The sequence below is a fragment of the Dromiciops gliroides genome, chromosome 2 (genome assembly GCF_019393635.1).
Source record: "Dromiciops gliroides isolate mDroGli1 chromosome 2, mDroGli1.pri, whole genome shotgun sequence".
Lineage (NCBI taxonomy): Eukaryota > Metazoa > Chordata > Mammalia > Microbiotheria > Microbiotheriidae > Dromiciops > Dromiciops gliroides.
The window spans coordinates 662433103-662494050 of NC_057862.1; the positions used below are offsets into that span (position 1 = coordinate 662433103).

Below are 60948 nucleotides of genomic sequence, written 5' to 3' on the forward strand. Positions count from 1 at the left end.
TGATTTGATTATTGACAAGGCTTTTTAAAGTTGTGTTAAGCTCAATTTTGTAGGAAACTTTCCCAGCTGATTACCAGTGTCTGAAACACCTGAGGGACTTTACAACCACATCTGAAACTCTATAGCTGAGACTAGTTAGTTGATCTTCAGCATCCACACCTGAAAGACTTCTTTTCCCCAACAATACCCAGAGGACATCCCAAGAATCATCTGAGGAAAGACTTCAATGGATATTTTCCTGCTTTCCTTTTCCCCATTGTATACACTGTGTACAATGTCCACTATTTAAGGGGAATGCCCCCTTTTAGCCTTTGTTTGCTCAATTTCTTTTCTCTCTTTTCATTCCCTTTTCTTTGTTAGTCATAAGTATTTAATGTTATTGCTCCATTAAGGAAACAATTGTTTCTTAATGAAGAATAGGGGGGAATGCAAGAAAATATGGGATTTGGCAGCCTCCCAGGGGCCCTACCTGAAGACTGATTTAGAATTGATTGAATTGGGTGAGACTGAGAAAATGACTGAGAAAATGACAAGAACCTACTTAAGAATGGTTAAATTGAGACCATGCCTGACGAACCCTGAATTGGGTGTTGATCTCAGAGGCTGTGGACTGCTGACATCAGCAGGAGATGACCCTCAACCAATCAGCTTGAAGGACCTCCCTTTTTGGGGAGGGAGACAGGAAGTGGGAAGGTGAGGCTGGCTTGCTGGATCTTCCTCTTTTTGTCTGGAACTGGCTTGGTAGTGGCAGACTGAGAACAGGAGAGTCCCCCTTTTCATCCAGAACTGGCTTGGTGGTGGCAATTGGAGAAAAGGAGGGTCCCCCTTTTTGTCCAGGACTTTGGTGTGGTGGGGGGCTTCACATGGACTGCTAGGAAAAGCAAGGGTTTCTCTCTGGCTGTACCAGATAGATCTAAACTAGGGTTTTCTATTCTCTCTCTTCACTAACTTCTAATACACTTTAATAAATCCTTAAAAGTCTAAGCTCTTGCTGAATTTATGAGTAAATCTTAGCTAGTTTCCCACCATGTATTGTTATTATTTCAAGAACTTGGTAATTCTATATTATTTACACATTTTAGAGTTGGATGGAAGCAGAAAGAGGAAGGATTCCAATGCACAAGAAGATGAGAATGTTGCCTTCATCACCTACAAGTGGTCTTCCGACCTCAGGCCAAAACTGGGGCAGTGGGGGGGGGTGCAGGTTAGGACCCACAGTTAGATTTAAAACATCACAACTCCAAGGCTGACAGTCTTTTCCCAAAATGCCTTGGCAGGCTCAGGCCCATCTTCCCACAAGTAAACTAAGGGATCCTTAGCCCTCCTCTTCTCTACCAATACTCATTTCTTTTCCAGTATAGGTAGGCAATCTCTACTGGATCCTTCTCGCCTAGATGCCGTGTGTATATGGTCTCATAGGAGCCAAATCCAATGGCTTTTTCTCATTCTTCATTCTCCTCCACCTCTCTGCAGACTCTGACACTGTTGAGCAACCTCTCCTCCAGATATTCTTTCTCTGTAGGTTTTCAGGACATTCCTACCTATGAGACCACTTTTCAGTCTCCTTTGCTGGACCCTCATGCACATCAGGCCCTCTCGCCATACCTGTCCCAATTCCATAACTATTAATTAAGCACTTACTGTGTGGCAGGCACTGTGCTAAGCACTGGGGATACAAGAAGATACAAGAAAAAGAAAGACAGTCCCTGTCCTCAAGAAGCTTACAGTATAATGGGGGAAGGTGAAACCCAAAAGGAGGAGGTGGAGGGGAGGAGACACCAGGAGAGTAACTGGTACCACAGAGTGAAACCAGAGACGCAAAGTGGACTTGATCTAAAAAGTACATCCACTGAAACATGAGGATAAGCTGAGAATCCAGTTTCTGCCCTCTATAAGGGAAAACTTTGGGAAGAGTTTGGCATGTCAGCTCAGTCAGATGAAAAAAGACTGACAGAGGTGATGACCAGGCTGGAGTTAATAGCATGGTGTTGCTGAGAAGTGTTGAGCTTATCCTTTATGGGAATTGGGGAGGGGGGGTGTCTTATTTTCTGGTGTTGAAACCAGAGAAAACTGCAGATACAAAGTGAAGTGGCCCTACTGGGGTCACTGTGGACCTTTTCCTCTCTTCCCTCGATGTGATTTCACTTGATGATTGCATTGGCTCCCATGGATTTAATTATTATCCTGATTCTGAGGGTTCTCATATATACGCATATGATTCTCCTATCCCAACCTCTCTGCTGACCTCCAGTCTCCCAACTCCAACTGCCTTCAGACATGCTGAACTGGATATCCAGTAGACATCTAAAACTTATGTCCAAGGTAATGTCATTGTTTTCCCCCTAAACCTTTCCCCTTCCTACCTTCCCTATTACCATAAAGAGCAACACCATCCTCTCAGTCCCTCTGGTTCACAACCTAGAAGTCATCCTCAATTCCTCACACTCACTCTTTTTTTTTTTTTGCAGGGCAATGGGGGTTAAGTGACTTGTCCAGGGTCACACAGCTAGTAAGTATCAAGTATCTGAGGCTAGATTTGAACTCAGGTACTCCTGACTCCAGGGCTGGTGCTTTATCCACTGCACCACCTAGCCGCCCCCCCTCACACTCTCTCTTGCAAAGAAAGATGATCTCCAATTCATCCTCATAGATCTTGTTTGTCCAGAGATGCTCATATGCAGCTTACCCATTAGACCGGGAGCTTCAGGAAAGCAGTGACTGCTCTTTACCTTTCTTTGCCCCCTTCCCCCAGCACATAGCACAATGTCTGGTGTCATGCTTAAAAAATGCTGGTTGGGGGCAGCTAGGTGGCGCAGTGGATAAAGCACCAGCCTTGGATTCAGGAGGACCTGAGTTCAAATCTGATCTCAGACACTTGACACTTAACTAGCTGTGTGACCCTGGGCAAGTCACTTAACCCTCAATGCCCAGCAAAAAAGACAGAGAGAGAGAGAGAGAGAGAGAGAGAGAGAGAGAGAGAGAGAGAGAGAGAGACTGAATGAATGAAGCTGTCTTCAAAGGAAATGTTCAGAACTGATTGATTGTAGGATCACTGACCCTGAGCATAAATTGGGACAAGGCCTACATAGACAGTCTGCTGGAAAAAAAAATAGTGAGAGCTTTATCATTACTTTTATATATGTCAGTGAGGAGCCAGGACATAGACAGTAGACTTATTAGACAACCCCGGTTTTCTATCTGCCTCCTCAATGGAATGTTTATCTTTAGACATTCATTCTTGATGTCATTCCATCCCTCCAGTGCTGCCTTCTCACATAGAATTCCAGTCAATAGGGTCCTACCCAGTCATTCTCTAAATCCATTGAAATGTGGATGTTTGAAGATAGCGTCTGAGGGCACTGGGCTGGAGGCAAAGCTATTTCCAATTTCTTTGGGTTCAGAGTCTTCAGCTGTCTGGACTAGGGCCTGAGGTCACATGATGGTCAAGGGGGTAGTGGTGGTAGGACGTGCCCTGCACAGGCTGCCTCCAGTCTCCCCCTCAGGGTGCCCAGCTGCCCCACCTTGCTGGGCTGTCCTGCCCTGCCCTGGGTGTCTGAGGGTTTGTTGGCAGTTCGTGGGAACTGCTGGCACCTTCTCCAGCGGAGTTGCTTTCCTCAATGATGACCATGAGTTCTGAGTTGAAAGAAGGAATGTAGGGGTGAGAGAGTTGGGGAAGAAGGTGCCACTCCCAGGGCTCCTGAGTCTATCTTCCTGTTGGTATTTACCTCCAGCAAGTCACTGTTGGCAACATGTTCTATAGCATGCTTCCATCTGTGGTGCATCTTTTCATTGCCTTTGGTCACCTGACAGTGTAGTCAACCAAACCTCAGATCCAGAAGCCTGGTTAAAATCCATCTAGCAAATTGTGTCTCACTAATTAACCACACGATTCAACTTCCTCTCTTTGGCCTGAGGTTGGAAGACCACTTGTAGGTGAGGTTGAAGGAGGGGTTCTCATGCTCTTGTGCATTGGAATCCTTCCTCTTTCTGCTTCCATCCAACTCTAAAATTCTGTAAATACGATAGACTTACCAAGTTCTTGAAATAATAACAATACATGAAAATATGTAGGCTGCCCAAATACAGCCCTGACTTGCAATAAATGTGGGGTTTTTTTAATTCCAGGAGTGTTTCCTATTCAGTGGGTAAATTCTCCACCTAGAATCACGGCAAGGAATGGACAAATGTTGCCCACAATGAGAATACATAGAAGGGCTGTGTGCAGCACTGGTAGAAGTAACAACATCAGTGAGATCACTAGGGTTAAATGGAGAACAGGGGAGCTTTGTCTTCTTTTCTTCAAGCAGGGTCTGGTCCCTCCACAGTCTTGAGTAGAAAAGGGTTTTTCATGTCCAGAAAGGAATTCTAGAAGCCTCAGAAGCCATAACCCTAAGGACACAGAACAGAGACACTCCTGCCTGGTTGCCCTCAACTTCAATTAAAACAAACAAACAAATAAAACAACAATAACAACAAAACCATTCCCTAGTGACTGGGGCTTGCCTCTTCTTTGGAAGCCCCACTTTAGCTCAAAATGAGAACACTTTATAGCACCGTGTTTAATCTCTGGTAGCTAAACAATTTGTCATCACAGTCTCCTCTTATGTGCCTTCTTAACTATATCCTTTCCTGGGGGCTGAGGATCTAGGTCTGTCCATGGCCTCAATTCCAAAAATTTCATAGGAAATGTCTGCAGTTCTATGGTTAATGTGCCTAGAAAAGAAAAGGTTTGGGCACTTCTATTTATAAATAAATGTTAAGACTAAACTCTCAAGCAGCTAGGTGGCACAGAAGATAGAACAAAGACCATGGAGTCAGGAATACCTGAGTTCAAATCCGGCCTTAGACACTTGACACTTACTAGCTGTGTGATCCTGGGCAAGTCACTTAACCCCCATTGATACACACACACACACACACACACACACACACACACACACACACACAAAGACTAAACTCTCAGTGTGTCTCTCTGTCTCTGTATGTCTCTCTGTCTCTGTCTCTCTATCTCTGTCTTTCTCTGTCTCTGTGATTCTGTCTCTCTGTCTTTCTCTGTCTCTGTCTCTGTTTCTCTATGTCTCTATGTCTCTGTCTGTCTGTTTCTGTCTCTCTGTCTGTCTCTCCCTGTCTCTCAGTTTCTGTCTCTCTGTCTCTGTCTCTGTCTCTCTGTTTTACTCTGAATAAGTACCTCATTGATTCATAGTGAGGTTTCCGTTCCACTAACTTTCCTCTACCCCACATTCATTGTCATAATTATTGTTCATCCTCTGTTTGACCTTGAAAGTCCTTCAGAACCCAGACCCTTCTTGCCTTTTCAGTCGTGTCCTTTACTGTTTTCTAAGTGCTCCATGATACCAAGACACTGGCCTGGCTGTTCCTCAAACAGGACCCTTTATCTCTCAGTTCTGGGCCTTTATCCTGGCTGTCCCTCATGTGTGAGGCTCCCTCCCTCCCCTCCAGCTCTGTTCCCTGGAGAATTTTAAGGCTGAAATAAAAATCTTCTTTCTGTGACATAATTTTTCTGCACTTCCTGCCTTCCTAATTGCCTTCACATACACTGTCTCTACCTTGGAGGTCCCTGTTTGTGTACAAAATGTCTTTCCCATTAGAATGTTTGCTCCTTGAGGGCAGGGACTGTAGTTTTGTCTTTCTTCATATTCCCTGTGCATGGTATTTTGCCTGGCACATGATAATAGCTTAATAAATGCTTCAAGATGACTCACTGACTAACTACATATCCCTTCCCCTAGACTTCTGCAGCTCATTCTTTTTTTTTCCTCTTCAGTTAGGGAAATGCCTACGAAAACACATTTTATGACATTTGGCCCATTATCCCAGTCTTTAGATTCCACCCCTATCCTTCTGCATGTAAGACATTTCCCCAAGTAATTTCCCTGTGCTCTGTGCCCTGTGCCCTGAGCTTGACAGGACAACAATCCTTCAATATCACCCTCTGGCAAAATCACACAATTCACCAGGTGTTCTCTGAGCTGGGACAAGTACTGGGCAAACTCAGCAAGTCCTGCAATGAATCCAAGTTGTCTCATGCTTGCTTCTCCATCATTGTCAGGTCTACAGCTCACTGGGCAGCCACTAGAATAAGTATTGAGATCTCCCTGTACTGACTGGAGCCTCCCCACTAGGGGTGGGGCCCCAGCACCTGTGTTCTGGCTTGCAAGCCATTTTCCTCACTTTTTTTTTTTTTTTTTTTTTTTCATTTTACACTATTGCTGTTATTTTGTATACAGTGCATTTCACTCTGCTTCAGTTCATGTAGGTCTTTCCAGGTTGTTCTAATAGTATCCTGTTCATCATACCCTAAATAATGTACCTTAAACTTGACAAAGAATTTTCTTCGTATTAGCCCAGCAAAGTCATCATAACTATTTCCCTCCATCCTATTCCCTTCCCATGATATTTACTCTATTTTCCATCTTCTTTTAAACTATTCCTCCTCAAAAGTATTTTACTTCTGACTGTCCCCTCCCCTGCTCTACACTCCCTTTTTTTCCACCCTTCCTTCCTTATCCTCTTCCCCTCATACTTTCCTGTAAGGTTAAATAGATTACTCCTCCCAACTGGGTGTGAATGTTATTCCCTCCATGAGCCAACTCTGATGAGTTTAAGGTCTTTGAGCTAATTCTATGTTCCAAATTTTCTTCCTCCCTCTCTCCTCAACCCTCTCTATGAAATCAAGCAATTCAATATTTCATACTTGTGCCGTTATGCAGAACGTCTTCACCTTCCTTGAAAGTATTTTGCTTTTTACTACTCTCTCCCAGAATCTGCCCTTTCCTCCTTCCCCTCCCCCCCCTTATCTCCCTCCCCTCCCTCGGGGCAAAAATATATTACTATACCCACTTGAGTATGTATGTTAGTCCTTCTTTGAGTCAATTCTGATGATATTAAGGTTCAATCACTCCCCAATTCCTTCCCCCTCTTCCCCTCCCCTCCATAAGCTTTTTTCTTGTTTCCTTCATATGAATAACCTCTCCCCAGACCATCTCTCCCCTTCCCCCTCCCCCAGTCTATTTCTCCTACACCTCAACCCTATTTTAAGGATGTCATTATGGGTTAGTTAGGTGGCACAGTGGACAATGCACCAGCCCTGGACCCAGGAGGCCCCAAGCCCAAATCCGGCCCCATACATAAGACATCCCACAAAGAACAAAACATAACTTCCCTTCGTATTCAGTTCAGACCTGTGTCCTCTGTATTATCTTCCCATATAGGAATGTTAACAGTTTGATCTTTTAATATCCCTCATGAAGTCTTTTTCCTGTTTATCTTTTTATGCTTCTCCAGGGTCTTGTATTTGAAAGTCAAATTTTCTATTCAGTTCAGGTCTTTTCATAACAAATGCCTGAAAGTCTTCTTTCTCCTTGAAGTTCCATGTTTGCCTCTGAAAGAGGATGCTTAGTTTTGCTGGGTACGTGATTTTTGGCTGTAGTCCCAGTTCCTTTGCCCTCTGGAATATCATATTCCATGCCCTCCGGTCCTTTAATGTAGAAGCTGCTAGATCTTGCTTTATCCTTATTGGAGCTCCACAGTATTTAAATTCCTTTTTTCTAGCTGCTTGCAATATTTTCTCCTTGACCTGGGAGTTCTGGAATTTGGCTATAATATTCCTGGAGGTTTTCCTTTTGGGATCTCTTTCAGGAGGTGATCGGTGGATTCTTTCAATTTCTATTTTAGCTTCTGCTTCTAGAATATCAGGGCAATTTTCCCTCACAATCTCTTGGAGGATGGTGTCTAAACTCTTGTTTTGGTCATGGTTTTCAGGTAGTCCAATGATTTTCAAATTATCTCTCCTAGATTTATTTTCTAGGTCAGCTGTTTTTCCAAGGAGATATTTCACATTGCCTTCTATTTTTTCATTCAATTGGATTTGCTTTACTGTGTCTTGGTTTCTCATAAGCTCACTAGCTTCCATTTGTTCAATCCTAATTCTTAGGCAATTATTTTCAGCAGAAAGTTTTTTAATCTCCTTTTCCATTTGGCTTTTCAAACTGTTGACTTTTTTCTCATGACTCTCCTGCATTGCTCTCATTTCTCTTTCCATTCCTTCCTCTCTTTCTCTACATCTTCGTTCTATCTCTCCTACTTTCTCTTCAAAGTCCCTTTTGAGAGCTTCCATGGTCTGAGACCAGTTCATATTTTTCTTGGAAGCTTTGGATGTTGGAGCTTTGACCCTATTATTATCTTCTTCTTCTGAGGATGTATTGTGGTCTACCTTTCCCCCAAAGAAGTTTTCGATGGTCTTCTGCTTTCTCTGCCTACTCATCCTGGCTTACTGTTTCTTGGCTTTTTACTCCTTAAAGTGTAGCGCTGCTTCCCGGACACACCGTTGGTGCTACAGCGTGGCCCAGGGGGTGATTGGGCTTCTTCTCAGCCTGCCTGGCTTGTGAGTAATCACAGCCGCTTTCTCTTTGACCCGGAAACAGAAGTCTGATTGAACTCTGATTCTCTATGGTCGGAAGCTTGCCGTGCTTTTACCCCTCCCCCACTGGGCCACCACCACTCGATTCAGCCCACTGGTTCAGACCCAGGGCGCTTTGCCCCAACTCCAGCAGATACTGCCTCCACTTCACCCCGGCCTACCTCTGAACCCCCTCGCCAGTCCGTGATCGGAGCCTCAGAAGCTGCTGGTGCTGAAGACTCTGACGTGTTGGAGGCACTGTCCCTGGCTGGGTCCGGACTGCGCGCTGAGCTGTTCAGCCTGATCAATAGGTGATCAGAGTCGCCCTCTTTTGCGGAGAAAGTCTCACTCTGTTCTTATGTGCATTAGGCTGTTCTGGGTTTTGATTTTTACCGCATTATTTGGGCGTGAATGGACGGGTTTATCTGGAGCTTGTGGGAGTCACTGCCTCTCCTCCGCCATCTTGGCTCCGCCCCCCCATTTTCCTCACTTTGAAAATTAAATGTCTCTGATTCCTGACTCTCCAGTCTGTAACTTGTTCTGTTTGACTCCAGCCACTCCCAGGTTAGAGGTCATTCCTGGTCCTTTAACAGAGTCATAAGTAAAGAATGACTGAGGGGACAAAGGGTAGAAATTACCTTAAACTTCCCTGAGCTCTTTTTCTGGGGCCAGACTCCCACTACCCAGTTTCCCTTACCTTTGGCTGCCCGAATGCCTTCAGGCCAGTGTCCCCTCAGTCCTGTCTTTTCTCAGCCAGACCCTCCTGGATCTCAATCACTTTTCTCTTCTGCCCCTACCCCAGGCTTCCACAATGCAATTACTTGAGGATAGCAGAATCCTCCAAGGAAGTGGGGGTGGAAAGAAAGGTGTTTCCCCAAATCTTACCAAGGAATAAAAGAAAGGCAGGCTTTTAATTTGTGGAGTCTCCCTGTTAAGTCCAAAAAGGATTGTTAATTAGTGGGATACCAGGCCCTGACTGCTTTCCACTGGACAATAGACAATATTGCCCTTGGGTCTTTTGCAACGATTTCTGTCATTTTTCAGTCATGTCCACCTGTAGTAGTTGGTCATTTCCTTGTCCTAAATGAGTTTTTGTGCCTCACACAGCTAGCAATTATCCAAGGCAGGATTTGAAATCAGGATGATGAGTCCTCCTAGCCCCAGACCCAGCATTCTTTCCACTGCACCTCCTAGGTGCCCCATTAAACCATAAAACTGACTAAAACTAAAATAAACCAAGGACATACGGGTGTAGCAGGAGCACACAGCACAAGGGTCCCAAAAGCAGAGACATCTTCAGGGCACCAACGTCTCAGGGACTTTCCCTGAGCTGGAGTCAGGCACTTCTGCTCCAAGAGCCCCCACACCCCCAGCTGCTTTGCCTAAAGAGATCCCCAAGGGGCGGGCCTGCAGACACAGGGACATAAGCTAGGGCTGGGGGCAGAGCAGGCACAGGGCAGGAGACACTGTACCATGGAGTCCCTGTCCCAGCTTCTCTGCGGGCTCCTGATGCTCCTGGTCCCAGGTGAGAACAGGGGACAACACAACAGGCAGACGGGCAACTTTTCGTAGGATGAGAGAATTCAAAGGAGCTTAGAGTCTCTGGGCACATGAGCCAACACAGTCCGAGGGGTGATGTAGATTCCTCGGAGGTCAGTGGGGTTGGCAGGACCAGGCTGTCTGGGGGCCAAGTATCCAAATGGAAGGAGAATGTTCTGTTTATTTCCTGTTGGTTGATCCTTAATTCCTGCTTTTAGGTTCCAGGGGGCAAATTGTGCTGAGCCAGTCTCCAGCCTCAGTGTCTGTGACCCCAGGAGAGAGAGTCACCATCAGCTGCAAGGCCAGTCAGAGTGTCAAACACAGTAATGGAAACACTTATCTCAGTTGGGTGAAACAGAAACCTGGGCAGTCTCCTCGGGGCCTCATTTACAAGGTTTCCAACCTGCACTCAGGAGTCCCTGCCAGGTTCAGTGGCAGTGGGGCTGAGAAGGACTTCACCCTCACCATCAGCAGTGTGGAGGCTGAAGATGGGGCCTATTATTACTGTTTTCAGGCAACTTTTATTCCTCGCACAGTGCTACAGCCCCGAACAAAAACCTCCCCAGCCCAGGCTGGCTGCTCAGGGAGGTTCAGCTGCCTCTTCTGCTTCCTCTCCTGCAGCAGCTGCTGGGCTGCCTGCTCAGGTGCAGGGTCGTGGGGCTGACTGGGGGAAAGGGACTCAGGGCTCAGGGGAGAGGCCATGGACTGAGAGCTCTGTGTCCTGAGGGCTCTTGCTCCTCTTAGACATGAGCTGTGTGTAAAGAACCAGCATCTCTCAGACTGGGCCACCCTACTCTATTCTGGGCCTGAGGCACTCTCCCATTTGTATTTCCTCTGATTCCCCACTGAAGGAGAAATAAAGCAGAAACTAGAAGGCTCCTAGCAGAGGGGCATCATCTCTCCTTTCTTTCTAACTCTCTATTCCATAAGAAGTGCTGACTCGGGGGCAGCTAGATGGTGCAGTGGATAGAGCACCGGCCCTGGAGTCAGGAGTACCTGAGTTCAAATCCGGCCTCAGACACTTAACACTTACTAGCTGTGTGACCCTGGGCAAGTCACTTAACCCCAATTGCCTCACTAAAAAAAAAAAAAAAAAAAAAAAAAAAAAAAAAAGAAGTGCTGACTCATGGACCCAAGAGCTCAAGGAGACCAGTCAGCAGCCTAGGGAAACCAGTCAATGCGCCAAGCTTCAATTTCACATCCTGTGCCTATTTTCTTTGACCACGTTTTTTAATTTTATTTTTATCTCTTTTATTGCTATTAATGCTGAGGTGCAGGGGCAGATCTCTCCAGAGTCTCTTCTGTGCACCCTCTTTCCAAAGGAGACTTGAGTTCACCCAAAGGAGGGAGAGAAGGGATTGGTGCAAGTCCAAGGTGAACTCCTGACTCTTATGGGGAAGGAGGGCCCCAAGCTCTCTGTCTCTGTCTCTCTGTCTCTGTCTCTGTCTCCCTCTCTCTCTCTCTGTCTCTGTCTCTCTGTCTGTCTGTGTCTCTTTCTCTCTGCACATACACAGATACATGATTATATGTGTATATATGTATATACATACGTGTGTATGTTTGTTTATTCAAGACTTTATTCCCTTCACACCAAATGTCAGTTACCCAGAGACCAGAGCATACATCAAATGGACCTTTCAATCTGATTGGATAGCAGACAGAAAACAAGGTAATGATACAGAAGAGAATATACCAGAGGATACACAGAGTGAATGCACTTTCCTGCTCAGAGAGAAGTATTTCCATTGGTCTAAGACATCACCCTGGATTTCACCCAAGAGAAAATACCCTGAAGTCTCTAGGTTAGGATGCTTGGGATAAAGATATAATCGAGATTGTGGCTCCTCCACATGTTGGCTCCTTCCCAGTGTCTCCCTCCCTTCATGGAAGGAAGGCTCCATGAGGAGAATCAGGAACCACACATCACGTGCCTCAAAGCTGGAAGCCAAAGACTAGGATCACAACCCTATCCCTCCCGCAGGCCTAGGAAATGGAGTATATTTGCTATGGGCTGGGGTACCCCATTTGACTGGGACTGGGCACCCCAGAAGTTTTCTGGGGCAAATCAAAAGAACCTCCTCCTTGAGAAACTAAACCAAAGGACAGACACACCTAACCATTCTCCCCCACCCTTCATGGAGATAAGATTAGGTGTGGCTGCTGCCTTTGAGGTGTGAGGGGGAGAGAGATGGCTTGAGAGATCTGGAGCTGCCCCTCACCCAACTTCCCCCAGCCACCACCAGTAGGGCATGGTCCTCCCCCAATAAGGATATTTTCCACAGACCATCACCTCATCCAACCACCATCAGATAATCTCATCGGACCACCATCGGTCCTCTATAAAACTATCTGCCTGTCTTCTGCTCGAGGAGAAAGGTATCTCAGAGCCATGCCCCTGTGCCATGCCTTCTCCCCATCAGAAGAAGTCCAAGGATTTCCCTCTTGGTTTCCTTTCCCTAGCACCCTAAATAAACTATTATTTTACTCTAATTGGATTTGTGTGCAAGAGGGTATAATTCTTTAAAGAGGAATTCCTAAGAACCCCTACCCCAAACCCCAGGGAATTTTTGCCATAACATATTGACATACAAATATCGACATAATTGGGCAGCTAGGTGGTGAAGTGGATAAAGCACTGGCCCTGGATTCAGGAGGACCTGAGTTCAAATGTGACCTCAGACACTTGACACTCACTAGCTGTGTGACCCTGGGCAAATCACTTAACCCTCATTGCCCCACACCAAAAAAAAAAAATCGACATAATTATGTAACATATATTGTATGCAATAATAGACAAACACTATGGTGAGTGTATCAACATGTCAATCCATTTTGAGTCTTATGAAACTGGGCTTGAGGCCATGGGAACAATGTCAGAAACACACTTGCTACTGTACAGACAGTGCAAGTGATTCCCGCCTGCCTGTTCTCAAGCGGGATTCCTGCAAGCCACACAGATACTCCTTGACAAGAAGGTGCCTAAACCCACCACTCAGCTATTTTACTATCTTGTCTCTCACTCTTCAATCTTTAGGCAATTACTTCTATGTAAGTAGATTCCAATTAATTCTAAATAGGAGAAACAACCCCAACAATACATCTTGATCATTCTAATCATGTCCTGGGCAGTTATTAATAAGTGGTGTGAGTGACACAGAGACAGAACCTGAGGTGGGGACCTTGAGACACCAGGATCTGGAGCTTATTCTCCTTCTCCGGGACAGAGACTTATTCCTCAAGCTTCTCTTTTCTAAACTGCCTATTCCCTCTCTGTCACCCTCCCTACCTGGGCACCAGGTATCTCTGTGATTCAATAAGCCTGTCAGGCAAACAACCCAAAATGAGACTTGGAATCTAGAGAGGACTGCCTCACACAGGGGCCATTAGGACTTGTCCGGGGATTATTAATCACAGAATCTGTTTCCAGGGGAAAGGAATGACTGGGGGGCTGCCAGACTGGGAAAGGTCAGAAAGAGCAGGTCAAGGCCAAGAAGCAGAACATGGATGAGAGGCCAACTCTTGGTCATCTCTGCAATTGGCACCTGCATTGTATCAAACCCCTCCTGTTGTGATGGACAGGCTTGAGTCACTCAATGAGCTATGATTTGTCCCATGCAGGGTTATCCAAGGCAGGCCACAGTGGAGAGCTCTGACAAAAGAAATACAAACCTCTCCAGCATCATTATGAAGAAAATCTCATGGATAGTTCCAAAATGTTCAAAGAGGTGACACCAGAGGATGAGCCCCTCAGGATGCTCCATGGAAAGGTGTGGGTGGCTGTCCAATTTCCTGATAACTCACTCTAGCTCTAGCTGCTAAAGCCAAGTTTAGTTATAATTATCTTTTTTAATTGTGTTTCAGATATGAGGAAGAAAGTTCAATCTCGCTAGAGAATCTGTGGACAAAACCTTCAGGCCAAGAATGCAGCCAGAGTGAAGGAGAATGGAATCAACCCCAGAGAAGGCAGACTAAAAGCAGACCCCAGCTCCGTGCATCTGCTGGCAACATTCAATCCTCCTCCACTGGAGGATGTGGAGGTGGGCTCTGGTCTGGCTCTGGTCACATGATACTGATGTGGCATGGAATTTTGGGTCAAATTAATTGTGAGTCGTCCCAAAAGAATTAGAAGACTCAGTGACTCAGTTTCCCAAGTTTTATTCCAATGCTGTGAGTGACCACAGGGAGAGAACCAGAATATTGGAAATGTATCTCTCAAATAAGGAAAGGAAAGACAGTTATATTTAAATTGGTTATCAGTCTCATTATAATAATCTCCACCTTGGGGAGGTTCAGGGGAGGGCCCATCCTTCTCATTATAATATTCTCCCCCTAGGAGTGTGACAAGGGAAGGTTTACCCTAATTTGGAGTGCCTGGGGCTCTTAAGCCAACCCCTGAGGCGGGTACCTTTTTCAGTGATGGTGTGTTTTGGGGGTTTACATGTCATAAGGTGAGTCTGGGGACAAATTTGGTCTTTTCTGTGCATGTCCCTTTCTGATTTCCATGGCTGGTTTCAAAATATAATCATTTTTCATTAGAATTTCTGGGGGCAGCTAAGTGGCGCAGTGGATAAAGCACTGGCCTTGGATTCAGGAGGACCTGAGTTCAAATCCAGCCTCTGACACTTGACACTTACTAGATGTGTGACCCTGGGCAAGTCACTTAACCCCAATTGCCTCACCAAAAAAAAAAAAAAAGAAAGAATTTCTATAGGTTGTCTTTTTCCTTTATTGTTACTTTGACCTGACCCGCTCTGGTCCGTTATGGATGTTGATCACTATAGGTACAAGAACCTAGCATAAGTTATCCATTAAGTGAGATCTGACTCCCTTTTGGAGCTAATATCTGTATTAGAGATTGGGTCTTGGGTTTTTCTATTAACCCTTTTTTGCCTCCTACATCAATACCACTGAAACTCCTTGAACCCTGAGATTTCCTGGATCACAGAAGTTATAAGCCTGCTCAGGGAGAACTGTCTACCCTGAACCCTCTGCTCTCAGCTCATGACCAAGGCCTTGGGTGCTCTGCCTCCTAGCATACCACACTCCAAAAGGCCGAGTCCTCATCTAATCGGGAGCTGTAGTCATAGGTTAACATCCACATCAAATTAAAAGAAATTTTTAAAAACATGAAGTACCTGTGAGGTGAAAAAAGCTGAGTATTCAAAGACCAAAGAAGAACAGTTCCTGCCCTTGTAAAATTTAACATTCGGGGTGGCTAGGTGGCTCAGTGGATAGAGCATTGGCCCTGGATTCAGGAGTACTTGAGTTCAGATCCAGCCTCAGACACTAGACACTTACTAGCTGTGTGACCCTGGGCAAGTCACTTAACCCCTATTGCCCTGAAAAACAAACAAACAAACAAAATTTAACATTCAATTGGGAGAAGCCAACTAGTGTCTTCAGTATAATTGCAAGAGGGAAAGAAGCCATATATGAGAGGAGAAACAGACACCTCCCCACTGAGATGGGACCTGAGCTGTGCTCCAAAGGAAGCTGGGGATCCTGCCTGGTGGGGGGGGCGGTGTGCCTGGCCCTCTGAGGGGGCCCCCTGTGCAGGGCCTGGCAATACATGAGGGAAGGCTGTGTGCAGGAAGAGCCAGCAGGCTGGTGTTACTAGAACAGAGAGGACACAGTGCTGGGTGATATGGCATGAGCCTGGGAAGGGAGGAGGGAGCCACCCTGTGGAGAATGTGAGATGCCAGGTTGGGGACTTTGTGTTATATTCTAGGGTCATCAGAAAGGCAGTGGGGATTTTTGAGAGAGACATGTGATCAGATTGATTTAATTAATATCATTTTGGCACTTGTGTGAAAGAGGGAAAATTATAATAGTTTCTGGTGATCTGGTACTTTAGGGTAATAAAGCTTCTTTCTGAGCTTTATTAGTTCTTATCCACTTTGATTTTTTTTTTGGTGAGGCAATTGGGGTTAAGTGACTTGCCCAGGGTCACACAGCTAGTAAGTGTCAAGTGTCTGAGGCCAGATTTGTACTCAGGTCCTCCTGACTTCAGGGCTGGTGCTTTATCCACTGAGCCACCTAGCTGCCCCTCTTATCCACCCTGAAATCCTGTTGGCTCAGTCATGCATTAGGGGCAGGGTTAGATTATAAACCTTCAACAAGTCCTGAAATATATAATATATATATATAATATATAATATATATAATATATTATATATATATTATATAAAATATATAACTTGGGAAACTGAGTCACTTTGACACTTACTAGCTGTGTGACCCTGGGCAAGTCACTTAACCCCCGTTGCCCCAACAAACAAAATAAAACAAAACAAAACAAAACAAAACAAAACAAAACAAACTAAATGTGTGGTCGCCTTAAATTAGAAGCTTTTAGCATCATTTTGCCCACTCAGAGAGGGTTAGTGTCTGATCAGAGTCACACAGCCAATAAGGGGCAGAAGTGACACTTAGCCAGAACAACTCCAAGCCTGACAGTCTTTCTCCAAATATCCTTGGCAGCTTCAGGCCCATCTTTCCCAAAATAAGTGAAAGGGTCATCAGCCCTCCCTCTTCTTTCTCTGTCCTCATCTCTTCTCCCAGTATAAGTAGACAGGGACATGGGTGATATAGGGGATATAGATAGATGCTATGAACAGAGTTGTCAGTGAAATAAACATATGTGATTTAGATGAGTCGACATGGAATAATGGACAGAGAAGTGGCCTGAGAGTCAAGAAGCCCAGGACCAAGTCCTGGTTCTGACCCAGTTTGGCTGACTTCCTGGGCAAGGACTTAACCTCTGAGTGCTGCAGACAACTCCCTGGGATTGTAAACAGTAGATGCCAAGTTGCATGAGGAGATGGTTTTCACTGAGAACTTATCCCACCAAATCACATCTGGATACATCAACACCTCTACTGATACATCCCACATAACTGGGTCATGTGACAGACAGAAGCCAGGTCTACAATAAGGAAGAGACTTGAGTTCAAATCCTGCATCAGATATTTCTTGTTTTTTGTTCTTTTTTTCTTTATTTTTTTTCATCAGATATTTCTTTTTTTTTAATTTAATTTATTTTAGGCAATGGGGGTTAAGTGACTTGCCCACGGTCACACAGCTTGTAAATGTCAAGTGTCTGAGGCCGGATTTGAACTCAGGTACTCCTGAATCCAGAGCCGGTGCTTTAACATCAGATATTTCTTAACTGTGAAACCCTGACCTTGTCACTTTACCTCTATTTCCTCATCTGTAAAATTCTGTCAGTGCTAACAGGTAATAGCACTAACATCTTAGTGCAATTATAAAGGTAAAATGAGATAAAATTTTAATGTCCTTTGCAAACTTATGGGCACTTCATAAATGCTTGGTATATGTTAATAATAATAGCTTCTATTATCATTGTCATTACTATGCTATTTTGCATTATCCAGTAGAATATGAACACCTTTGCAGCCTGGACAATTTCTGCTTTTCCATTTATCTCCCTAGCACTTAGCATTGTTTTGTTTCATATCTTAATAAGTGCCTTTTCTTTCCTTTTCTTTTTTTGGTGAGGTAATTGGGGTTAAGTGACTTGCCCAGGGTCACACAGCTAGTAAGTGTTAAGTGTCTGAGGCTGGATTTGAACTCAGGTCCTCCTGAATCCAGGGTCCGTGCTCTATCTACTGTGCCACCTAGCTGCCCCAAGAAGTGCCTTTTCAACTGATGATGTCTGAATGCAGATAAAAGCCTACTTTTTCAAATTCTTTATTCATTCATTCATTTATTCATTAGGTCTAAGTCATCTTTTACAACATGACTAACCTAGACAACCTTGTAAACTAAATGTGTGGGGGGCAGCTAGTTGGTGCAGTGGATAAAGCACTGGCCCTGGATTCAGGAGGACCTGAGTTCAAATCTGGCCTCATACACTTTGACACTTACTAGCTGTGTGACCCTGGGCAAGTCACTTAACGCCCATTGCCCCAACAAACAAAACAAAACAAAACAAACTAAATGTGTGGTCACCTTAAATTAGAAGCTTTTAGCACCAGTCTTTGGGCATAAAGCATTTATTAAGCATAGTAAAAGTTAGTAAAGATAGAACATGTGGAGTAAAGAATGTTAAGAAGGAGCCTCTCTGCCCTAGGTTTCAGAATGGACTCCTTCCTTCAAAGGGCAGACCCAGGGAGCCAGCCTCACCTCCTACTTCCTATCCCCCTCCCCCACAAGGAGAGGTCCTTCAAGCTGATTGGTTGAGGGTGGTCTCTCCTGTTGATGTTGTAGTCCACAGCCTCTGAGAACAACAGCCCACTCAGGGCTGGCCAGGTGGGCTTCTCAGTCTATCAGCCAATGTCACCCAATTCAATCAATTCCAAATCAATCTTCAGTTGGGGCCCCTGGGCATCTGCCAAATACCATTGTTTTCTCACACCTAGAGATATGTTTTGCCTGACTACACATGGAAAACATAGACTGTATGAGATAATGGACTCGGGTTAGTTTTATATGAGATGATTATGGATTTGAGTCAGATTAAACTCTGAGGATGAGGTCTGGAAGATACCCAGCCCCCCCACACCCCCGACCCCCAGTATAGTTAGCTTCTCTGTCTTTGCCTAAAAGTTTTATTTCTCAGTTCTCTGTCTCCTTTACCAATCAGAAGTATTTACTGCCTGTAATAAAAATCGTGTCTCCAGTCAGCCTGCCTCCTCCCCCTACATGTCAAACCCCAGTCCCTGTCAAGGATTAATTGCAATGAGATAGGGGAATGATTTCTGCCTCCCCTCTTCTTTAAATTCCTCAGACTTGTTACCCCCCCCCTTCCCTCTTCCTTTGGTTTGACCTTGTTCCCCCTCCCCTTTTTCCCCTTGATCCTGGAACTCATATGCATGTCTCCATACATTGATCACAAGCTAAGCAAGCAACCTGGGTGAGATAGGATTGGATATTACATTGTGAGCTCACCCTAGTGCACATGGGGACTTTCCTCCCCAAAATTACTATAAAAACTCCAGGCTTGAATTGATTATTGAGGCTCAGTCTCAGGATTCAGTTTGCACATTCTCACAAGAATGTAATAAATCTGTCTGTGCTTGACATGGTGGTCTCCTCGAGTTATTTGGGTAAACTGAGGCAGTTTGTCCCAAACATATACCAAATTGCATGCCTTCTCAATGAGGGGTGTGAAAAGACAATTATTAACAATGAATTTCTTAGGGACCCAGAGACTAGTTTTAGTTGCTTTCTTCCCCTCACCCCAGAAAGTTGAACCTTTGCCCTGAACAAAGCCAGGTGAACAAAAGAAATGAAGATAGATTCTTTTGTCTACTTAAATTGAGTTGATGGGATTAAACTACCCCTAACACTGGACTTCACCCTTTGCCTGAGGGATATTCCCTGTGTGTGATTATCAGGCAGAGCTCATTTTATTTTGGACCACTCTCAAATCATGTCAAACAATGGAACTGAATGATGTTAACCAATTAGCTTTGTCAAAAGAAGATAAAAAGCCTTGACCACTTAAGGGTCACCATTTTGACTTGTTCTTGGCTACACTCTTGGTTCAGAATGCTTGGTACCTGCTGTTTCTCTCAGGCCTTGAGACCACATGCTCTCTCTCAGAGACACAAAATGGGTCTGGGGCTCTTCTCCCTATGCTAACTGCCATGTGATCAATACTTTACTAATATATAATATTAATTAATAATAAATGCTTACTGCCCAAACAGATGCAATAGCCATTAATATATAAGTAGCAAGAATTTATAAAAGTACAGAAAATATTTTCAAAATGCATGAATGGTTTTTTCACATAACTATTCACTGTTGATTGATGAAAGAGAAAAGCCTAGAGGTAGGTGGATCAAACAGGGGGATCTTGCAATCTCCCAGGACAGAAGTCTCCTTGTGTCAATGTCTCAGCAAGTCATCCTCAATTTCATAGTCTCACATTGGACACAGATTCATGCAGATCCTCATTTCTAGAAATAGTCACAGCCAGGAGATGGGATGGATCATAATGTGGGTCCTCACCTTTAGTGCATGTCTGGAAAGGGGAAATGGGGTGAAAAGTAGACATAAGGTTTTCCTCCATGATGCTCAGAACAATACAGTAATCTCATCTAGTGATGGACAAAACCTATTCACCCAGGAATGAAGCACTACTAGGTTTTTCCCAGTGGTCCAGGCTTAGATCTGTCCAGTGTCAGCCAGCCCCTCCTCTCTGCACCTGGAATTCACACCTTCTCCAGCAGGGGGCAGGAGTGGGGCAGGTGCATGAGCAGAGGGAGGTGAGGCACCTCCAGAGCCTACAAGCTGTGAGTCTCTGCCATCTCCGCCCCCTCCCCAGGGCTGGGAGCTCTCTCCTGGTTATGGGGGATCTAGGCCTGGGGCACACAGAGAAGCCTCCCCTCATTCACCCACAACCAGCTCCAACCAGTCCCATGTCAGACACTAAACAGGAGCCTGTCTTTGCTCCTGAGGTCACACATTGAGGACAGAGAGGAGGGAGACCCGTCCCCCAGGGTCAGGCTCAGCCAGGGTGACTCAGGGTGACTCACAGGGTCCTGAGAGGAGGCTCAGAGCAGACCTGGGGCTCTTTTGCATATGGAGCCCCAGGGGCCTGCAGGGAGCCCTGCTCAGGGTAGAAAAGCTTCCTCCCTCCTTGCTGCCCCCTCAGGGCTCTGAGTGCTCTGTCTGCAGGTGTCTGAAGGCCAGGATGGTCTCCCCATGGCAGCTCCTCTGGCTGCTGGTGCTCTGGGCTCAGGGTAAGACCCAGCAGGGCAGGGAAGGGGTGAGGAGGGCACAGGCTTTCAGGGATTAAATACCTGATGACCCCTGGATCCAGGGGGTGAGGAACCTTAGACACAGCACAGGCAGATGGGGCTGAGGAACATGGCCAGGCCCTAGATGACAAACATTGTGAGGGCTGTGGGGAAGATGGTTTATGTCCCATATTGACAGCAAATACAACTTCTTGTAAGTCATTTGGGATTTCAGTAGTTTCCATAAAACTGTCTTGTCTACATGCTTTGACTTGGACATTCACACATTTCTATCTTTCTCTAATTTTGTTGGTTTCCTAGATTCCCGAGGAGACATTGTGCTGACCCAGTCTCCAGCTTCCTTGTCTGCATCTCCAGGAGAGAGAGTCACCATCAGCTGCAAGGCCAGTCAGAGTGTAACAGGATAGTAAAACAGAGTGTAACAGGTAGTAGTGGTACTAGCTACCTTCACTGGTACCAGAAAAAACCTGGCCAAGCCCCCAGGCTCCTCATCTACAGGGCTAACAGCCTGGCATCTGGAGTGCCTGCCCGGTTCAGTGGCAGTGGGTCTGGGACAGATTTCACTCTCACCATCAGCAGCTTGGAGCCCGAGGATACTGGAGATTATTACTGTCTGCAGAGTAAAGACTGGCCTCCCACAGTGCTTCAGGCCTGAACAAAAACCTCCCCAGGTTGTTCAGGGGATTCAGCTCAGACCAGCAGCTGCTTCCTCTCTGGGCAGGCTCACATCTCCCAGGCTTCCTCTTTATGGGCCCGCAGGTCCCCTCCTTTCTTTTTTTTTTTTTTTTGTTTTATGTTTTAGTGAGGCAATTGGGGTTAAGTGACTTGCCCAGGGTCACACAGCTAGTAAGTGTTAAGTGTCTGAGGCCCAATTTGAACTCAGGTCCTCCTGACTCCAGGGTGGGTGCTCTATCCACTGTGCCACCTAGCTGCCCCCTAGGTCCCTTCCTTTCTAACAAAGCCTTGTCAATCACATACCCTGTCCCCAAGGCAGAGTGCAGATAGCATAGGCCCCTGGGAAACAAAAGAATTGGGCTGGATCCCTTCAACAAGTTCTTCCAATTCAGAGGTTCCTTGATTCTGTGTGGGGTTTTTCTCCACTCCAAGCCTGAGTTCAAATCCTAGTCAGCTTCACAGGCTAGAACCCCAAAGTGCCCTGGTCCCTCCCCACCTAAGCCAACATGTTTGAATGTAAGTGCTGCAACTGTGCAGCAAGTGGGAGAGATGGTCCTGCCCCCTACTCTCAGGACCCCCTCCCTCCCCAGGCACCACCTCCTACTTCTGCCAAAGCCATGTCCCTTGATCCTCCTGCCAGGGAGGTCACAAGATACAATCCTACACTGGGAGCCACAGCGCCTAAGTCCTGTGGTTTAGACTTTTCCTGCAGTCCCTTTCCATTACCCCAAATCTTAGAGGAAAACCCTTAAAATTCCTGAAATGCTCATTTTGTTCTTAATTATTTTGTTAAGCTGCTTTTGCCTTTAATTAATAACCTTTTATTTTTTAGGGCAATGAGGGTTAAGTGACTTGCCCAAGGTCACACAGCTAGTATCAAGTGTCTGAGGCCAGATTTTAACTCAGGTCCTCCTGAATCCAGGGCCAGTGCTTTAGCCACTGCACCACTTAGCTGCCCCAATTAATAACCTTATAAAGCATTTGTATTATGAAAGGACCAACAGAAAAAATAAAGGGGTTGAAGAAAAACAAGAGAAACTTTATCATCATATTGCAAGAATCTGCTTCTACTGCCATAGACAGGGACGTATTTTGCAGAAATGTAGAAGTAGACAGCAAGACATTAATATGAGAGCTGGGGATTTTAGATATCAGAATCAAAAATGTTCTTAATTCACTCAGAGAAATAATGTCAGTTCAAATGTTACATAAGGATTTCTTTGCTATTACATCTACATTTTGAAATCAATAGTATGAGTTTATTATTCATAGAGATTTTCATTCTTTTTAGATTGTGTTTTATGCCAATTTGAGTTTCATTGTTTTTTTTTCTTCCATGTGTATTTTGTTCTTCTAAACGGTTTGTTTTTCCAACTGATTATTGATCAAATTATATAAAGTATTTCCTTGGTAAATTGAGAACCATGACAAGTGTAAATTAATTCTATAAATATTATTTTTACTTAAAAAAAAGAAATAAAAAAAGAAAACAATTATTATTTGGGATTATTGCACATTGCAACTTATATTCTGAGTCAAAGCAAATTCACATTTTTTGCAATCATTATTATCCTCAATTTTTAAATCCATATGAGACTTGGATTATGGGAATTTACCATATAAGACATGAATTACCTTCACCCATGAGAGGAATACATACAAGAGCAAGCATTGGACTGCCACAGAAGGGGAGCCATGCACAAAGTTCAGGCAGTACAATGCCTTGGAAAAGGCCAAGAGAACAGCTGTTGGCAGGAGTTGAGGTTGGATGCTTTTCGTTTAATTTTCCCCTGCATGCCACTGGATGGCTGGGCTATGCCATCTCATTTGACACCTGACTTCAGTTCCCCCTTCTATATGCCTGATGTCATGGACATCTCAATCCTATGCATCTGATTAAGCCTGACTCAGTTATTTCTCTGTTCTTCTATGGTAACCCGCATAATTATCTCAGGTGTCATGATAAATACAATGTTGGATTTGGCCTTGACATCTGCTACCAAGTATATTAGATCCTTTAATTTCTCATAATGGCATGAGGACAATTGGGCAGATGATGTAAAAAGTGATGAAACAAAGAAAAAATTATTTTCTTAATTAATATCACAATTTTCTTCTCAATTTATTCCCCACAGGGGAAAATGTAGTCATATTAAGTTTTAGAGAATGTTTCAGTTTTTGTTTTTATTATATGTTTCATGTGTAACAACTAGATAATAATTATAAAATCTCTAAAAGATTCTGAATTTCTTCAGACATGTTTTTGATTTGATTATTGACAAGGCTATTTAAAGTTGTGTTAAGCTCAATTTTGTAGGAAACTTTCCCAGCTGATTACCAGTGTCTGAAACACCTGAGGGACTTTACAACCACATGGGAAACTCTACAGCTGTGACTTGTTAGTTGCTCTTCAGCATCCACACCTGAAAGACTTCCTTTCCCCAACAACACCCAGAGGACATCCCAAGAATCATCTGAGGAAAAACTTCAATGGATATTTTTCTGTTTTCCTTTTCCCCATTGTATACACTGTGTACAATGTCCACTTATTTAAGGGGAATACCCCCTTTTAGCCTTTGTTTGCTCAATTTCTTTTCTCTCTTTTCATTCCCTTTACTTTGTTAGTCATAAGTATTTAATGTTATTGCTTCATTAAGGAAACAATTGTTTCTTAATGAAGAATGGGGGGAATGCAAGAAAATATGGGATTTGGCAGCCTCCCAGGGGCCCTACCTGAAGACTGATTTAGAATTGATTGAATTGGGTGAGACTGAGAAAATGACTGAGAACCTACTTAAGAATGGTTAAATTGAGACCATGCCTGGCCAACCCTGAGTGTGGTGTTGATCTCAGAGGCTGTGGACTACTGACATCAGCATCTTGAAGGACCTCCCTTTTTGGGGAGGGAGACAGGAAGTAGGAAGGTGAGGCTGGCTTGCTGGATCTTCCTCTTTTTGTCTGGAACTGGCTTGGTGGTGGCAGACTGAGAACAGGAGAGTCCCCCTTTTCATCCAGGATTTTTTGCTTGGTGGGGGGCTTCACATGGACTGCTAGGAAAAGCAAAGGTTTCTCTCTGGCTATACCAAATAGATCTAAACTAGGGTTTTCTATTCTCTCTCTTCACTAACTTCTAATACACTTTAATAAATCCTTAAAAGCCTAAACTCTTGCTGAATTTATGAGTAAATCTTAGCTACTTTCCCCCATGTATTGTTATTATTTCAAGAACTTGGTGAGTCTATATTATTTACAAATTTTAGAGTTGGATGGAAGCAGAAAGAGGAAGGATTCCTATCCAGAAGAAGATGAGAATCCTGCCTTCATCACCTACAAGTGGACTTCTGACCTCAGGCCAAAACTGGGGAGGGGTAGGTTAGGACCCACAGTTAGGTTCACCTCTGAAGAGGGGAACACACACACACACACACACACACACACACATGCACACACATCTGGGGCCATGTTTATAATTGGAATTCACAGCTACAGATTGGGTCCTCGGGAGAGTGAATATTCATTACTACGAGTAATATTGAGGGATTGTGCTCTGAACACTACAGTACCTGTAAGCTCCCTCTCAACAATTAGCCTCAGTGCATTAAAAGCCTTCATTCAGGGGGTACAATAAGAACAGTTATTATAAGACATCCCCAACAAAAGCCTGGAGCACCACCTCCCACATGTAAAAATAGAATCTATGGCATGAAAAATGGGCACAAAACTGAATCCAGTAGAATGGAGGCACTAAGTAGAGAACATATAGGGCACAACATCTGCCAGTGGGAGTCCTTTCTCCCTCTGTAGGCCCCTGTATGATTCTCCTTAGTTGTACCTCTCTGGAGCCCATAGCTATCACCTTCCTCCACCAGGAGGGGTCATGATGCCCGCAGCTATCTGTGCTCAGTGCATCTCTCTGCTCCCAAAGTAGACAATTCCTCTGCCCTCAGCTAAATGCCAGTAGATTTTTCTAAGACCACTGAAACCACAGACCTCTAGACTTCTCTTTTTTTTTTCTTTTTTTTTCTTGGAGGGGGGGCAGGGTACTGAGGGTTAAGTGACTTGCCCAGGATCACACAGCTAGTTAAGTGTCAAGTGTCTGAGGCTGGATTTGAACTCAGGTCCTCCTGAATCCAAGGCCAGTGCTTTATCCACTGTGCCACCTAGCTGCCCCCTAGACTTCTCAATAATCTTGCATCTTCAGTTATTCTTTGCCTTTGGATGAGAATAGAATAAACACAAGGAGAAAAAGGCAGCAATCCATGCCCAGCTCACATGGTCGAGAGGGAAATAAATAGGGAAACCCATGTTCCCCTATCTGGCTCCCCAACGGCAGCTAAAAGGTGCCTGGCCTTGCTCACACTTGAACTTTTTATGTGTACCAAGTTCTAATTTAATAGTCCCTAGGTCATTGGTTCTTTCAGTTAAGCAGGCAATTACATTTCCCCATCCCCCGGATAGCCTAAGCCTTCAGTCATACATGGCCAGAGAGAGACCCATAAAGTTCCATGTGGTAGACCAGAACCATGCAGAGAATCCTAAGAAGGGCAAAGCTGAGTGTGCCCCATGCCTGTTATACTAATGCAATGTCTAATAAACCTCTTACTTTTTTTTTTTTTGGTGAGCCACTTGGGATTAAGTGACTTGCCCAGGGTCACACAGCTAGGAAGTGTCAAGTGTCTGAGGCCAGATTTGAACTCAGGTCCTCCTGACTCCAGGGCCAGTGCTGTATCCACTGTGTCACCTAGCTGCCCCTAAACCTCTTACTTTTAAGGTATATGACTTATATCTCAGATATTGTCAAATTCTTTCCATTCTCCCTGCCTCTCCTCTCTTTCCCTTCCATTAAATTCTTATGGAAACCCCATTTCTGACATTTAAAGCCACATTCCTCCTCTTCCTCCCTTTACCTCCAGCACAGACCAGTATCATCTTGCCCCAATATTAACCCAGTTCATGCCCTGGATTTTCCTGCTCACTAATGGAATATTCCTTGGAGTAGAAGGCAATCTCTACTGGATCCCTCTCGCCTAGATGCCGTGTGTATATGGTCTCATAGGAGCCAAATCCAATGGCTTTTTCTCATTCTTCATTCTCCTCCACCTCTCTGCAGACTCTGACACTGTTGAGCAACCTCTCCTCCAGATATTCTTTCTCTGTAGGTTTTCAGGACATTCCTACCTATGAGACCACTTTTCAGTCTCCTTTGCTGGACCCTCATGCACATCAGGCCCTCTCGCCATACCTGGCCCAATTCCATAACTATTAATTAAGCACTTACTGTGTGGCAGGCACTGTGCTAAGCACTGGGGATACAAGAAGATACAAGAAAAAGAAAGACAGTCCCTGTCCTCAAGAAGCTTACAGTATAATGGGAGAAGGTGAAACCCAAAAGGAAGAGGTGGAGGGAAGGAGACACCAGGAGGTAACTGGTACCATGGAGTGAAACCAGAGACGCAAAGTGGACTTGATCTAAAGAGTACATCCACTGAAACACGAGGATAAGCTGAGAATCCAGTTTCTGCCCTCTATAAGGGAAAACTTTGGGAGGAGGTTGACATGTCAGCTCAATCAGACGAAAAAAGACTGACAGAGGTGGTGACCAGGCTTGAGATAGTAGCATGGTGTTGCTGAGAAGTGTTGAGCTTATCCTTTATGGGAATTGGTTGGGGGGGGGGGTGTCTTATTTTCTGGTGTTGAAACCAGAGAAAGCTGCATGCAGATCCAAAGTGAAGTGGCCCTACTGGGGTCACTGTGGACCTTTTCCTCTCTTCCCTCGATGTGATTTCACTTGATGATTGCATTAGCTCCCATGGATTTAATTAGCATCTTGATGCTGAATGTTCTCATATATATGCATATGATTCTCCTATCCCAACCTCTCTGCTGACCTCCAGTCTCCTGACTCCAACTGCTTTCAGACATGCTGAACTGGACGTCCAGTAGACATCTAAAACTTATCACGTCCAAGGTAATGTCATTGTTTTCCCCCTAAACCTTTCCCCTTCCTACCTTCCTTATTACCAGAAAGAGCAACACCATCCTCTCAGTCCCTCTGGTTCACAACCTAGAAGTCATCCTGGATTCCTCACTCTCTCTCTTGCAAAGAGAGATTATCTCCAATTCATCTTCATAGATCTTGTTTGTCCAGAGCTGCTCATATGCAGTTACCCATTAGACCGGGAGCTTCAGGAAAGCAGTGACTGCTCTTCACCTTTCTTTGCCCCCTTCCCCAGCACATAGCACAATGTCTGGTGTCATGCTTAAAAAATGCTGGTTGGGGGCAGCTGGGTGGTGCAGTGGATAAAGCACCAGCCTTGGATTCAGGAGGAACTGAGTTCAAATCTGGTCTCAGACACTTGATACATACTAGCTGTGTGACCCTGGGCAAGTCACTTAACCCTAAATGCCCAGCAAAAAAAAAAAAGAGAGAGAGAGAGAGAGAGAGAGACTGAATGAATGAAGCTGGCTTCAAAGGAAATGTTCAGAACTGATTGACTGTAGGATCACTGACCCTGAGCATAAATTGGGACAAGGCCTACATAGACAGTCTGCTGGAAAAAAAAAAACAACTAGTGAGAGCTTTATCATTACTTTTATATATGTCAGTGAGGAGCCAGGACATAGACAGTAGACTTATTAGACAACCCCGGTTTTCTATCTGCCTCCTCAATGGAATGTTTATCTTTAGACATTCATTCTTGATGTCATTCCATCCCTCCAGTGCTGCCTTCTCACAAAGAATTCCAGTCAATAGGGTCCTACCTAGTCATTCTCTAAATCCATTGAAATGTGGATGTTTGAAGATAGCGTCTGAGGGCACTGGGCTGGAGGCAAAGCTATTTCCAATTTCTTTGAGTTCAGTCTTCAGCTGTCTGGACTGGGGCCTGAGGTCACATGATAGTCAAGGGGGTAGTGGTGGTAGGACGTGCCCTGCACAGGCTGCCTCCAGTCTCCCCCTCAGGGTGGTGCCCAGCTGCCTCAGCTGGCTGGGCTAGCCTGCCCTGCCCTGTGTGTCTGAGGGTTTTTGGCAGTTGGTGAGAACTGCTGACACTTTCTCCAGGGGACTTGCTTTCCTCAATGATGACCATGAGTTCTGAGTTGAAAGAAGGAATGTAGGGGTGAGAGAGTTGGGGAAGAAGGTGCCACTCCCAGGGCTCCTGAGTCTATCTTCCTGTTGGTATTTACCTCCAGCAAGTCACTGTTGGCAACATGTTCTATAGCATGCTTCCATCTGTGGTGCATCTTTTCATTGCCTTTGGTCACCTGACAGTGTAGTCAACCAAACCTCAGATCCAGAAGCCTGGTTAAAATCCATCTAGCAAATTGTGTCTCACTAATTAACCACACGATTCAACTTCCTCTCTTTGGCCTGAGGTTGGAAGACCACTTGTAGGTGAGGTTGAAGGAGGGGTTCTCATGCTCTTGTGCATTGGAATCCTTCCTCTTTCTGCTTCCATCCAACTCTAAAATTCTGTAAATACGATAGACTTACCAAGTTCTTGAAATAATAACAATACATGAAAATATGTAGGCTGCCCAAATACAGCCCTGACTTGCAATAAATGTGGGGTTTTTTTAATTCCAGGAGTGTTTCCTATTCAATGGATAAATTCTCCACCTAGAATCACAGCAGGGAATGGACAAATGTTGCCCACAATGAGAATACATAGAAGGGCTGTGTGCAGCAATGATAGAAGTAACAACATCAGTGAGATCACTAGGGTTAAATGGAGAACAGGGGAGCTTTGTCTTCTTTTCTTCAAGCAGGGTCTGGTCCCTCCACAGTCTTGAGTAGAAAAGGGTTTTTCATGTCCAGAAAGGAATTCTAGAAGCCTCAGAAGCCATGACCCTAAGGACACAGAACAGAGACACTCCTGCCTGGTTGCCCTCAACTTCAATTAAAACAAACAAACAAATAAAACAACAATAACAACAACAAAACCATTCCCTAGTGACTGGGGCTTATCTCTTCTTTGGAAGCCCCACTTTAGCTCAAAATGAGAACACTTTATAGCACCGTGTTTAATCTCTGGTAGCTAAACAATTTGTCATCACAGTCTCCTCTTATGTGCCTTCTTAACTATATCCTTTCCTGGGGGCTGAGGATCTAGGATTCTCCATGACCTCAATTCCAAAAATTTCATAGGAAATGTCTGCAGTTCTATGGTTAATGTGGCTAGAAAAGAAAAGTTTGGGCACTTCTATTTATAAATAAATGTTAAGACTAAACTCTCAGGCAGCTTGGTGGCCCAGTAGATAGAGCACCGGCCCTGGAGTCCGGAGGACCTGAGTTCATATCTGGCCTTAGACACTTGACACTTACTAGCTGTGTGACCCTGGGCAAGTCACTTAACCCCCATTGCCTCAAACACACACACACAAAAAGACTAAACTCTGTGTGTCTCTCTGTCTCTGTCTCTCTGTCTCTGTCTGTCTCTGTTTCTGTCTCCCTCTCTGTCTCTCTCTCTGTCTCTCTCTTTCTGTCTCTCTATCTCTGCATGTCTCTCTGTCTCTCGGTCTTTCTCTGTCTCTGTGTCTCTGTCTTTTTCTGTCTGTCTGTCTGTCTGTTTCTCTCTGTCTCTCTGTCTCTGTGTGTCTCTCCGTCTTTCTGTGTTTCTGTCTTTCACTGTGTCCGTCTTTCTGTCTGTCTCTGTTTCTCTCTGTCTTTCTCCCTCTTTGTCTCTCTGTCTCTCTTTCTCTCTGTCTCTCTGCGTCTCTCTCTCTGTTTCTCTGTCTCTCTCTGTCTCTCTCTCTCTCCCTCTCTCTCAGTTTTACTCTGAATAAGTACCTTATTGATTAATAGTGAGGTTTCCATTCTACTCACTTTCCTCTATCCCACATTCATTATCATAATTATTGTTCATCCTCTGTTTGACCTTGAAAGTCCTTCAGAACCCAGACCCTTCTTGCCTTTTCAGTCGTGTCCTTTACTGTTTTCTAAGTGCTCCATACCAAGACACTGGCCTGGCTGTTCCTCAAATAGGACCTTTTATCTCTCAGTTCTGGGCCTTTATCCTGGCTGTCCCTCATGCATGAGGCTCCCTCCCTCGCCTCCAGCTCTGTTCCCTGGAGAATTTTAAGGCTGAAATAAAAATCTTCTTTCTGTGACATAATTTTTCTGCACTTCCTGCCTTCCTAATTGCCTTCACATACACTGTCTCTACCTTGTAGGTCCCTGTTTGTGGACAAAATGTCTCTCCCATTAGAATGTTTGCTCCTTGAGGGCAGGGACTGTAGTTTTGTCTTTCTTCATGTTCCCTATGCATGGTATTTTGCCTGGCACATGATAATAGCTTAATAAATGCTTCAGGATGACTCATTGACTAACCACATTTCCCTTCCCCAATCCCCAAACCTATACTTCTGCAGCTCATTCTTTTTTTTCCTCTTCAGTTAGGGAAATGCCTACGAAAACACATTTCATGAAATTTGGCCCATTATTACAGCCTTTAGATTTCATCCCCATCCTTCTGCATGTAAGACATTTCCCCAAATAATTACCCTGTGCCCTGTGCCCTGTGCCCTCCGGCAAAATCACACAATTCACCAGGTGTTCTCTGAGCTGGGACAAGCACTGGGCAAACTCAGCAAGTCCTGCAATGAATCCAAGTTGTCTCATGCTTGCTTCTCCCTCACTGTCAGGGCTACAGCTCACTGGGCAGCCACTAGAATAAGTATTGAGATCCCCAACACTGACTGGGGCCTCCCCACTAGGGGTGGGGCCCCAGCACATGTGCTCTTGCTTGCAAGCCATTTTCCTCACTTTGAAAATTAAATGTCTCTGATTCCTGACTCTCCAGGCTCTAGCTTGTTCTGTTTGACTCCAGCCACTCCCACGTTTGAGGCCATTTCTGTCCCATTAACAGAGTCATAAGTAAAGAATGACTGAGGGGATAAAGGGTAGAAATTACCTTAACCTTCCCTGAGCTCTTTTTCTGGGGCCAGACTCCTACTACCCAGCTTCCCTTACCTTTGAGCTGCCCAAATGCCTTCAGGCCAGTGTCCCCTCAGTCCTGTCTTTTCTCAGCCAGACCCTCCTGGATCTCAATCGCTTTTCCCTCCTCTCCCTACCCCAGGCTTCCACAATGCCATTACTTGAGGATAGCTGGTTCCTCCAAGGAAGTGGGGGTGGAAAAGAAAGGTGTTTCCCCAAATCTTACCAAGGAATAAAAGAAAGGCAGGCTTTAAATTTGTGGAATCTCCCTAAGTCCAAAAAGGATTGTTAATTAGTGGGATACCAGGCCCTGACTGCTTTCCCCTAGACAATAGACAATATTGCCCTCGGGCCTTTTGCAATAATTTCTGTCATTTTTCAGTCATGTCCAACTTTTGATGACCCCATTTGGTGTTTTCCTGGCAGATGCTGTCATAGTTGGTCATTTCCTTGTCCAGCTCATTTTATAGATAAGGTAACTATGGCAAACAGAGTTAAATGAGTTTTCCTGCCTCACACAGCTAGCAATTATCCAAGGCAGGATTTGAAATCAGGATGATGAGTCCTCCTAGCCCCAGACCCAGCATTCTTTCCACTGCACCTCCTAGGTGCCCCATTAAACCATAAAACTGACTAAAACTAAAATAAACCAAGGACATATGGGTGTAGCAGGAGCACACAGCACAAGGGTCCCAAAAGCAGAGACATCTTCAGGGCACTGTGGTAAAATATGAAAGTTTTTAACAGTCGGTTAGGATAACTGAAAGACGCCAGTTTTTCAAGGACCACCCTTTTGGGGAGGAGATGAACAGTCCGCCTGCTGCGCATGTCAGACTGCCTGCCGGGTTTTTGACTTCCGGGGTGGAGAGAACGAGAGTAGCCTTTTTGCCTGCTTGGCTGGACTCCTGGCGGCGTGGCACAGACGGTCTCCCTCTCTCCAAAGGTGGCCTTTTCGGTTTGGTGAATTTTTATAAGGAATATAGACTAAGCCTAGATTTAAGACGATTTGTACTGTATTTCTATTTTCCTATCCTTCTAATCAACAACACCTTATATACAATAAAGGCTCTATCTAGAAAACCAGAAGCTTCTTCCATTTACTAGTCTGGGAGATAAATTAAGGGAAAAGTTAAGTAGGGGAGATTTATGATCTAATATCCAATTTTAAATCTCACAGCACCAATGTCTCAGGGACTTCCCCTGAGCTGGAGTCAGGCACTTCTGCTCCAAGAGCCCCCACACCCCCAGCTGCTTTGCCTAAAGAGATCCCCAAGGGGCGGGCCTGCAGACACAGGGACATAAGCTAGGGCTGGGGGCAGAGCAGGCACAGGGCAGGAGACACTGCACCATGGAGTCCCTGTCCCTGCTTCTCTGCGGGCTCCTGATGCTCCTGGTCCCAGGTGAGAACAGGGGACAAGACAACATGTGGATGGGCCATTTTTCATAAGATGAGAGAATTCAAAGGAGCTTAGAGTCTCTGGGGACATGAGCCAGCACAGTCTGAGGGGGGATGTAGATTCCTAGGAGGTCAGTAGGGTTGGCAGGGCCAGGTTATCTGGGGGCCAAGTGTCCCAATGGAAGGAGACTCTGTTCTGTTTATTTCCTGTTGGTTGATTATTAATTCCTGCTTTTAGGTTCCAGGGGGCAAATTGTGCTGACCCAGTCACCAGCCTCAGTGTCTGTGACCCCAGGAGAGAGAGTCACCATCAGTTGCAGGGCCAGCCAGAGTCTCAAACACAGTGATGGAAACACTTATCTCAGCTGGTTCCAACAGAAACCTGGGCAGTCTCCTCGGGGCCTCATTTACACACTTTCCAACCTGTACCCAGGAGTCCCTGCCAGGTTCAGTGGCAGTGGGGCTGAGAAGGATTTCACCCTCACCATCAGCAGTGTGGAGGCTGAAGATGGGGCCTATTATTACTGTTTTCAGGCAACTTTTATTCCTCGCACAGTGCTACAGCCCCGAACAAAAACCTCCCCAGCCTAGACTGGCCACTCAGGGAGGCTCAGCTGCCTCCTCTGCTTCCTCTCCTGCAGCAGCTGCTGGGCTGCCTGCTCAGGTGCAGGGTCTCTGGGGCTGACCCAGGGAAAGAGACTCAGGGCTCAGTGGAGAGGCCATGGACTGAGAGCTCTGTGTCCTGAGTGCTCTTGCTCCTCTAAGGAAAGAACCAGCCCCTCCCAGCCTGGGCCACCCTACTGTATCCTGGGCCTGAGGCACTTCCCCATTTGTATTTCCTCTATCTCCCCACTGAAAGAGAAACAAAGAGGAAGCCAGAAACCCCTGGCCAGAGGTGCATCTGTGTTTTCTTCCTTGCTCTATATTCCATAGAAAGTACTCACTCATGGACCCAGGAATTCAAGAAGAACAGGCAGCAAGCAGCCTAAGGAAATCAGTCAATGGGCCAAGCTTCAACTTCACATCCTGCACCCATTTTCTTTGACCTGGTTTTTAAATCAGATTTTTTTAATCTAATTTTTTATCTAGTCATGCTAGGGGACATGGGGAGATCTCTCTGGATTCTCCTCTGCCCACCATCTTCTAAGACAGACTTCAGTTCCTACAAAGGAGGAGGATACGCGGGCAGCTAGGTGGTGAAGTGGATAGAGCACCAGCCCCTGGATTCAGGAGGACCTGAGTTCAAATCCAGCCTCAGACACTTGACACTTACTAGCTGTGTGACCTTGGGCAAGTCACTTAACCCTCATTGCCCTGAAAAAAAAGAGAGAGAGAGAGAGACAAAGGAGGAAGATAAGACAATAGTGCAAGGAGGCTGGCCACTCTTCTCTCATCATAGAGAGGGTGTCTAGTTAGGCTTATAATTATCTTCCCCATTTTAATAAAGTTAGTCTAAGAGAACTAATTTTTAAAAGTGCAACCTGAGTAAACAATCCTAGTTGGGTTCTCTTGGCTGGAGAAGAGCAGGAAAGGACCTTAGGTGTTACTGAGTCCAACCTCCCTCCCCCACCCCAATTTTACATATGAAGAAACTGAGGGGAAGAAAATGACTTGCCCACAGTCACACAACTGTTATGCATCCAAAGTGATATTTGAATCCTCCTGACTCCAAACCCTGTGTCCTATCCACTTGTCTACACAGAGGAAGGCAAGAGTCCCCTGAGCTTGATACCTCCTTCCTCTCTGGGGGCGGGGGGGGGGTGAGTCTTCTCTTGAGTAAGGCTTGGAGTGCCCTCATATCTACAGGGTTAGGGATTTACACATTTATCCGGCCTTGTAGTCCAGAGAAGCCAAGCCAAACCATCTCTGACCACTTCCAAGGCACCAGAGATTCATCCCCTGAGCTGGAGTAGAGAGGCTTCATTATCACCTGCCTCTCCCCAGCCCTCTGTTCACTCTATCCTGCCTAATGCAAGAATGGAAGGCTGTCCTGAGGAAGAGCTGGGTTGTGGGGACTGCTCTGGGAGGGGCCCTTTTCCATTGCAGGCTGATGGGCAGCTTTGGGGCAAGGGGGCATTCATCCAGACCCTTTCCTGTGCCAGATTCTCTCTTACTCTGGATGGAGGCAACCCTTCTGGACTGGGAGCAGGGAAAGGAGCTGGTATAAAGTTGGTGCAGGAGCTCAGATGCCCCCAGAAGAGGCCAGGCTCAGAGACAGGCTTCAGGGACATCCAAACCTTGACATCCCAGGGCCCTGAGAGGCCTGGAATGTGGCATTTTTCTTCAGGAATTGCCCTCCCTGTGTCCTGAGCTCACACTATTTTCCCCAAGGTCTAGAACTGTCCAGACCTTGTACAGTGAGGTGTTCTGGGCAGGTCCTTATTCCTCCCTTGAGACTGAGAACTAAAGCCAGGATTGCTTTGAACTCACAAGGCTGCCCTTCTCAAGGACCCAGAAACCAAACTTGGAAGGGGGAGGATGTACTGGGGGAAGGAATAAGCATTTATACAGGACCTATTCCACCTGATTTATCAATTGTGCAGGTACTATACGATGATCCCCCCCTTCCAACTGCATAAATACTCTTGTTCTCCAGATCTCAGTGGAATCTCTTGAAAGGTTTCCCAAGCAATGCCTGTAACCAGCTGCTGAAAAGAAATAAAAATGGGTGCTTGTCTTTATGTTTTTGTGGGGAACAGGTTTCTGGTTAATACTCCTTAAGTTCAAGGGAAGGGTTACTTGTATAATGATGGTTGTGGGCTGAGTCTCCTTAATAACACTTATTATACTGAATATGCCTGACCCTTTGAGATAATGATGCAGGGATATGATTCCTTTTGACCTTGATTTAAAATGATAGGGAAACAATGAGTGAGTTTTCCTGCCCACATAAGGCCACAATAATGGACACTGCAAATTGCAGACTAGATTAATGAATTTTTATTCTGAGGTCAAATCCAGATTTTATCATCAGAGTGATCTCAATTCTCCCAGGTTGGTTTACCTTTCTAGAAAGCAATAAGCAATTTAAACAAGACTCTTGGTTGTAATCAATCTTTTATCCTTAAGTTCCAAGGTTAGCATTAAACCACATACTATGATTCTATTTCAGATTAAGCGGAACAATATACATAATTTCAACCTATCTAGGTCTAAGGGTAATTAATTTACATCTTAGAAGAATATCCATGTTGGTACTTTCCATATTAAGCCTCATCCTTCCACAAGGGGAAAAACTATCATAGTCCATTTATCTACCATCTTTTATTAGACAAATTAGTAGTTTTAGTAAACATCCTTTCAAAAACACTTGTCCAGATAGTATATTAAATCCCGTATTGATAAAACAACCAATCAAAGTATTTATTAAATGTCCACCATTTTTCTGGCACTATATTGGACCCACAAAGAATAAAACAATCCCTACTCAAGTTTACATTGTCACCTCAACTGTCACTTAAGAATAGCTAGTGTCAGTACCAAGAGGAACATAAAAGAAGGTACAATTTATTTCCTTTTAATGCAACAATTTAGTTGATCACAAAATCTCACCTCTTGACTCTGGCATTTAACGAAGGATAAAATTTTAGAAAGAATTCTCCCAATTACTTGCAGTTATTCTCCAGCATAAAATCCGTTTAGTAAATTGTCTACACTTCAAAGGTGTTTTCCAGAGTAATTATAATCATGGGGTTTTTCTTCAGTATGAATTATTTGACGCTTCTTAAGGTTCTGAGGGCTTTTCCATGTTCATTACAACCTGCTATAGTGTACAGAGCACTGAAACTTGGAATCAAGAATGCCTGGGTTCCTATTATGAAGAAAATTCTCTGTCAAGTTTAAGGTACTATATACAGGTTATGATGAACAGGATACTATCAGAAAAACCTAGAAAGACCTATATGAACTGAAGCAGAGTGAAATGTACTGGTATACAAAATAACAGCAATAGTGTAAGATGATCTGCTGGGAAGCATGTGGTTATTTTCAGCAAGTCAATGATCCAATATAACCCTGAAGGACTTACGAAAATTGCAACCCATCTACAGAGAAAGAACTGATAGTATCTGAAAACAGATGGAAACACATCTTTTAATTTATTTTTTTCCTCTTTGACAATTCCTTAATCTGAAGTTTGGTTTTTTGGTTTTTATTTTACTGTTTTCTCTCACAACCTAGCTAATGTGGGAATATTTTCCATGACTACTCATGTATAACTTATTTTGAATTGCTTGAGTTCTTGTGGGTAGGGGGTGGGAATGGAGGGAGGAAGAGAAGTTGGAACACAAAGTTTTAAAAAATTGATGTTAAAATTTGTTTTTACATATATTTTGGAAAATAAAATTCTATTCAATAGGAAAAAAAAAAAAAGAATGCCTGGGTTTGAGTCCTACCTTAGACACTTACTGGTTGTAGTATAGTACCTTAACCTCTCTGATCTTGTTTCCTCCATTGTAAAATAAAGAGTTAGGACTCAATCTCTAGGTTCCTACTAGCATGATCTTAGGAAGTAAAAGATGTTTTGTAGATTGTTTTAGATCAAGGGTTTCCCAAATACTAAATCATATTCATAAAGTCTCTCTTCCATATATATGTTACGTCTATCAAAGGTTTATTTCAGACTGAAAGATTAACAATATTTATTATATTTAAAGAATTTTTCTCTAGTATGAACCAACTCTTAGTCTTTAATGTTGTTTTCATTTTTTTAAAGGTATTAATGTTTTGTTTTTATATTTACCACATTTGCAGATGACCCCTCTTATGACACCTCATGTAATACAGTAAAACAATTTTGGAAAATAAATGAGTGACCTCATCTCAAAGTGAATACAATATTCCACAACTATAGCACCACCCAAATCTCTATTTTTTTCAAATTGTCTTTCAAAATTAATAAATATATATTTTCTCTTTTCCACCTCCCATACACCCCAAAAGAAAAACAAATACCTTATAACAAACATTCATAATTAAGCAAAACAAATTCCCTCACTGTCTGATTACTAAAAAAAAATAGTCACATTTTGCACCCTAAACCCATCACCTTTCTGTCCGAAGGTTGACAGCATTTTTCATTATGCCTTCTGGATTCATGAATGATGAGGTAGCAATCATAGTTTTTACATCTTTTAAAATAGTTTATCTTTATGATGTGATAAACTTCTGCTTCCGTTCATTTCATTCTTCAGTTTATAAAAATATTCAAAATTGCTATTTTTAACATTGATGTTAAAGTATAAATAATTTTGGTTTTACTCACTTCACTCTGCATTAGTTCATGTAAGCCTTTCTATGTCTCTTTGAAATTCTTATAGCACAATAGCATTTCATCAAATTCATATCCACAGCTCATTTAGCCATTCACCAATTTATAGGCATCCCTTAGTTTACATGATTTTGCCATAGGCAAAAAAAGAGGTGCTATAAATACTTTTGTACATATAGGATTTTTTCCTTTTTAAAAAAACTTTTCTATATAGGGCTAACAATGGTATAACTATATAAAAAGGCACACACTATTTAGTAACATCTTGTGTATAAATTAAAATTTGCTTTCCAAGTACTTGTACCCATTCACAGTTTCAGAAACATTTTATCAATATTCCTGTTTTCTCAGAACCCTTCTACTATTTACCATTTCCCTTTTTTGTCATCTTCACTCCCCTAATGGGTGTGAGGTAGAATCTCAAAAGTGCTTTAACATGAATTTCTCTAATTAGTAATGATTTGGAGCATTTTTTTAAGTGGCAATAGTCTTTGGATGTCTTCCTTTGAGAAATGCCTCTTCATATCCTTAAACCATCTATCAACTGGGGAATAGCTCCAATGCCTATAAATTTGAGTCAGTTCCTTATATCTTGGAAATGAGACCTTTATTAGAGAAACAATGTATTTTTTCTCCACTTAAGTTTTTCTTTCACTTTCAATCTTAATTTTATTGGATCTGTTTGTGTAAACTTTTATGTAATCAGAAATTTCCATTTTATCTTCAGTGATTCTTTATTCTGTATTTGATAATTGTAACGATTGGAATAACGCCACCTGCTGGATACTTACTGTAGAGGAGTTCTGCCCATGAAGGGAAGGTCTTTGAGGGCAAGACCAGGAGTCAGGAAGTGACGCGGGCTAGTGGGAGGAGGAAGGAAGAGACTGGCGCTCAGTCTCGCTCTCTTTCCTGGGGACGCTGGCGGAGAAGGGAGCTAGAAATGTGCTCTCCCTTTAATAGATAGGAATCTAGGCCTTTCTCTCTCTTTACCAAATTCTTATTCTCCTTAATAAATGCTTAAAAGTCTAACTCTTGCTAAAGCTTATAATTTATTGGCGACCACTCATTAGATATTTTAGACAGACTAGCTAGAATTTTAGCCCTTAACAGATGGCTGACCACGAAGAGGAAAGCTAACCCTCAGTCTTCTTCTGATCTTCTGGTTGGGTAAGAAATTTCCCCTCCCTCTCCCTTTAACTGCTAAGTACTGGTGTACTGGCTGTGTTTTCCTTTAAATTTTTTCGAATGGACCTTTTAAACTCCCTAATTATCCTATTTTTGATTTTAGTCTGTTTAACCAGACAAATGGGAGATAAGATCATGTTAATGCTTTGTTTTTGTGGATTTTCTATTTTTCTTTTTATTTTTGTTAAAAGAGCCAGCAACTTACTCACACAAGGAAATATCTCTCCCTCTCCCAACCATGCTTTTTCAGAGAAACCTGAAGAGATTCCCGCAGCTTTTCCCAGTTCTAACAGTAATTGTTGCTTTAATTTTGCATGCCTGGAGGCAATGACCCACCCTCTAGAAGCTTTTAATCCCCTAGCACCTGGAGGCAAAGTGGGGGAAGAGGAATCCAGGCCTGAGTTCAAAATCAAGTCTGATTCAAATTGCTCTGGTCCCTCCCCTCCTCTCCAGACCCCACCCTCTACTCCTCCTATGGCCAAGCCCATAGCTTCCCCTGCCTGGGAAGTCCAGAGATCTGGTGCACATGCTCAACTTTTTCTACCTGCATTTGCAGCTTCAGGCTCAGCCCTTCCCCGGCCTGGCTGTGCTTTTGAGACAATCTTAGAAAACTCTTTAAATTCCAGATATGCTCGTTTTGTTCATAATTTTGCTAACCTGCTTTTGTCTTTCATTAGTAATCTTATAAAGCATTTGTATGGTGAAAAGACTGACAGACAATATAGAGGGGTTAAAGAAGAAAAACTTAAGCTGAATAAGAATGACAATCATCAACATAGTTCAAGACTCTGCTTTTGCCATGGAAGGGTATATATTTTACAGAAATGTAGAAGTAAGCAGCAAGGTATTGATATGAGTATTGGGGATTTTAGATATCGGAATCAAGAGTGTTCTGAATTCACTCAGATTATTAATGTCAGTTCAGAGGTTACATAGGATTTCTATGCTATTACATATACATTTTGGAATTAATGGTATAGGTTTATTTTCATAGAGATTTTAATGCTTTTGAGATTGTGTCTTATACTTAGTTTCTAAAACAAGGAGAATATTTGTAAAAGCTTTTTATAGTCATGCGATCAAGTTTATATTTTGTAATACTCTTATTAATATTAAGTTCATATTCATTTAGATTTCCCTAGTTTGAATTTCATTGTCTTTTATTATTCCACGTGTATTTTCTTCTATTCATTCATCTATCTAATTTTGAAACATGGTTTTGATTTCATAATACAATGTTAATTCTAGGAGTATTGTGCTCCCATATTCTGAGTTATTTGTTTTTGCTATTTTTTCTCAACTGATTATTTGATCAAACTCTTTAAAGCATTTCCCTGGCAAATTGTTTGCCATGGCAAGTGTAAATTGATTCTAGAAGTATTATTTTTGATAAGCATATTCCAAAAAAAAAAAAAAGAGAGGGGAACATTTGTAAAAGTTCTTTTTTCAAAAAAAAAAGTTTTCATTGAGATTGTGTTGTGCTTTAACTTCTATTTAAATATGTTCTGATTTTTCACAAAAGTAATAGCATACTAAGTAAAAAAAAGGGGTATTATTTGAAATTGTTGCATAATTATATATTATATTCTCAGTCAAGATGTATTCACATTTTTTGCAATCATTTATTATCCTCAATTTTAAATCCATATGAAACTTGGATTATGGGAACTTATCATTTAAGACATTAATTGCCTTTATTCTGAGTTATCAGATGCCAGTTGGCCAAGATGCCATCCAATCACAAGAGGAATACATGCAAAGAGCAGACACTGAACTGTTACATGAGGGGAGACATGCACGAAGTTAAGGTATGGCCGAGGGAACGGCTTTTGACAAATGTTGAGGTTGGATTCTCTTGGTTTAATATTTTATTTTATTTTTCCCCACAATATTGTACGGATGGCTGGAAGTATTGATCCCACCCATCTCACTTCTACACCTGGCTTCTATGCTCCCTCCTATATGCCTGATGCCATGGACATCTCAATCGTATGCATCTGATTAAGTCTGACTCAGTTTCCTCCAATATGTTCGGTGGCATGGACATATATTCCATCCACCTATTTTAAGCCTGGCATACTGTATGGGCAGTACATATTGCTCAAGTGTGGGAATGCTCATATCCCATCATTTCTCTGTTCTTTTATGGTAACCCCCATAATTATCTCAGGTGTCATGATAAATACAGTGTTGAATTTGGCCTTGACACCTGTTACCAATTATATTAGATTTTTTAATTTCTCATAATGGCATGAGGATAATTAGGCAGATGATGCAAAAAGTGATGAAACAAAGATAAAAAATTATTTTTAATAATTAATATCACAGCAATTGTCTTCTCAATTACCCTCCATAAGGGGGGGGGACTATAGTAATATTATAATTTTAAAGAATGGTTCAATTTTTGTTTTATTATATGTTTCATGTGTAACAACTAAGATTCTGAATTCCCTTAGACATGTTTTTGAGAACTTTCATTGTTTGATTTGATTATTGACAAAGCTATTTTAAAGTTGTGTTAAGCTCAATTTTGTAGGAAGTTTTCCTGGCTGATTACCAGCATCCACACCTCAACCCCTGAAAAGATTTCCATTCCACGACTACACCTAGAGGACATCTAAGAAAAGACTTTCAGAGACTTTAAATGAACAGTTTTGATTTGTTGTTTTTGGTTTTTTTTCTCTTTCTGTTATAATATACACCATCTGTAACATGTATTCTCTGCAGAGGCCCTCCCTTTGCAAGACTAATGTCAAAGCGTCGGTTCATGAGGACAAAAAAAAAATCGCCCCTCTGGACAAAACTTTCCTCTCTTCCTTTTCTATATTGTCGTTCACATATTATTAGTTAGCTTACTGTTCCGTCAAGGAAACATTTTGTTTCTTGAGGAACAACAGGGGGGACTGTAACGATTGGAATAACGCCACCTGCTGGATACTTACTGTAGAGGAGTTCTGCCCATGAAGGGAAGGTCTTTGAGGGCAAGACCAGGAGTCAGGAAGTGACGCGGGCTAGTGGGAGGAGGAAGGAAGAGACTGGCGCTCAGTCTCGCTCTCTTTCCTGGGGATGCTGGCGGAGAAGGGAGCTAGAAATGTGCTCTCCCTTTAATAGATAGGAATCTAGGCCTTTCTCTCTCTTTACCAAATTCTTATTCTCCTTAATAAATGCTTAAAAGTCTAACTCTTGCTAAAGCTTATAATTTATTGGCGACCACTCATTAGATATTTTAGACAGACTAGCTAGAATTTTAGCCCTTAACATAATGAACTTTTTTCCTATATATAGATCTGATAAGTAATTGTTTTTCATGTTTCTCTTGTTTTATGATGTGACCTTTTATACTGGACCATGTACCTATTTGAGGCTTATCTTTGTATAAATTGTGAGCTGTTGTTCTGAATTTAATTTCTTCCATACTACTATCCAATTCTCCCAGTAGTTTTTGTGAAATAGTGAGTCCCTTATCCCAGTAGCTGGGATCTTTGTGTTTATCAAATATGAGAGTACTAGATATACTTGTTTCTGTATGTTGTGTATGTAATCTGGTTCAGTGTTTGGTCTCTTTTTTAACCAGTACTAAATTATTAAGAACTATTACATTGTAGTATTTGAGATCTGACCTGCTAGACCTCCTTCATTCCCATTTCTTTTCATTTTTTATCCTGAAATTCTTGACTTTTTTTTGCCTCTATATGAATTTTATTATTTTTTTCTAGTTAGTCCTATAGAATAATCATTTGTTTGTTTGATTAGTATGGCACTGAATACTCAGATTAATTGATAAATAAAACCTCTTATGACACCTCAAACTACTACTTCACTTGACAATATTCCCACAGTCATTATCCTGAAAAGCTTTCTCTTTAGTATGGATCCTCTATTTCCTTAGTGGTGAGCTGTACCGGAATGTTCCCACACATTCTTGATACTCAATGGTTTTCTCTACCATGAATTATGCGCAATAAAGTTTGGACTTAAGGATCTTCCACCTTCATTATATTCAAGTTTATCAACTCCCTAATATTGCATAAAGTTTCAACTCCATTTGAAAGCTTCCTCACACTGATTATACTGAAAAGGATTCTCTTCAGAAGGAAATATCCTATATTCATTAAACAATCCCCTCTAGCTTAAAGCTTTCTCACATGTATTATGCTGAAAGTGTTTCTCTTGAGCACAAATTATCTGAGGTCATTAGGTTTGGATTATTGGCAAACACTATCCTCATATTTATTAAATTCAAAGGGCAAACCACTTGTATGAATTCTCTTATGTGTTTTAAGATTTCCCTTCTGGCTGAAGGCTTTTCCACATTCATTACATTTAAAGGGTTTCTCTCCAGTGTGAATTCTCTTATGTGCAGTAAGGCCTCCCCTCTGTCTGAAGGTTTTTCCACATTCATTACATGTATATGGTTTCTCTCTGGTGTGAATTCTTTTATGTGTATAAAGTCCTCCCCTCTGGCTGAAAGCTTTTTCACATTCATTACATTTATAAGGTTTCTCTCCAGTATGAATTCTATTATGTTTATTAAGATCTCCTTTCATGCTGAAGGCTTTTCCACATTCACTGCACTTAAAGAGTTTCTCACTATGATGAATTGTTTGATGTGTCCTAAGGCGTCTCTTCTGGCTGAAGGTTTTCCCACAGTCATTGCACCTATAGGGTGTCTCATCAGTATGAACTCTTTGATGTTCTACCAGGAATACATGGTACTTGAATCTTTTGCCACATTCCTTACATGCAAAGGGTTTCTCTCCAGTATGAGTTATTTTACTTCTATTTAGGTTTCCCTTTCTGTTGAAGACTTTCCCACATTCATTCTTTTCAAAGAGTGTCTCACCCATATGAATTCTCTTATGTGTTTTAAGGTTTCCCTTCTGGCTGAAAGCTTTTCCACATTCATTACATTTAAAAGGTTTCTCTCCAGTATGAATTCTTTTATGTGCACTAAGACCTCCCCCTTGCCTGAAGGCTTTTCCACATTCATTACATTTATAGGGTTTCTCTCCAGTGTGAATTCTCTTATGTGCTCTAAGACATCCCCTCAGGCTGAAGGTTTTTTCACATTCACCACATTTATAGGGTTTCTCTCCAGTATGAATTCTCATATGTTTAATAAGATCTCCCTTCGGGATAAAGGCTTTTCTACATTCACTGCATTTAAACGGTTTCTCACCAGGATGACTTATTTCATGTAATTTAAGGCTTTGTCTCTGGCTGAAGGTTTTCCCACATTCATTGCATTTATAGGGTGTCTCACCAGTATGAATTCGCTGATGTTGCACAAGAAATGATCTATACCTGAAGCCTTCTCCACATTCATTGCATTCAAAATGTTTCTCTCCAGTATGAGTCATTTTATGTCTACTTAGGCTTCCTTTCCGGTTAAATGCTTTTCCACACTGATTACATATATAGGGTTTCTCTCCAGTATGGATTATTTGATGCTGTACAAGATACGAATGATATCTGAACCCTCTTCCACATGCATTGCATTCAAAGTGTTTCTCTCCAGTAGGAGTTACTTTATGAGCATTAAGTTTTCCTTTCCGACTGAAGTTTTCACCACATTCATTACACCTATATGGTTTTTCTCTAGTATGATTGCTTTGATGTATCGTAAAACATGAAATATTCCTGAAAGTTCTGCCAGATTCATTATGCTTATTATTATTATGAGTATTTGTTCTATGGTAATGACTAAGGTTTGCCTGATAACTGAAAGGTTTCCTGTATTTACTAATCTTACAAAGTTTTTTCCCTAAGGCAGTTCTATTATGTTTAATTAGGTCTGAAAACTGTTTGAAACCCTTTCTAATTGTATCAGATTTAGGGAGACTGGCTCTTGTAGGAATTCCCTGGTTCTCAATGAGGACTGCCCCCCAAACAAGTTGCCTCCCAAATATATTGCATTTATGATTTGTTGCTACCCTCCTAGATTGTCTCTCTTGTTTTCCCCTTTGCCTCTCTATCCAGACATCATGATCCCATGCTTCTCCCAACCTGGTTTCCCATAGGGCATCCTTTGTAAATTTCTCTTTAGAAGATCTTTCTATATATATAACCTGCTTTCGAGTTGATGTCTTGGTTTCATATCTTGTCTTCTGAGTAAGGGAATCTGAAATTGGCCAAAAAAAAAGTATTATTATCTATTGTTTCCTGTGTTAGGAGAAATAAAAGTGATTTATTCTGGGGCAGCTAGGTGGCGCAGTGGATAAAGCACTGGCCTTGGATTCAGGAGGACCTGAGTTCAAATCCAGCCTCAGACACTTGACACTTAACTAGCTGTGTGACCCTGGGCAAGTCACTTAACCCCAATTGCCCTGCAAAAAACAAAACAAAACCAAAAAAACAAAAAAAGTGATTTATTCTAAATTCTGCCTTCTTTTTCAAAGAGGACAGTGATCTGAAAAAGGTAATTGTTAAGAGGAATTTGAAGATTAACATAGGTAAATAAAGAGTAACACAATTAGCTGTTCAGTGTGATTCAATGAATTACATTTCATGGTATTTAAAACATTTGTAGATATCATCAGAGTAGCAATTCTCAGGCAATTCTTGGGAAAAGGTCACAATGACCAAAAAGGAGAAACAGATTGATCCTAGAAATTATAGCATGAAAAACTTGAAGATAAGATCTAGCAAAATTCATGAACATACAGATAAATTGCAAGTACTTAGAAAACAAAGTATTGATCTCTAAAACCCAGTATTGATTCCTTAAAAAAAAAAAAGAGGTCATATAAAACCACTCTCATTTCCTTTATTTGTAAGGTTTCTGAACTGGTGGATAAGGGGATGCTACAGACTTAGATATCTAGGTTTTGGCGGGGAGGTATGGGTTTTTTTTTTGCGGAGCGATGAGGGTTAAGTGACTTGCCTAGGGTCATACAGCTAGTAAGTGTCAAGTGTTAAAAGGTCAGATTTGAACTCAGGTCCTCCTGAATCCAGTGTCGGTGCTTTATCCACTGCACCACCTAGCTGCCCCCAGATAATCTAGTTTTTAATAAGCTGTTTGGCAAAGACTCTTACATTGTCTTTGTCAATAAGATGAAGAAATTAAAATTGGAGAGTATATGTCAGTGGATTTAGAAAAGGTTAAGGAACTTTAACCCAAAAAAGTGCTGAATAAGGCATCGTTATCAACCTAGAGAATATTCTCTAGTTTCATATCATTAAGCTCTGCATTTGGCCCTATACTATTCAAAGTGTTTATAACAATTTTGATGAAATCAGAGAGGGCACTCTTCCCAGTACTGCTGATGACACAGAACTATGTGAGATAACTAATATATTGGATGAACAAATCAGAATATTTTTTTAAAAATAGAATGGGCAGGAATAAACAACATGTAATTTAATAAGTATAAATGTAAGTCTTGCAATTAGGACATCAGCTGTCCTATTATGGGGCTAGCTAAACTTGGCTGAGTAATAGGTTATGTTTATAGACCTGGGGATTTTAGTTGACCACAATTTTAATTTAGACAAACACTAAGAAGTGGCCCTGCTACTCTCGTGCCATCTGTGTAGATAAGGAGAGTTACTGATTAAACGATAGTACAGTAAGGTAGACTTGGAATTGGCTAAATGACTGGACCCAAAGAGAAGTCATTAATATCTTAATATCAACTTGGAGAGTATTTTCTAATGGACTGTCCTAGGATCTATCCTTGGTCCTTTGTTGCTTAACATTTTAATCAATGCTAAGGGTGAAAGCCTAAATGACATGTTTATCAAATATAGAGATGAGGCAGCTAGGTGGAGCAGTGGATAAAGCACTGGCCCTGGAGTCAGGAGGACCTGAGTTCAAATTTGGCCTCAAACACTTGACACTTACTAGCTGTGTGACCCTGGGCAAGTCACTTAACCCTCACTGCTCTGCAAATATATATGTGTGTGTGTGTGTGTGTGTGTGTGTGTGTGTGTGTGTGTGTGTGTGTATGTAAATATACACACACACACACACACACACACACACACATATATAAGAGGGAGAGAGAGAGAGAGAAAACATGAAGAAGTACATAACATGATGGATTACACTTAGGATCCAAAAAGGTCTGGACAGGATGGGACTCTGAGCTCAACTTAGGGAGCTTAAATTCATTAGAGATAAATGTCACACGCTGGTTTCAAACAACACTCAACCATAAAGTGACTCCAGAGAATGTCACTGAAAAAAACCTATGGGTTTTGATGGATTCAGTAGGAGTCAACAGTGTTATGACAGAATGTGATTTTAGGATGCTCAGATTATTTCAAGTAACACCACCCTGCCCAAACCATACCCAGAACATTGCTGGGAAGACTAATGAGCTGATACTAAGTGAAGTGAGTAAAACAAGGAGAACAATTTACTCAGCTATAGCAATATTGTAAAGATAATCAACTGTGAAACATTTATTAACTTTGATCAATACAATGACCACAATACAAGGATACAAGTTCAAAGGACTCATGACGAAAAATGCTGTCTACCATCAGATGGAGAACTGATCGACTCAGAATGCAGAATAAAGCATTTTTTTCTATTTCTTTATCTTCTTTTTCTTTTTGGAAATAGGGCTAATGCAGAAATTTGTTTTGCATGACAATACATATTTATAACAGGTTTTAGACTTCTTGCCTTCTCAATGGGTGTGGAGGAGAGAGAGAATTGGGAATTGAAAATCAATTTTTTTTTTTAAGTGAGGCAATTGGGGTTAAGTGACTTGCCCAGCGTCACAGAGCTAGTAAGTGTCAAGTGTCTGAGGCCGGATTTGAACTCCGGTCCTCCTGATTCCAAGGCCAGTGCTCTATCTACTGTGCCACCTAGCTGCCCCCCCCCCTTTTTTAAATATATTTTTTTACAGGGCAATGAGGGTTAAATGACTTGCCCAGGGTCACACTGCTAGTAACTGTCCAGTGTCTGAGGCCGGATTTGAACTCAGGTCCTCCTGAATCCAGGGCTGGTGCTTTATCCACTGCGCCACCTAGCTGGGGGGGAGAGCAGCTAGATGTGTGTGTGTGTGTGTGTGTGTGTGTGTGTGTGTGTGTGTAGATTGTGAGATAAAAAGTTATTCATCTTGGAATAACTTTGAAATTGGGTAAATTGCTATTATTTGACTAACATAAGTTTTATATCTTGGAAATGGGATTGCTAAAAGAGTAAAAATTGTTTAAAAACTTAAGCATTCAGTGGGTTATATTTTATTTTTTGCTTGTTTGTTTTGTGGGACAATGAGGGTTAAGTGACTTGCCCAGGGTCACACAGCTAGTAAGTGTCAAATGTCTGAGGCCTGATTTGAACTCAGGTCCTCCTGAATCCAGGGCTGGTGCTTTATCCACTGCGCCACCTAGCTGCCTCTAAATGGGTTATATTTTAATAATAATATTGTCACTGTTAATGATAAAATCGTAAGATTATATCAACTCCGCCCCCCACCTTGAATAAATTCTGATGACCTGCAGTTTAAGGAACTGGGACCTCTCCCAGTCAATGTGTGGAAAATTGCAACAGAGAACATGAGAAAAATAAAATTATATCTTTTCATGATAAGGAATTATTACAGTTGTAACTTGGTAACAATCAAAACTGTATTTAAAACTTACAAAAGCCAACAATTTTCTTCAGGTTTTAAGGAGGTCTCAGTCTAGTCCCTATAACGTCTACCTTCAACTTACTCATTTGATTAAGCTTTCATTGACAAGCTTTACCTACCCTGAAGCCCACCTAAAGTAGCTAAATATACTTCCCCTTCGGAGAATTTGGTTTTTTCCAATGACTTCCTACATCTGAGAACTTAAAAGCAGTCTGAAAGACCTTCATGGTGCAGAGGCTGAAGGACAAATTGGACTTTTGGACTTTGACATTAAAGAACTTTCGAAGGACCAGCAGATTTTAAACTACCTGAGAAGGCCTCTTTTGTTGCTGACCACATCATCCAGCATTGAAGAAAGGACTTCTGAACTGTTCATGATGCTGGATTCCATTTGTCTAACGATTGTAATATATGTTTTAACTTGTTAAAAAAAAAAAAAGAATTGTAGTGAGGGAGAATCTGCCAATTTTCAAGGCAGACAATTGCGCAGATATCAGTAGACGATGACTGTAATGAACAGGCTTGGTAAGTCTTGAGATATTCTAACCCACATTCAGGTTAAATGACTCAGGAAGACAGTAATCTCTAGATTCTTTATAGGTCTACACTTAGAAGTCAAACAAAAGGAGTTCAATCCTACTTTTCACATAACAGGCCTCCAAACACTTGGTCAGCTGTGTGTATTCTTTTCTCCAAGCTAGACATTGCCATTTCCTTCAAGGAACCCTTGTATCATATTTTGGCAGTCCAAAATTCTGGCAGAGTTTGTTTGTTTTGTCGGGGGAGTGGGAGGGAAAGAATGGGGAAGGTTTTCTTGCAACAGGTTCTTTGCTCTCTAGCTATGCCCCCTTCCTCGTGCCTGGCAGTCTCTCCCTTTTCTAAATTGATCAACATCTGGAATCTTCCATGTTGGAATCCATTCATGACATGAGAAGTCAATTCTGTTGTACCTGAACAAGAGCCCACCTCTCCCTATAAAACCCCTTGGCTCTCATTTGCACCACTGAGCTGCCCTAATGTATAAGAATGGATCTCAGACAGTCCCACAATGAAAGGGGAGTGGACAGAGCCTGGTATATCCTGGGAGTGCAAAGAATGCAGGGAAGCCTGTCACAGAATTATGAATGCCATCCCTTTCCCAACTGCAGTCTTAAAAGCATTGCAATCAAGTCCCAGTGCCAACCCTCCGCTGAGTTGCTCTGTTGAGCATCCTTTGTTCTCTGTGACTATGATCCTTATATATCCTGCCCCTTCCACCGGGACAGGGTCAGATGTATCATCTGCCTTGAACCCTCTTCACATGCCTCTTTCAAGCCCAACCCCCACCCAATACCCCGGATATTTCCAGGTAGGCCTTATGACTTCTCTTGTGCACACTACGACGCACTCATTATAAAAGTCTATTGTTTTCAGAATTACTGGCCTATCTGCCCCTTCTATGAAGACCTCTAAAGGGCTGCAATACATTGAGACGAGCATGGTCTCCTATCCTTCCATGTCTGATTTCCTGGTTTCCTTCCTCTGACTATGCTCCACCTTGTCAATGGCTTTCCTAAAATGAGGTGTCCAGAACTGAGCTCAATATTCCAGTTGTGGCCTGACCGAGGCAGAGTCCAGCGAGGCTCTCACAGAATCCCAGAGCCTCCCAGGGCCATCAGCAGCCATCAAGTCCGACCTAAGCCAGACTGAGAATCCCATCTGAGGCTTCCCCAAGAAGGGTCACAAAGTGAAATGCTGCAGAGGGGGGACCAGATGAAGGTGGGAGAGAAAGCCTTTGGAAGACAGAAGAGGAGAAGCAGGAAAAGCCATGGACTTGAGAGAGCTTCCATCTGAAGCCTCAGTATGATTCTAGCAGCCGGGTGACCACGGACAAGACAAAAGCCCCTGAGCCTCGGCCTCGTCTGCTGTAAAATGGAAATGTCAATGCGTGATTCACCTTACAAGGTGGAAGAGCACAGTGTAAGCTAGAAAGTTCTCTCTATGTACACAAACTAGCACTAGCATCATGGAACTCCACAGCAGCCACAAGACCATTTTCCATAGAGCAGTGGCAGATTATAACACTAAGTAGGGAAAGGGATCAGAGGAAATGAAGATACAGTGTACATGACATTTTTAGGGGTAGAGATTGAGGTTTGGCATAGAAAGGAATTAGAGAGAAGAAATTTCAAGTTAAATAAGACAGGAAACAAGATGAAGGAATGGGTCTTTGTTGTTGTTGTTATTTTAACTATAGGGTCAAGTTACCCAAATCTGAGAGCAGTAAGAAAGGGAGATTAAGGATGTGAGAAGAAGAGAAAATAAACAAAGGAAGAGGTAGGAAAGGATGTGATCTGAAGCATAGGGAGAGGCATGAGCATCAGACCAAAGAAAGGCCTCTCTTTCTCTCTGAGATTGGAGGAAAATATGAAGAGAGGGAGATTAGGAAGCTTTTATTCAAGGAAAAGTAGAGATTTCTGGACAGGACTCATGTGGGTCAGCCCAAACACTTCTGCAGAGATCCTTTTAGGAGGGTTACCACACTGACCGGCTAAGTTGCTGCTCCAGAGTAATCCCTATCTCTCTGTTCTTCACTCACTCACCTTCAAAGAAAAGAGCAGCTTCTTCCTCTGATATCCATGGGCTTTCTCTCCTTTCCAGTTGGGAGATCATACTGGGTTTGGAAACTGGAAGTCCTGCTAATGGGGGAAAAAAAAATGGGAAAATGCTGAATTCAGAGAGGTATCTCATCAACTTTATTTATACCTGCTTTCTTTTTTTTTTAGGAAACAGAGTTCATGCTGGCAAGATGCAGATGGTGGTAGAAAGGATATCTAAGGGATGAAACCAAAGATCAGTTCATCTTAACCCATCCTCTGCTAAAAGGACGGAGACCTTTCTTATCTTCTTTCAGTTACCTACAGTGTGTGTCTTTAGAGAAAAACCTTTGACTGAATGAACAAACACGGCACAGGCTTGGGGCAACACAATAAAGACGCTGATTTCAAATTGTGCAAAACAAAGTTCTCTCAGCTTAGAAGAGAGAGCACAAACATTGTGTCTCTGGGAGTCAAGAAATTTAGGAATCTTTCCACATTATCTGTATTTGGGAGGCTTTCCCTGCACAAGTCAAAAAGGAGCCAAGAGAATGAAGGATGAGAGGGGCGGAGCCAAGATGGCAGAGGAAAGACATTAAACGCACAGAGCTCCTGATACAATTACCCCAAAAACAGCAATAAAAGAACCCCTGGAGCAGAAAAACCCACAAAAATATGGGCTGAGATTATTTTCTAGCCATAGACAGATTAAAGGGGGCTGTGCTGGGCTGAGAGTAAAGTCCAACCCCACGATCTCACTGACAGAGACCCCAGGCATGCCACACCAGAGGAACTTAATCCCCAAGCCTCCGAATCAGCTGCAGCACCAGCGTCTTCTGGAACTGAGCTTGAGGTCAGTTGAAAGGGCTGAACGGCTGGCTGGCCTGGGGGGAAAGTGCAGGGGTGTCAGAGGGACCTAGGGAGGAATTTGGCTGTCCCACCCTAGCAGGGAGCCAGGAAGAAAACCTGAGCAGCGGGAGGTCAAGGTGGGGGAGGGGATCGGGCTCATAGAAGCAAGGAACCATACCACAGAAAGCTTTGCTGGTTGGTTATTTAGTAAGTTGGCTTGAGGTTATCTTCAGACTAGAGAACAGGCCAGGTGAGAGAAAAACCTGCCCTCCCTCAAAACAAAACACCTGGGACCCTCTGAAGCTGGGGACAGTAGGGTCGCCTAGAAGCAGGGCCCCCAGTGGGGAGGTAAAAGTCAAGTAAAAGACAGCAAGATGAGCAAGCAAAGAAAGTAGAGAACTACAGAAAGTTTCTTCAGTGACAAGATCGAGGTACACCCTCAGAGGAGGATAACAACCTCAGGGCACCTACATCCAAAGCTTCCAAGAAAAATATGAACTGGTCTCAGGCCATGGAAGCTCTTAAAAGGGACTTTGAAGAGAAAGTAGGAGAGAGAGAAGGAAGATTTAGAGAGAGGGAGGAAAGAATAGAAAGAGAAATGAGAGCCATGCAGGAAAGTCATGAGAGAAAAGTCAACAGTTTGAAAAGTCAAATGGAAAAGGAGATAAAAAAGCTGTCTGAAGAAAATAATTGCCTAAGAATTAGGACTGAAGAAATGGAAGCTAGTGACCTTATGAGAAATCAAGACACAGTAAAGCAAATCCAATTGAATGAAAAAAATAGAGGGCAATGTGAAATACCTCCTTGGAAAAACAGCTGACCTGGAAAATAAATCCAGGAGAGATCATTTGAAAATCATTGGACTACCTGAAAACCATGACCAAAACAAGAGCTTAGACACCATCCTCCAAGAGATTGTGAGGGAAAATTGCCAGGATATTCTAGAAGCAGAAGGTAAAATAGAAATTGAAAGAATCCACCGATCACCTCCTGAAGGAGATCCCAAAAGGAAAACCTCCAGGAACATTAGAGCCACATTCCAGAGCTCCCAGGTCAAGGAGAAAATATTGTAAGCAGCTAGAAAAAAGGAATTCAAATACTGTGGAGCTCCAATAAGGATAAAACAAGATCTAGCAGCATCTACATTAAAGGACCGGAGGGCATGGAATATGATATTCTGGAAGGCAAAGGAACTAGGACTACAGCCAAGAATCACCTACCCAGCAAAACTGCGTATAATCTTTTCAGAGGAAAAAATGGGATTTCAATTAAAAAGAGGACTTTCAGGCATTTGTGATGAAAAGACCTAAAATGAATAGAAAATTTGACTTTCAAATACAAGAGCCTGGAGAAGCATAAAAAGGTAAACAGAAAAAAGAAATCATGAGGGACATTAAAAGGTTAAACTGTTGGGGCAGCTAGGTGGCGCAGTGAATAGAGCACTGGCCCTGGAGTCAGAAGGACTTGAGTTCAAATCCGACCTCAGAGACTTGACACTTACTAGCTGTGTGACCTTGGGCAAGTCACTTAACCCCAATTGCCTCAGCAAAAAAAGAAAAAAAAGTAAACTGTTTACATTCTTAGATGAGAAGATAATATCTCCAACTCATAAGAACTTTCTCAGTAAGGAATACCCAGAGGACACAGGTCTGAACTGAATATGGAGGGATGATATCTGTAAAGCATTCATTTTTTTGTTTATCCTTGTTCTTTGTGAGGCAAACAGGGTGGGGTATCTTATGTCTGGGGCGGGATTTGGGCTCTGGGCCCAGGGCTGGTGGTTTGTCCACTGTGGCACCTGGCTAACCCATGATGACATCTTTAAAATAGGGTTGAGGGATAGGAGGAATAGACTGGGGGAGGGGGAAGGGGAGAGATGGACTGGGGAGAGATAGCTCACATGAAGGAAACAAGAAAAAAGCTTATGGAGGGGAGGGGAAGAGGGGGAAGGAGTGGGGGAGTGAGTGAACCTTACTATCATCACAATTGGCTCAAAGAGGGAATAACATACATGCTCAAGTGGGTATGGTAATATATTTTTGCCCTGTGGAAAAGTAGGTGGGGAAGGACTTAAGGGGGGAGTGGGAGAAGAGGGGAAGGAGGGAAGGGAAGTTTGGGGGAGGGAGCTGTAAAAAGCAAAACACTCTTGAGGAAGGTGAAGATGTTCTGCATAACAGCACATGTATGACATATATTGAATTGCTTGATTTCATAGGGAGAGTTGAGGAGGGAGGGAGAAAGAAAAATTTACGAAAACAGAATTAGTTCAAAGGCCTTTACCTTTTCAGAGTGGGCTCAAGGAGGGAATAACATATACACCCAATTGGTAGAAGTAATCTATTTAACCCTAAAGGAAAGTAGGAGGGGAAGAGGATAAGGAGGGAGGGGTGAATGAAGGGAGAGTAAAGCGAGGGAGGGGGTAGTCAGTAGCAAAACACTTTTGAGGAGGAATAGGGCAAAATGAGATAGAAAATAGAGTAAATATCATTGGAAGGGAATAGGATGGAGGGAAATAGTTATGATGATTGACTACAATGACAAAACATATGGTAACTACTCTGCTACTGTGAAGAAAATTCTTTGTCAAGTTCAAGGTACTATATAAAAGTTATGATGAACAGGATACTATCAGAAAAACCTGGAAAGACCCACATGAACTGAGGCAGAGTGAAATATACTGTATAGAAAATAACAGCAATAGTGTAAGATGATCTGCTGGGAAGCACGTGGTTATTTTCAGCAAGGCAATGATCCAATTTAACTCTGAAGGACTTATGAAAATTGCAATACACCTACAGAGAAAGAACTGATGGTATCTGAAAACAGACTGAAATACATTTTTTTTGACAACTCCTTAATCTGAAGTCTTGTTTTTATCTGCTTTCTCTCACAACCCAACTAATATAGAGATGTTTTCCAGGACTACACATGTATAACTTACATTGAATTGCTTGAGTTCTTGGGGTTGGGGGTGGGAAGGGAGGGAGAAAGAGAAGTTGGAACACAAAGTTTTAAAAAAAATTTGATAGGGAGGGGGCAGCTAGATGGCACAGTGGTAAAGCACCGGCCCTAGATTCAGGAGTACCTGAGTTCAAATCCAGCCTCAGACACTTGACACTTACTAGCTGTGTGACCCTGGGCAAGTCACTTAACCCCATCTGCCTCACTAAAAAAAAAAAAATTGATGTCAAAATTTGCTTTTACATGTAATTTGGAAAATGAAATTCTAAACAATGGGGAAAAAATCAGCCATGCACCTCAGGAATCCCCCAGCCAAGAGAAGATGAGAATATAAAGACAACCTAGCAGAAGATGATAAGCCATCCTTACCCAGGAAGGCAAAATTCTCATAGTTCTCCAGCATCACTTTCCTGAAAAGGTCCTTCTGAGCAGGGCCCAACAACCTCCACTCCTCCCAGGTGAAGTCCACAGTCACATCCTGGAAGGTCAACATCTAAAACATCAAAACATGTTCCTGCTTACCTTGGGACCAACTCTCAATTGAAATATAAAGAAGACATAAAGATGTCAAAAGGGGAAGGGGAAAGTTCTCGAAGCTCTAAAAGTTCTGAGTATCCTTGTCAAATATTTCTCGAGGACTTCCTGCATACCATCCGTCATACTAGGTGGGGGGTACCACAGAGAACTTACTTTACTGCTCAATTGACCTAACAAATCACCTCCCACTCTAAGAGAACAGTGAATCATGAACTTCCCTCATGTAGAAGACTTGGGTTTTCTATTTTTCCTTCCCCAGCCAGTGACTAAATACATGGTAAGTACCCACCACGTGCCAGGCATTGTGCTAAGTGCTGGGAATACGAAAAGAGGCAAAAGACAATCTCTACCCTCAAGAAGTTCACAACCTAATGAGGGACACAACAAGCAAACAAATATATACAATCTGTAGACAGGATAAAAATAGGAAATAAGAGAGGGAAGGCACTGGGATTAAGTCAATGTAAACACACTGCTCTATTGAATTGATCAATTAAAGGTATAAACTAGGAAGGAACAAGTTCTTAATTTGAGAGGAATGAAAGTGCTTTGATTAGCCCATGAAAGCAGGATGACTCCAGACAAGAAATATGTCATGACTGAGTAAAGAGAATTCATCATTCCCCGTGGGGCTATGGATAATACAACATGAGTCAAGGACTTTGGTCTATCCATCAGTGAAGTAGTAAATTGTCAGGTTCAGGATGACTTTGAGGCAGATCCTTGCACCTGCACCAGAGGGCAGTAAGGAAGGGGGAGTGTTCCCAGAAGTATGACATTACCTTCCCCCCCCTCCCCAAGCCATATCACTGGAGAAGCTGCTTATACTCTGCCTCCCTTAAACATAGCTTTCAGGTGGGAACATTAAAAGAATTTAGCAGCCGTGTCTTTTTAGCATTTTACTTTTCACCTAAGACCCAGCTAGTTGTTCCCATGTTAAATACACTTCATTTAGTTGTATAAATTGTACATGGTTGGATTTTTTTTTTATTCTTCTGGAGTGGTAGAAAACTTAATACATAAACAACCAGTTAGAGAGCATTTACTACTAAGTGATGGAGAAGGGACAAGAGATGTTTTCTGTCTTCCCCTCTTTTAAACCTCCTGTTTTAATCTGGAACTCAAAATTGGGGGGAGGGAGAAAGAATGTTAAAATTATTTTTACATGTAATTGGGGAAAAAATTTAATATTAAATTTAAACTGCCTCCTTTTACTTGATCTAATCTTTCCCCTATTTTTATTCTCTTCAGTGACATTTCCATCAATTATATAAGCTCATCCTGGACGGTAATGATGAGAGTCCAAGTGTAGGGATTCCAGTACCCTTGATGGTGAAAAATGTTTGTTATAAACATTTTTGCAAAGCTTTTCCATTTCTCATCTCATTTGTCCTCTTTCCAGTTTAATCTTTAAATGATCCCCAAATGACTTTGCTTAGCAAGGATTTCTTGTTAAGCTTTTTAAAACTTTTTCCCCTACTACTGTTTCATAAAGCAATCCTGCTCTGTGATTGCTTACAATTAAGTTTATATTCTAGAAAATTAGGTGGCACAATGAAAAACAGAGTGCTAGATTTGTAGTCAAGGTCTGAGTTCAAATCCTATCTCAGCCTTTTACTAGTTATATGACCCTGAAACCCCCACTCATCCAGGAAAGACTTAAAAAACAAATTGATACCAAATTAAATAACCAGAACCAGCAAAAAAATATGCAAAATGTCTACCACAATTGAAAGAGAAGGAATAATGGTAACAATAAACAGAGCTGATTCCTAGTTTTCACTTAGGCAACCCAGATTAAACTCCAGGTATGGGAAGATTTTGATTTTTTCTAGACAGTGAGGTATCATCTAGGAGGCCAGGACAAAAAACTAGACTTGGGAATCAGGAAGACCTGAGTTTGAATACCACCTCAGATGGTTATTAGACAGGTCCTCTCTGAACCTCAGTGTCCTCATCTCTGAAAGGAGGAGGTTGGCCCTGATGACTTCTAAGGTTCCTTCCACTTCTAAATCTATAATCCTATGATCTTAAGAATGCTGTGCAATAATTACCAAACTTGGTGCCACAGAAGATAGATTCAATTCGTTTCAATTCAATAACATTTATCATGCACCTATCACGTGCCAGACACTGTGCTAAACACTAAGGATACAAATATGAAAGAGAGATAGTCCTTGCTTTCAAGGAGCTTACAATCTAATAGAGAAGCTGAAAATCAGGGGTGAGGAGGGGGGTAACCACGGGGTACGTTGTTCTGTTAGAGTGAAAACCAAGCAGTTGCTGATGGAGAATGGACGTACCAAAAGGTTATGGGTCTTCTATAAAGGAGGGCTTTGGGTGGAGTTTAGCGTTCCGCCCTCCAAGCTTCCAATCAGAGGGTGAGTGGAGAAGGTACAGAGATGGGTAAATGCATCCTACCCTCATCTTTGTGAGAGACTATGGGTACGAAACACTGTACTCTCTTCCAGACTCAGCTGATCTGTTGGCTGGATTTCCTTAAATGTTTTTTTCTTCTTTTTTAATTCTTTGTCACAAGGGATAGTTCTCTGAGTAGGAAAGGAGAAAGGGGCCTGTTTGGAAATGAAGGTGATATATTTGCAAAATGTCAATAAATTTTAAAAGAAAAGATAAAACAGAAACTGGATAAAAATTAATCAGAGAAAATTCCTCTTCTTTTGGCTCTGAGCAAAATGATTTTTAAACAACCATTTAGGTAAAAATAGAATCCGAGGATTTGTGTTTGGTGTGGGCAGGCGGAGGGGGCAATTTAATTTAACACACATGTATTAAATGCTTACCATGAGTAAGGCACTGTTCCAGTCTCCAGAATATGAAGACAAAACCAAATAGCCCCTCAAGGAGTCTCCATTTTACTGAAAAAATCCTATATACAGAAAGTTTAAGCAAAAGAAGTAATTTTGAGACAGAGTGAGAACTACCAATTCAGGAGATCAGGAAAGGAAAGTTACAAATTATAAATGACAACTTCTTAAAAGTAGTAAGCAATATTTGGAATGAATTTAAGTGTTCTATGAGACAGAGGTGAAGCATTCTGGACATGAGGTACCACTAATACAAAGGCAGAAATGATGGATGAAATAACAGATACAGGCTGCACAAGGTCAGTATGACAGGAAAGGAGTAGGTATAAAGGGGAACTTTATGAAATGAGACTATGAAGTAGAATGGAGCCAACTGTGAAGCAATTTAAGTGCCAGGCTGGGTATTTTTATATTTTATGTTAAGAGCAAAGGCGAACAACAGGGAGCCACTAAAGATTTTTTGAGTCAAGAAGTGACACAGTTAGATACGTCATTAAGACAGTAAGACTAATTTTATCTGTATTGGGGGGAGGGGGAGGGTGGCTGTGTATTATGACAAGGAATAAAACTATTCCATTACAAACAAAATAAGTAATTACTAATGTCCTGATTTTTATCAGATAAGGAAGAATATACTTGGAAACAAAATTTTGGGAAAACTGAATTGCTAAATTACATGGAGACTTCTGAATAGGAATCATAAGAAACATATTTGTTTCTCAAGCTCTTGTGGGACCCGTACAAAAACTGACCATGTCCAATATAATAAAGAACTAATAACAAATACAAATAGGCAGAGACTTGAAGCGTACCCTTTATAGACCATAGGGGAACAAAATTGTAATCAGTGAAGGAAATGTGACCAAAAAAATGCAGACTTAAATGGAGACTGAAAAGGTATCACCCTAAATAATTAGTGGGTCAAAGACTTAAGTCACAGAAACAAGAAAAAAAGTAAAGGGAATAATAGCAAAACAACATATCAAAATATCAAAAAGAGGAAATTTATAATCCTGAATATTTACATTAACAAAAGAGAAAACTAATGAACCTAATGTGAAGTTTTAAAAACTAGAAAACTGACAAATTAATAATTTCAAAACAATCACAAAAGATGATACTTTGAAATCATGAGGCAACAAGTACAGATCTGAAAAAAACTTCCCTAGTAAACATAACCAAGAAGTGTTTCTAAAAAAACTTATCAAAACTGAATAACCATATAATAACAGTTGTTAATAATGACTAATAAATTATCATTGTTATAGATGACCTTTATCTGGTGCTTTACAAGTTAACAAAATCAAAAGTGAAAAGAGAGAATTTGTAACAAATTAAAAGGTAAAAAGAAAATCATCAGAAACTGTCATACTTATACAGAAAAATACTGAAAACAATGAATAGGAAAATATAAATAAAATTTTTATTTATTTATTTTTTTATTTTTTGCGGGGCAATGGGAATTAAGTGACTTGCCCAGGGTCACATAGCTAGTAAGTGTCAAGTGTCTGAGGCCGGATTTGAACTCAGGTACTCCTGAATCCAGGGCTGGTGCTTTATCCGCTGCACCACCTAGCCACCCCCAATACAATTTTTAAAAACCAGGAAACAGACAACCTAAATAAATCACTCAGATTGGAGAAACTGAACAGTAAGAAATGAACTCCCAGAGGAAAAAGAAAAAGCTTCCAGATCCGCATGATGAATAAATAATCATCCCTATTCTAAATAAACATCATTATGGGCATCATAACAAATTCTATGTAGCAAATACAGTCCTGATTCCTAAATAAAGAAGGGAGGGGGAGGGAGAGGGAGAGAGAGGAAGGTAGAGGAATTCCTCACTCACCTGGGATCTGGCTGTTAAGGTTTTAGAAGTCATTTCCTCTTTTTTTTTTTTTTTTTTGATCAGGACAATGAGGGTTAAGTTACTTGCCCGGGGTCACACAGCTAGTGTCGTCTGAGGCTGAATTTGAACTCAAGTCCCTCCTGAATTCAGGGCCCGTGCTTTATCCACTGCGCCACCTAGCTGCTCCCCATTTCCTCTTTCTCCTTCTTTCTTGGGGGAGAGCGGAATCTTGAGAACTGAAGGACAAGAAAGGAGTCAGGAGGGAGATTAATTCTGCCTTCTAGTTCCCAAACCCACTAGGACAGAATTTCCCACACACGATTGGGGTATGATCCCCAGAATCTTTACAGAAAGGTCAAAGGGAAGCCAGGGTGAGACCTACCTTCTGTTAGTATGAAAGGGAAAAGCAATGGACATGAGTTTTTAAGGTCAGGACAAAAATTACATCCATGTAAAGTTAGAAAATAGTAAAAGAATGCCTAGCTGTTTTGGTGAGATAAAATCCCATGGTCTAGAGAAACTGCATCCTTTTGGTACAGGAGGATTAAATCAGAGACTTAAGCTATTAACAAACCTTAGCATTTTTTTCCTTTAAATGGGTTCTCACCTGTGCAGTC

The 60948-nt window shown here is 42.3% G+C and overlaps 1 protein-coding gene and 2 gene segments (V, D, J or C); 2 read left to right on the top strand and 1 right to left on the bottom strand.

Annotated features, from left to right (window-relative positions):
* Positions 1-9892: 9892 nt before the first annotated feature.
* On the top strand, positions 9893-10622 carry LOC122739573. The segment is given in 2 exon segments: positions 9893-9944; positions 10177-10622. Coding segments are annotated over 2 exon segments (498 nt in total).
* A 22023-nt stretch (positions 10623-32645) lies between these two features.
* LOC122739575 lies at positions 32646-33284 on the top strand. The segment is given in 2 exon segments: positions 32646-32697; positions 32932-33284. Coding segments are annotated over 2 exon segments (405 nt in total).
* A 9202-nt stretch (positions 33285-42486) lies between these two features.
* Positions 42487-60415, bottom strand: LOC122741066 (zinc finger protein 260-like). 2 transcript variants are annotated; one of them, XM_043984134.1, is made up of 5 exons: positions 60332-60414; positions 58459-58544; positions 55490-55613; positions 51317-51412; positions 42487-45268 (listed from the first exon to the last, which is right to left on the bottom strand). In XM_043984134.1, the coding sequence occupies exons 2-5, from the start codon at positions 58459-58461 to the stop codon at positions 43353-43355; spliced, it is 2139 nt and encodes a 712-aa protein (XP_043840069.1). In that variant the 5' UTR covers positions 58462-58544; positions 60332-60414; the 3' UTR covers positions 42487-43352. The 2 variants fall into 2 exon arrangements, with proteins under 2 accessions (XP_043840069.1, XP_043840070.1); XM_043984135.1 differs by lacking the exons at positions 55490-55613; positions 58459-58544 and having other exon boundaries at positions 60332-60415.
* Positions 60416-60948: the final 533 nt, after the last annotated feature.

Excerpts from the sequence above, each read along its gene's own strand:
- LOC122741066 (XM_043984134.1), bottom strand. Across the intron at positions 51,413-55,489 it reads TGAGAATTTTGCCTTCCTGG|CAGGACTTCCAGTTTCCAAA; the intron begins GTAAGGATGGCT and ends TTCCCCCATTAG. Across the intron at positions 45,269-51,316 it reads AGCTGCTCTTTTCTTTGAAG|ATTCCCTTACTCAGAAGACA; the intron begins GTGAGTGAGTGA and ends GGCCAATTTCAG.